The 71,454-nt window shown below is 44.9% G+C and overlaps 1 protein-coding gene, 1 long non-coding RNA gene and 1 pseudogene across 2 annotated transcripts; 2 read left to right on the forward strand and 1 right to left on the reverse strand.

The window, feature by feature from the left end:
- The first annotated feature begins 23,456 nt into the window (after window positions 1-23,456).
- Window positions 23,457-24,275, forward strand: LOC144615097 (ATP synthase F(0) complex subunit j, mitochondrial pseudogene; annotated as a pseudogene).
- Window positions 24,276-33,327: 9,052 nt separating this feature from the next.
- Window positions 33,328-53,874, reverse strand: SDR16C5 (short chain dehydrogenase/reductase family 16C member 5). The gene is made up of 7 exons (XM_060610566.3): window positions 53,751-53,874; window positions 49,663-50,009; window positions 45,641-45,772; window positions 43,099-43,198; window positions 40,960-41,104; window positions 39,923-40,048; window positions 33,328-39,025 (listed from the first exon to the last, which is right to left on the reverse strand). Exons 2-7 carry the CDS (start codon window positions 49,993-49,995, stop codon window positions 38,932-38,934), a joined length of 930 nt encoding a protein of 309 aa, XP_060466549.1. The 5' UTR covers window positions 49,996-50,009; window positions 53,751-53,874; the 3' UTR covers window positions 33,328-38,931.
- A 110-nt stretch (window positions 53,875-53,984) lies between these two features.
- Window positions 53,985-60,076, forward strand: LOC132664088 (uncharacterized). Its single transcript, XR_009603430.3, has 3 exons — window positions 53,985-54,381; window positions 55,635-55,730; window positions 59,824-60,076. It is a non-coding gene; the product is annotated as an uncharacterized LOC132664088 (long non-coding RNA).
- Window positions 60,077-71,454: the final 11,378 nt, after the last annotated feature.

The raw sequence follows: 71,454 nt of genomic DNA on the forward strand, positions 1-71,454 counted from the left end.
AATTCAATCCAAGTTTTTCCTCCTCTGATCTCCAATAACAACCCTGGGAGACAGGCAGGGCAGCTACTAAAGTTCCTATGTTCATAGATGAGGACATAGATAAAAAAAATATATATATATATCCAGCAACAGTCCAGGGCCACAAAATTCTGTCCAAGACGGTAGATGGAGGAGTAGTGAGTACACAATATATTTGGTTTTGTTTCAACTTCAAATCCACTGCAGATCTCTTATATAATCGTGCTCCCTGAGAATAAATTGCCTTCAGGTAAATACTTAACACACTCACATATTACACCAGTGAAAATTTTTATATTAGAACTATTGGCAGGAATTGTTACTGTTTTTTTTTTTATCAGTGTCCCATCTATTTAAGTAGCACAAGAAAGATTTTTAATAGAGTCAGAACAAACAGAACAGCTCAGGAGGGGGAAAAAAAATGTTTCCTTCTCTAGAATATTACTGGATGATGTGTACTTCTAGTTCATCTAGAACATTCTTTCGAAAGGTCCTTGCACCATTCAGAGAGGATGGGTATTTGTGACAAGCACTAGTCGAAGATGGAAACATTAATCCTGCCAAGCACATTTTTGGGGGAGATAGTCCTCTGTTAATAATTATTATAAGTTGTCTCCATAATAAAGCAATATTATTACCAATGATGCTGTTGCATCATTGCCGTGAACAATAACGATAACTAATATTCGTAAACGCTTATTATTCACCAAGCACTGTGTCACGCCCTTTCTGTGGCTACTTGGCTTTTCTTTCTCTTTTTCTTCGGGACAACCCTCAACCTTACACTGCAGAAGAAATACCTATGACTTGGGAGTTGGAGTGAAATGATTTGCCCATAGTCATCTAATTGGTACGGGAGGGAGCCACGATTTCAACTTAGGCAATGTAATTGCAGAACCCACAAGCTAAATGTCTCGTGACATTGCCTCCTCAGTAGCTGCTGCTGATACCTACTAATAATAACTGAAATGTGTTTACTATCAAACGTGTTTTTTCCAATGATCTAGTGAGAGCTGAAGAGGTGAAGTGATTTGCCCAAGTTCCCCTGGCTTGTATGTTGAAGAATAGATTTTCAGATTCAATCTGATTTCCAAAAAAGGGAAATTGAATCCCGAGTCTACGACTCCCCCTTCCTGTGAAGGATCTCACAAATTAAACTGTATGTCTAGATTATTCTCTAGAACGAGGGCCTCAGACGTTGTCTTTTTATTTGTATTTTATTTATTTTTTTTAATGTTTATTTTATTTTTTTGAGAAAGAGAGAGACAGGGCACAAGCAGGGGAGGGGCAGAGAGAGAGAGAGAGAGAGAGACACAGAATCCGAAGGAGGCTCCAGGCTCTGGGCCATCAGCGCAGAGCCCGATGGCGGGCTTGAAACCACGAACCGTGAGATCATGACCTGAGGTGAGATCAGGAGTCAGATGCTTCACCTTAACCGACTGAGCCACCCAGGGGCCCCGGGGAGGTTTTTATTAAGTGTCCAGACCTAAGACCTGGAGATTCAAGGAATTACATGCTTGTTTGTCTTGAAGATGTTTTCATGAGAAAATCCCGCAAGGGGATGTGTGATAGCAGGTTCTGCTGGACCCGAGGCTTCGGGAGGCAGTGGTCCCTGCACAGAGCAGGGGGATCTCCAGAAGCACAGGAGCTCTCATCTAGCCTTGGCAGGGACTGGGGATTAAACCAAGAGGAGCTGGAGAAGGCTCACTGCAGAGCTAGTGGGAGGCACGATGCCTGTGTGTTTTGTTCTCTCACATGCTAAGATGGGAGGGATCATCACCATGTCGGGTGAAAGGGGCTATCCTCATTACTGCCAAGAGCAGTAACGAAGGGAATCGCCTTCCCTCACGGAGTTCCCCTTAACTTTATCTTCTGTTCGCAGACAAATCCCGACAAGAAGACGATGTTGAGCATCTCCCTAAGTGAATTGGCTTTTTTCCTTTGACACTTTAGCGTGAATTCAGATCAGGCGTCAGGTGCTGTCGTTCAATGGCTTGCCAACCTTCCACATTTCCGGAGGCACGCTGAAGGGGACAGAAGTAGCCCTCTCCTCTTCTGCCATTGCCAGAAAGAAAACACCGCAGTGGTTGCATCTGAAGAGTTGCTTGCGATTGTATTCACCGGGTCCACTTTAGAGAGAGGGACCCACCTCAAGGAGGCAGGGCGTGTGCATATTGGACCCCAGCCCCGGGGGCTGGAATGACTCCAACGCTTCAAAAGATGTCCTCGGACGTGACTTACCTAGGCTGCCATGCAGTCCCAGAGGCACGGGCAGGGCTGAAACGTGTGAATCAATGCCACAAGTCAAGTATGGCCTTGGCTTCAGCAAAAGCTCCAGAGGCCAGCCTGGTCCGGACTGACTAGAAGCGTTTCACGGACGAGGGTGTATGGCAGTGAGACACCATTCTGTGTCGCCTTTGGCAAATCATTCAGCCAGTCTGGTCTTTAGTGTCCTCACATACTCAATAAAAAGTTGGACTGGCTGTTCATCACCCCTTCCCTTGACACTGATGTGCTCTGATGTCTAGTCTAGATTTGTAGACCATGCGTTCAGAGCCATTGATCGAGTACCCTGAAAAAGTGACCGTACTTCCCAAGCTGTTGAAAATATTAAAGGAAGAAAAGTTGCTGCTAGAATTCCGTTTCAGAGGTATTTCATTACAGCATCTGTCATTCATCCGTGGCTGGTCAGAGCCACGGTCAACGGTTTTGCTGAGTTGTTTACTATCTCCTTCTATAATTCCCAGTCTCATCACCTAATTCTCCTCGACCAGCTTGTGTGACAGGGAGTCTTACTCTGCTATCCTCTGCCTCCAAGCCCTGAAATAAACCTCCGACGTTCGCGATCATCTTTCATTCTGTTGCCCTTCACAATGTTTCTGCTCCAGATTTTCTGATTATTTCTGTTTTTCCTGGCTATAGAATCATAGAACTACAGTCTTTCAGAACTAAAAGTGATTTTAGAAATTACTTAATCCTCTGTTTTACTTCATTGAAATTTGAGAACGGGAAAAATTACACGATTTGCCAAAGGCCTGCAGCTGCTTAGTGGCAGAGTTATGCGAGACCCTCCAGGCTCTGGCTCACGCGGAGGGCAGATCCCAATCTGATCTGATTGGGGAAATTAAGGCACAGCTGCGTGGCTTCAGCGATGCCCAGGTGGAGAGCCACAGGGTAAGGCAGAATTTGGGCAACCCACTAGAGACGGGGTGGAGGGGGGGCGGTAAAATTAGAGTTGAGGGCATTTAGCAGAAGGTGAGCTCTAGGGATGAGCAAGAGTAGAAGGGAGTTTACTGATGGTAAACCAAGTTTGATGTTTTCGAATGCTAAATATTTGGCCGGGCGCTTCATTATGGATTTTGTCCAAATCTCTACTTTGGTGAGTTTTGTTTGTTGGCTTGGTTTTGGTGAACACGCACAACCTCGCTGAAGGTGCGGCACACGAAAGGCACACGTTGGCTGCTCTGGTGGGAGAATGGATGGGGAGGGGCAGGTGGAGGCGGGGAGCCCAATCTCCAGTCAAGAGGTGATAGAGGCTTGGGTGGGGGCTTGGCACAACCACAGAGAGGGTACAAAAAGCGCATGACAGCAAGAACGTGGGAGTAACCTTGTAGACATGGGAACACCCGCAGGATAGGGACGTGGGTTGTGGGCGATCTTCTTTTCTTTTTAAATCTTCCTTTTATTTTCTTGGTACATGTTGTTTTATTAAGAAAAGAATGAAGCCAAAATGCCTTTGCTGGAACTGAGTCTGGAATGACTTTCTGGCTACTTTTTTTGTTTTTGTTTTTTGTTTTAATATTTTTTTAATGTTTATTTCTGAGAGAGAGAGAGAGAGAGCAGGGGAGGGGCAGAGAGAGAGGGAGACACAGAATCCAAAGCAGGCTCCAGGCTCTGAGCCCGATGTGGGGTTTGAACCCACGAACCGTGAGATTATGACCTGAGCCGAAGTCAGATGCCTAACCGACTGAGCCACCCAGGTGTCCCTACTTTTTTTGTTTTTTAATGGATTACCTTTCCTTTGAAACAATTTCAAATTTATAGAAAAGTTGCAGATACAGTGCAAGGGACTTTGATATCCTCTTCACTCAGATCTGCCAATTGTTCACATTTGCTATGTTTGCACTTTGGCTTTCTTATGTTTATTTTACACGCATAACAATTATATATTCTTTCTGAGTCACTTGAGAGTTCATTGCCCTTTACTAAATGTTTTAAGTGTATATTTCCTAAGAACAGGACATCCACTTATACAGCCATGTACAGTTCCCCAAATCAGGAAACTTTACATCAGCACATCATTAATATCCAATCTATAGGCCTTGTGTGAATTTTACATTTTTGTCCCAGGACTGTCCTGTATAGCAATTTTTTTTCCTTCGTGGTTCGAGATCCAATCTGGGATCTCATGTTGCATTTAGTTTTCACGTCTCTCTGATTTTTCCTCCTTTTTTTTTTTTTTTTTTTTGCCTTCCATGAGTAGCATTTTTGAAGAGTCCAGCCCAATCCATAGTTTCCTCATGACTGGATTCAGGTTATGCTTTTTGCAAGGAGTCCCATCTAAGAATAATTACAGCCTTCTCAGTGCATTGTATTAGGAGACACATTGAGTGGTTTGTTACTATTGCTGAAAAAGTTGATTACTGGTGATATTAACTTTGGGGTAAGAACACATATTTCAAGTCGTGGATTTTTTTTTTTTTTTTGTCTTCAGCTCAGTGTAGTGTCATTATTAAAAATGACTTGGGAAATATTTCTTACATTGACATAAACTCACATTAAATCATACGAAAGTTAGACATGCCTACAGAAACAGGGGATATGAACATGCTGTAGCACCAGACTGAGCTCTATCACAATAAAAATTCATATTAGGGGAAAATTTCAGGTGTAAGGGAATGTTGGCCTGAGCGGGAGCAATGGTTTTAGCTTCTGCATGTGTACAGTTTCCAGGGAACCGTTTGGGATGCTTGTATTTTTCACATCTGTGGGCTAAAGCCAAGCACCAAATGTAAATTATACCATTTGGGGGACATTATCTATACCTGTGAACTTGTCCTTGAATAACTTCCTTGGTCCCAATTAAACACGAACAGATTTAGAATAATGGTCCTACAGTATTTTGATCTGTGACAGAGACGGATCGCTGCACTGTTATTCCTAATTGTGGCTATGAAGGAAAAGGACCCATTTCTCTAGATCAACAATGAAAATTCATAAGGATTTTGGGCTTGGGGATGAAATGTGCTTTATTCGCAGGAATCCACTTAGAAGCTCCCCAGTATCTGAAAATTGGTTTGAAAAGATGTTGATGGAATAGTGTTTGACTTTTCTTTCGAACCGCTCTTGGCAGAATGTGATTTACCTTCACCGGTGGTGCTGTTAAGCACGGCAAACGTTGGTTTGTTTTAATAAAAGTTTATCCATAGCTGAAGTACTATGGTTTTGGAAAGAACAGCTAACAGGCCTGCTGCAGAGCAAACTCTGCATTTTTTTGCTTTGGGTGTAGACTGATTCTCTTTTGAGTAAATCCGATTTACTAGTCATTCTATATTCCCAAGAAGAGCACGAAGAAAAGGTAGAGGGAGGGAAAGTGGATGGAAATAGGACTTTAGGAACACTGGCCCTCAGGACTTAGATGGTGCATTACGGACAGTCTGGCTGGGACACCTCGGATTTCCACCGCTGTGAACCCAACTCTTTGGAACGTCATGTACAGCTCAGCAGGATGAAAACTGCAATGCTGCAGGGTGAAAATGGCAACGGCTCTATGCTGCCATCTGGTGGTCTATTGCTGCACTGCCTCCCTCAGTGAGTCCTAGCCTCCACTGCTCGTGGGCCCTTGGCTGGCCCACCCACCAACGCGTAAAAGTCGAGAAATTTGGCCGGTTTGTCCATTATGTGCCTCAGGAACTTCTCTATTCTTCTGGCGTTCTTTTCTCTTCCCCCTTTAGATACCTTGGTGCCCTTTATACTGTCTCTCCTTTTCCCATCAGTCCAAGAACAACAACAACAACAACAACTTTTATGAGTCCTTCCTAGCTACCGGCCTCACTAAGTGCTTTGTAAATACTATTTTATTTAATTGTGGAAAAAACCACATGAGGTAGAGAGAATTACTATTCCATTTTACAGATGAGGAAACGTAATAATGGCTGAGCTCGTGTTGGATCATTGGCCTGTGTGTCTAGAGCTTGAACCTTAATCACCGCGTTGCCTTCACACTTGTGCGTGAAATCGAATAAAATGTTACCTATCCCGTGGACATTTTGTTTGGTCTTATTTCTAATTGCAGAATGAAAGATTCATCTCTTACGGAAATGGGTCAAGCATTAGTGAGCGGGTTGCAAAAATGTTTGGGGGAGGTAAGGAGGACTTAACTTGTGTCCCTTAAATTTGTCAACCATGTTTCTGAGGTGACTGATCCACCTAGAGAAAATGGAGTGACTTAATGATTGTGGACGTCAAATGAGATAATGCATATGAATTGAATTTGAATATTCTACACCAACACTTATTATTCTTATGTTATAATGTTGGATAGATTCCTAATTACTATTACACGTGACCAAAACAACGCATTTAGTGAAGGGGCAAATATTTATTTTGTGGTGCATTTGAGTTGAGTACAACTTCTTTAATTTAGAGGATAAAAACTCTGATTTAAAGGCAAGATTATTTTTTTAGGATATGCAATAAATATCACATATTTTGTAGTTTTGTTTGTTTGTTTTAGTATAGACTTTAACCAAAAATAATGGTCAATCAACCAGCCTTCATCCAGCCCTTTAAGTTCAGATTCTTCGTACATTTAAGAATATGACATTGTCCTAGTCACCATTTTCCCGAGAATTTCTGTCTGGGCTGATTTTTAAACAGACAAAATATTGATAATTAAAATATAGACTTTAATATTTCACATTATATTAAGTACATGAAATATTTCACATTTTATAATGAAAATGTAGACCTTAAGTTTGTGCAAATAATGTAGGTATCTCATAAATATTTCCTTCCCACCTAAGCTCTGAGCACTGGTGTTCCCAAACTCCTATTTCCATCCACTTTGGATTTGTGAGGATCACAGAGTGGGAACCTGAGCTGTATACAACCTGTAGACTCAGCCTTGTTTGGAGATGTCTGGAAGACCGACCAGAGATTAAGTAACATGAGATGCTAGGGAGGACGTCAGAATGAGTTTTCTGGAAGAGGCCTGGTACACATACAAGATACTTTCAAGCTTTAGAATAAGAAATTCTACATATAGAATATATATATATATATATATATATATATATATATATACAGTGAGAAATTGCTCAGTAAGGTATTGCTTGGGATATTCCCTAGTGTGCTATCCCCCATGCCTAGGGTTATGACGAACAGAGACTGTGACAAACACATACAAGCCGCAGCCTCTACTTCTGTCTGTGAGTGTGGCCAGCGGGACTGTGTGGGACCCACGTCAGTGCCGGGCACTGACGAGAGTGGAGGACACGGTCTTCGCTTGGACAAACTGGTGAGAGCACGTTGGAAAATGGAAGGAACCAAGCAAAGGCGCTGAACCAGGTACCATAGTTTGGGTCCTCTAAAAGCCATGCCCAGCGTTCTCTCCCTTCCTCTACTACGTGGGTTGGAAAGCTAAGCGCTCGTCCCTTGCAGAAAGAGCTTCCCATGTGAGCTAGTTCTGAGTAATGAGATGTTAGCGGAAGCTAACCATTATACCATTTGGGGGGCATTATCTATACCTGCGAACTTGTCCTTGAAGGTTGAGCTACCAGGAAAGCTTTTGAAAAAGACAATTTGAGCTGGAATGCTTCCTCAGGCCTCTGCCATTCTTCCTCCTTTATCCTTCCTGGATGGAACCAGCCTGGACCGCTTACAGCTAGATGTTTTTGTTTTTGCTTTTGTTTTTGAAACCTCTGTATGGAAGGAATCTCCTATTTGCCGCTGGATGCATTCCTAACTTGATAAAAGCTCCAGGAAGCACCAACGTGGTGTTTGTTAGTAGCTATTTGGGCCAGCCTGCTAGGGAGAAAGGGAGCCAGGGTTTGGGGGGGGGCGGGCAGTGGCAGAAAAGGTGGGGTGAGGGAGGAGCTGACGGGTGCCGAGGGTACATAAACCCTGGTGGGTAAGTGCTGGAGCGAAGTTCCAGAATTTCTGCAAGCAGGGTGGGGGGCTGGGCCAGAGACCTACACTTTGGGTTTCTTCGTTGTGATCTTTCTGTGTTCGTTAGCTGGTGTCGTCGGAGGAAACTTGGGTCGCGAATGTATCCGTGTTCGTGGTTTTGGATTTCACTGTATCACTTTGCGGATCTTTTACAAGCATCCCCAAGGTGCTTAACAGCTCACTGGCTCAAGGTTTCACAAATTTTTCTGTTAAGGGACAGAGAGTAAATATTTTACACTCTGCAGGCTGTTCGGTCTCTGTCGCAACTACTCAATGTTCCATCGCTGCTTGACAGTGGTCATCGACCGTATATAAACGGAGGCGTACAGCTCTGTTCCAATAAAACTTTATTTACAAATACAGGCGGTAGGCTGGATTTGACCCGAGAGCTATAGTTGGCCAAACCTTTGCTCCAGATCCTAGAGTGGCAGAAAAGATAAGGGTTTTCTCTTAAGTTAGGTTTATATGTCACTTTAAATTATTTTCACACTGTTAATTTGTACGACAAATTTCATTTGTTTTGATAAGATGTTTCTCAGGATTTCCCCCATAAAAGTTGGGTGACGTTGAGTAGGTGTTCTGGACCAGTTGTCTTTCTGGTGCATAAGACTTTCATAGCAAGCAGTGTTTCCGGAAGTGTGCTTTCCAGGACATTAGTTCTATTGGATACCCAAAATACTACTACTACTAAATAAGGTTAGATTTAAATACATTTGGAAACTCCGAATTTAAAAAGTTAAACCAATTTCTCGCTCTCATATGCTACATCTACCCAGTCACCCAAGCTGGAAATCTGCAGATTATTTCGTTATTTATTACTTTCCTGTATCAAATCTACCCCCAAGCCCTACTGATGTTGCTTCCTAAATATTTTTCCATTTTGTCTCTCTCTCTATCCTTTTCCCCCCGATATTTTATTTCAGGTTCTGGCAGCTCTTTCATATTCATCCGTCCCAGTCCCAAAACCCACCTGCCAGAATCCTGTGTCAGAATGCAAATCCAACCGTGTCACTGTCCTGCTTAGAAACCCGTTAACGACCCCTCGTAAAGACTGGCCAGGGCAATGCTTCCCAGTTCGTGTTCACTGTGGTGTTAGATGCGCTACAAGAAAAATTTTGCACGAAGCCTTACATGAATCAATTTAAACAGAGTTCTTTACCCCTCAGAGCTCTTAACATAAAATGAACATTTTTGACCTTCAGAAGGGATTCGGGGCACAGAGATTCCCAAATCCAACTGAACGGTCAGCATTCTTTATTCACAGGGACCCTGGGAATGATTAGTTTTCCTATCGAGCCTTTTGAGAAACACTTCCCCATAGATATTGCAAAGAATTCAAATCAGTGGGGATTTGCTCGACTCTACATCCCCAGTGTAAGAATGAGTTTCTCTCTGATGCTGCCCACAACGATTTTTTCTTGGGTAGATTGTCTCTTATCCCCTTGCGATGGAGGCTCAGCATGTGGGGAAAAGTTGGGTCTGAGAGTCAAAGAGATCGTCCTTGGAATTTCAACTCCTCGCTGGATGTCGGAGTTTGGGTACGTGTCCTCAGTTTCTCTGAGTCCTTTTTTCCTTCTCCTTCAGCTTGAAATAAAACCCACCTCATATGAACATTCTCATTAAATGATACACCATTTGTAAGGTACAAAGGTCAGGGGCGAGAATTTGGAAACTGATCGATAAATGCTCTGGCTACTTGTGTTTGAACTGCTGGGGGGGGGGGGGTGATGGCAGAAATGCCACCGAATCAGCTGCGTTTGGTTCAGCCTCCAATCTGAATAACTGAGTCCCCCGTGTACAAGGAAGGGTCTTGAGAAAATGTGTTGTGCAACTAACGGAGCATTGTCCGCACCGCGCCCTGAGGAACCGAAAAGCAGGTTTCTGGTGGCCCTTTCTTCAACGGCCGTCAGATGATTTCCTCTGCTGTACCGTGTGCTCAGCAATGCCAGAGACACCCTCTTGCAAAGGCTCCAACGACGCACTTGGCCGAGCGTGTTTTGCCTTTTGTATTAAATCATGTGAACACACCTGGTCCTTGCCTGCTGACAAAAAATCCTTCCTGTCCCCTCCATTCATTAACAACGCAAGTGGTAGTGTTTTCGCTTGTTAATGAATAACTGCCTGGACTTTGGGGCTGTGCTATCCACTAATTTGTGTGTGTGTGTGTGTGTGTGCACGCGCGCATGTGTGTGTTTAAATCTTGATTAAGGATAATTAGGAAGAAACATGACAGATTTTAAGGAAAACATGAACAAAGGGTGATGTATTTAAAAACGGGCATGGAGGGCATCTGGGTGGCTCAGTCGGTTAAGCATCTGACTTGGGCTCAGGTCACGATCTCGCAGTTAGTGAGTTCGAGCCCCACGTCGGGCTCTGTGCTGACAGCTCAGAGCCTGGAGCCTGTTTCGGATTCTGTGTCTCCTTCTTTCTCTGCCTTTCCCCTGCTCACACTCTGTCTCTTTCTCTCTCTCAAAAAGAAATAAAAGACATTAAAAAAAATGGGCATGGAATATTTATTGAGGAGATCTAAAGTTTCCCTAAATATGAATCTGTTTAAAATGATCTAGAAAAGGGCACCTGGGTGGCGCAGTCGGTTAAGCGTCCGACTTCGGCTCAGGTCATGATCTCGCGGTTTGTGAGTTCGAGCCCCGCGTCGGGCTCTGTGCTGACAGCTCAGAGCCTGCTTCAGATTCTGTGTTTCCCTCTCCCTCTGCCCCTCCCCTGCTCACGCTCTGACTCTCTCTGTCTTTCAATAATAAATAAGCATTAAAAAAACATTTAAAATGATCTAGAAAAAAACTTGATAAAACATGTGATGGATAGAACAAGAAATTAGGTGGGACAATTTCTAGGAAGAATTTAGAAACGAGAACTCTCTGAAGCTTTCACTTCTCTGTTATGCTCCATTTTCTCAGTAGATGGCACCCTTCTACCTTCAAACTTTTATTTACACTAAGGTGTAAAGGGCTGACAGTCCACTACAATAGTAACTAAATCCTCTTTGGGTCTTTCCTAATTGCATACACACAGTCCCGAGGCACCCCAGTACCTTGCACATAGGATTGCCTGGTTAAGCCAATATTTTATTTTTTTTTTTTTTTTTTATTATTTATTTGTGGGACAGAGAGAGACAGAGCATGAACGGGGGAGGGACAGAGAGAGAGGGAGACACAGAATCGGAAACAGGCTCCAGGCTCTGAGCCATCAGCCCAGAGCCTGACGCGGGGCTCGAACTCACGGACCGTGAGATCGTGACCTGGCTGAAGTCGGACGCTTAACCGACTGCGCCACCCAGGCGCCCCAAGCCAATATTTTAAATACAGTAAAGACATTTATTCCCATACTTTAATACATTTGCAAAATTCAATTCTTTTGCTCATCACTTGGCAATTCACAGCTACAGTCTCAAATATTGTCTTCTTTCCAGTATTTTAACATCGCCTTAGGACTCTTTTTCCAGGAAGGTGGCCCATCCACTACTTTATCAAGAATAGCAAGCCGTTCCTTTTGTCGTTCACTCATTTACTCACTGAACAATTCTTTGTCCACAACCGACTACGTGCCACACGCTGCTAAGCTCACGGGATGCCAACAACGATGCATGAATTATGCTCTTCGCCTTTAAAGAACTCAAACTTGGGGCACCTGGGTGGCTCAGTCAGTTGAGCGTCTGACTTCGGCTCAGGTCATGATCTCGCGGTCCGTGGGTTCGAGCCCATGTCGGGCTCTGTGCTGACAGCTAGGAGCCTGGAGCCTGCTTCGGATTCTGTGTCTCCCTCTCTCTCTCTGCCCCTCTCCCACTCATGCTTTGTCTCTCTTTCTCTCTCAAAAATAAGTAAACATTAAAAAAATTAAAAAAAAAAAAGAACTCAAACTTATTTGGAAGAGACAGAGAGAAATGATTATATTGTGTGTACAATTATACTTTTTTAAACATATTGTTTTATCGTTTATTTTTATATTTGAGAGACAGAGACAGAGTGCAGGCGGGGAAGGAGCAGAGAGAGACAGACACAGAATGTGAAGCAGGCTCCAGGCTCTGAGCTGTCAGCACAGAGCCCGAGGCGGGGCTTGAACTTACGAACCGTGAGATCAGCCACCCAGGTGCCCCCGCAATCATGCTTATTACAGTCTGACAGAAATGCCCTTGGTGTTACAGGACTCCAGAGAAAGTGGCCCAAACCCAGTCTGTGGGAGGGAGTGTGGGAGAGCTCCCTGGGATTAGTACCATTATCTTAGCCAAGTCTTAAGGGGCACTGGCTCGGCAAATATCCAGGCAGAGCTACATTCCAGGTAGAGGGAGTTATGAGCAAAGGAAAGGAGGTGAGGTCCACCACAGACGTGTCTTTGCTTTTCAGAGCTGCTCAGCCTTAAATCCTGCCTGCAGCTCACCATCCTGGCTGCCCAAGGGATTCACCTGGGGCATTCCAAATACCGGTTTCTGGACTTCATTCCCAGATAGCTTTCTTCCATTCGTCTGGAGACGCCTGGGTACGCTGTTGAAAAAAAGAAATGTCCTAGATGATTCTAATAAGCATCTGAGATTGGGAAACACTGTTTTTGCTTGGTGAGTCCATGAGTAATGAGAAACGAGCTTGGGTGGGAGACAGAAGTGTTCATAGTTTGCACTTGGGAAGCCTGACAAGTAGGTGGATCCTGGGCCCCCTTCCAGAAAATTCAAGTGTCCAAAACGCATGTGATAACCGTGGTCAGGAAGTCACATTTGAGAAACACCAGGACAACTTTGAGAGTCGTGCGACGGTATTTGTCCTTTGTCCATGCGATGCCGCTAATCAAGGGTTATTTTGTTTTGCTTTGTTCTGCTTCGCTTATTTGTTTGTTAGTTTGTTGGTTGGTTGCTAGGGACTGAGATGGGTTTGAAATTGCTTTGGAGAGGAGCCAGCTGAGTGGTCCTGTGGGAAGAAGAGATCATTGAGAACATTCTCATACAACTCCAGGTGAACGGAGGGGAGCCTGACTTAGGGTGGTGGCAGCTAAGGACGAGGGTGTGGGCATTGTGGGGAACAGTGGGGTTTCCAGAGGCACTTAGAACACTCAACTGTCAGGGAGTAGAGATTAGCTGGGGGTAAACGAGAAGGACAGGACTGGATTAAGATCTTCAGGACTGTTAAGTATTAAAAACAATTATGCTGTCTCACTGTACAGAATTTTAAAAAATCCTTAATAAACATATAACGAGCACGAGAAAATTCAGCAAAGTACAGCTTTTCAGATTTTTCCTACAGTGAGGCTTTTCGTTTTGTGCAATTTCAAATATTGAATTCTTGGGCCGCCTGCGTGGCTCAGTCTGTTAAACTTCTGACTCTTGATTTCAGGTCAGATCACGATCTCATCGTCCGTGAGTTCGAGCCCTGCATTGGGCTCTGCGCTGTGAGCGCAGAGCCTACTTGGGAATCTCTCTCTCCTTCTCTCTCTGCCCTTTCCCTGCTTGCGCACTCTCTCTCCCTCAAAATAAATAGATGAACTTAAAAAAACCCCAAATATTGACTTCTTTCCAAAAAAATTTTTTTCTGGTTTCCTTCAGTTGTTGATATCTTGAATGCTTAACAGATCTGATTATTGGGAAACTCAGTATTACTGAGGGAGAATCGAGGTTAATTCCAGGGTGGTTCCACCTACACACCCACAGTATTCTGCCATTGCAGGGGAGGAAGGTCCCGTGTATTTGCAGGGAGAGATTGGTGTAGACATCGTCAGGCTTTTGTATTTGCAAGTTTAGGGGCAAGAGTTGGACCTCGGACGCACGTTTGGAAGCCGTGGGCCTGTTTGCGGTTGCTAGACAAGTAAGAGGCGATGGTGATTTTTGTTTCATGAATTAGACTTGCCTAACCAAGGAAGGTACCAAGAGTGAAGACTACAGTCGTACAAGAAAAAAAATCCCTGGGGAGCGTTTCAGAGGTGGTGAAGAAGGGCGTGAAGAAGAACAAAAAGAAAGGTGAGTGACGCGGAAGGAAGTTCTTCCCAAGGAGGCCAGTTGTCAGTAAGAGACTGAAAAGAAAAAAACAAGTTCTCTGATGGCAGTGTTATGAAGGAATATAGGAGGATGGAATGGGAGGAACTTGCTGAAGCAGGGGCCAAGGATGGAAGCAAGGGTGAGCCAGGGACAGCGGATTGCAGTCAGAAAGCGATCTTGAAATTTACCACATCAGGGATGAGGCAACCTGGCGGCTAAACGTGTCAGTCAGCTTGGCATGCTATGGAACATGCACCGTAGAGGGGTGGCGTAAACAACTGAAATTTATTTCTCACAGTTCTGGAGGCTGGGGAGTCAAGGTCAAAGGGCCGGCAGATCCTGCGTCTTGTCTCATGAGGAAGCCCTTCCTGGTTCTTGTTTTATCCTCCTGGGGCAGGAAAAGAGAGAGAGAGAGAGAGAGAGGGAGGGAAGGAGTGAGGGAGAGAAGGGGGGAACAGGAAGGGGAGGGGAAGAGAGGGGAGAGAGGGAGAGGGAGGGGGGAGCTTGAGGGAGGGAAATGGGGAAGAAGGGCAAGAGCTCTCGTCCTCTTATTACAAGCCTCTGTCACGGGGGCTCCACCCTCAAGACCGACTTACCTCCTAGAGGCCCCACCTCTAAATACTATTACATTGGGGTTTAAGATTTAAGTGTGTGAACTTGGGAAGAACTCAAGCGTATGTCCAAATGGCCTGCCAACACCACCGCTCATTAAGCTCTGTGGCCCGAGCCCTTCCTTTACTCTGGGTCACGTAAAACTCCCGGCCTTCCACAGCATTCGGTGAATGGGTTGGTTGCTAAAACCGTGCAAGGCAGTGAGGGAAGCTATGGGAAAGAGCTGAGGGCGTGGGCAAGTAAAGCTACCTTGCCTGGATCCACATTGGTTGGAGGGGGCACCCTGGTGCTTGTCTTGGAACACTGCCTTGTCTTGCTTGAATTCGGAATCAAACAAACACAGGCCCTGAGGTGGGTGATTGTCTCCAACCAGTCAGGTGAGGAGGAGTCTGGGGAGAAGGTGACAGGAGCCAACTGTTAGCAGCTGGGATGGTGTAGGGGGTAAGGGAGATCTGAGCGGGCACCGAGAGCATCTGTGACATTCTCATTACAATTTGAAAGACACAGGAAAGAGAAGGCAAGCACACAAAAAATCACCCTCAGTCACATTACCCGTCGAGGCAACACCTGAGGGGATTTCAGGACATGTCTATAAGGTCCTCTCCAAGTGGTTTTAAACTGTTTAAAATTTTATTTTGTGTAGTTTGGATTGTACACAATTTGTTATACTATTTTTGAAAGCCTTGTGTCAGTTATTAGGTACTTCTTACGTGTCATCGTAAGAGTCTTAGAAACTTTTTTTTTTTTTTTTTTGAGAGAGAGAGAGAGAGAGAGAAAACACAAATACAAGCAGGGGAGGGGCAGTGGAAGAATCTTAAGCAGTCTTCACATCCAGCACGGAGCCCAACTTGGGGCTCGATCTCATGACTGTGAGATCATGACCTGAGCCAAAACCAGGAGTCAGACACTTAACGGACTGAGCCACCCAGGCCCCACTACAAATGTAATTTTTAATGCAATACATTTAAACAATTCTCACTACAATGAAAAATTAAATTTAAGGGCAAGTATCAAGCTCTGATTTCATATGATATTTTCAACACTGAGGGTCTGGATAGTGCTCGTTATAAGCGTCCAGGTTTGTTTTTTTTTTTCTTTTTGTTTTTGTTTTTTGTTTTTCTTTTATACTTACTATATTTGAAACTTCCTTTTTTCTTTTTCTTTTTTATTATTTTTTTAATATGAAATTTACTGTCAAATCGGTTTCCAGACAACACCCAGTGCTCATCCCCACAGGTGCCCTCCTCGATGCCCATCACCCACTCTCCCCTCCCTCCCACCCCCCATCAACCCTCAGTTTATTCTCAGTTTTTTTTTTTTAATTTTTTTTTTTTAACGTTTATTTATTTTTGAGACAGAGAGAGACAAAGCATGAACGGGGGAGGGGCAGAGAGAGAGGGAAGCACAGAATCGGAAGGAGGCTCCAGGTTCTGAGCCATCAGCCCAGAACCTGACGCGGGGCTGGAACTCACGGACCGCGAGATGGTGACAGAGCCGAAGTAGGACGCTCAACCGACTGAGCCACCCAAGCGCCCCTTATTCTCAGTTTTTAAGAGTCTCTTATGGTTTGCCTCCTTCCCTCTCTGCCTCCAGGTTGTAAGCCTCCAGGTTGATAACTGTCACCGATCAGGTGTGGGCAGACAACATGGATGGTGCCTTGGTGACTGTGTAAATGCAGGACATGGCGGGTGTGTGTAAATGCAGGACATGGTGAGTGATGAGTCCATAATGACTGCAAAGGGACCACATTCGCAGACACTGTTCTAGCAGGAGCCAAAAATGTGAATGTTTACATACGATGGCAGATAACACAGATAGTTATCTTGGCGGCGGGGCCAAGAGGAGAGGTACATGCCCAAGGCGGGCTGTTGCCAAAGCACGTTGCCATGCAATACCTTCTGATTACTTTGTCTTACAATCCAGAATTTTCACATGCATGTAAAATCTGAGTGTTGAAGACTGGCCCATTTTCTTCAGACCCAATTTAGGCATCAGCAATGGGTTCTTCCAATCCATGAGCATGGGATGTTTTTCCATTTCTTTGTGTCTTCTTCAATTTCTTTCACGAGCTCTCTAGAGTTTTCAGTGTACAGATCTTTTACCTCTTTGGCTACGTTTATTGCCAGGTGTCTTAGGGTTTTTGGTGCAATTGTAAATGGGATCAATTCCTTCGTATCTCTTTCTGCTGCTTCATTATTGGTGTATAGAAACGCGACCGATATCCGTACGCTGATTTTTATATCCTGCGACTTGGCTGCATTCGTGTATCATACGTAAGAGAAGAGTCACTGGGTTCTACTCTTGAAACCAAGATTACACGGTGTGTTAACTAACTTGAATTTAAACTTAAAAAAATCAGCAATGAGTGATGGCTTTCTATTTGTAACGTTTGCACTAAATTTTGTGCAATTTGGGAGTAGAGACACAATGCTGTTCCCAAACTCAGAGGCCTCAGCTGACACATTACTTTTGACACATTAAGTGATAAAATTGCACCACAACAATCTCTGCCACCCTGATCTCTAAGTCTCACACCTCCTTTCTGAATTTCAAATCTTTCTCCGTGTACTTTCCACCCTCACCCCAGCTTCCAATAAGCCTCATGGCCTGGCCATGCTACTTGCCTTGAGAGCCTCGACAAGGAACATCTCTGTTAGAAAGGCAGCCTCTTTGGCAAATCCCAAGCCCGATTTGTTTTTTCTAGGGAAAAAAAAAAAGTAGATATTAAAATAAATACAATACAAAAGCCTCAGCTTCTAAACAAAGGTAATATGGGTGTAGAAGAAAGAAAGGGACTCTGTGTCATTTATAACACAGAATAAGGAAAAACAATGACAGAAACAAAGAGATTTAGAATTAATAAGTGAGTATTAGATGTGATATATGCTTCAGGATAATGGAAAACTTAAATGATGTGGCTACTATCCTAGAAAGAGATACAATGGCAAAATTAATGCAAGCAGAAACAGAGAATCTGGATCAACCTATAAGAACTAAATATATGAAAATGCTGGTCGAAGACCCTCCCTCTCAACACCTGCAAGCCTGTGCAGTTGTATGAGTACAGCTTATAGAATTTTCAAGGAGGAGATAATTCTGGTTTCATACAAGTTATATTAGAAAATTGAAAAAAAATTCATTTATGATCTTAGTTAAACTTTTGGAAAACGAGGAATGCAAGGGAACTTTCTTCACTTGATAAGTTGTATATACCAAAAGACTTATTGAACCTTATTGAACTTATCGAACACTTATTGAACCTTAAGTGTTTAAGTATATAAACTTTATACTTATTGAAGAAACTTTGTACACATTCTTTTAAAAAGGAATATAAAGTGGTTTTGTTTGTTATTATAAGGAAGGTTTTTATATTTATCTATTTAGACTCATTAGCCTTTTCTTTGAGGCATTAGATTTTTAGTCTTTTTTTTTTTAATTTTTTTTTTAAACATTTATTTATTTTCGAGACAGAGAGAGACAGAGCACGAACGGGGGAGGGGCAGAGAGAGAGGGAGACACAGAATCGGAAGCAGGCTCCAGGCTCTGGGCCATCAGCCCAGAGCCCGACGCGGGGCTCGAACTCACGGACCGTGAGATCGTGACCTGAGCCAAAGTCGGACACTTAACCGACTGAGCCACCCAGGCGCCCCATTAGATTTTTAGTCTTAATTAGAATGGCCTTCCTTACTCCAAGGCTCTATTTGCATTTTCTCATGTTTTCCTTTTAGTACTTTTATGTATTTTTAATTAAATTTTCTCATGTTTTTCTTAGCGAATTGAGTTTGTGAATTGAATTGAATTTTCTCATATTTTTCTTCTAGTGCATTTACATCTTTTATTTATTTGGAGTTTAGTCTACTGTAGTGTATGGTATCCTGTTTTCCTGTTGTTCTAATTCCATTAATTAAGAAGCCCATCTTTCCACCACTCTGCTGGAGAGTGCTTTCTTATCCTGGGCCATTTAAAACTCCCAGGCTTCCCATCACTCAATAAACGGGTTCATTGCTCAATACCAAAATAAAATCCGGTTAGATTTTTAAATGAGGTTTTATACACTGGCTCTAAAAATTTCATGGAGGAATTAAGGTCTAAGTTCCATGAGAATCTAAGTCAACCTTAAGAAGAATGCATCAAGGACTTTTCTACCAGATACTAGGACAACTAGAGACATCAATTTTGCTGGTTTTTCTTCCTTTTCTGGTTGCAAGTATTTTGTATGATTCCATTTTGTCTCCTTTAAAGTTGAGGTTTAAACTGCTCTTCTCTTTTCTGATTTCCTAAGGTGGAAGCTCAGGTTATTGACTTGTGTTGTTAACTTCCCTTTAAGTGCTACTTTTGCCGCATGCCATGTATTTTGGCACATAAGCCAAACTTACGTTTTGGTAAGTTGTATTTTCATTTTCATTTAGAATAAAAATATTTTTAAGTTTCCCTTGAGACTTCTTTGACTCATGGATTATTTAGAAGTGTGTTGTTTAATTTTCAAATATTTGCGGACTTTGCAGATATTCTTTTATTGATTTCTAGTTTAATTCCACTTTGGTCAGAGTACATACTTTATATGTTTTCCATTCTTGTAAATTTGTTACAATATCTGATGGCCCAGTATGTCATCTCTCTTGGTGGATGTTGCAGATGAGCTTGAGGAGAATATATATATTCTGCTGTTGTTGGATGGTGTATTTCATAAATGTCAATTAGATCAGTTGATAGTGCTATCCAGATGATCTGTAGCCTTACTGATTTCCTACTTGCTTTATCTATGCACTTACTGTTGATGGGATATTGAAGCCCTAAGTATAATAGTGGATTTGTCTATTTCTCCTTTCAGCTCTATCAGTTTCTGACTTATGTAGTTTGATTCTCTGTTGTTAGATGCATACATATTTAAGATTGTTATGTCTTCAAAGAGAATTGACCCTTTGTCATTAGGTAATGCTTCTCTTTATCCCTGATAAACCTCCTTGTTCTGAAGTGTGCTTTTTATGAAATTTACATAGCTAGTCCAGCTTTCTTTTGATTAGTGTTGGTATGGTGTATCTTTCTCTAGTTCTTTACTTTTATCCTGTGTCTTTATATTTAAAGTGGATTTCTTGTAATATATAGTTGAATCTTTTTTTTAGTCCACCTTGTAAATTTTTGTCTTTTAATTGGTGCATTTACCAATCACATTTAAAGTGATTATTTATCTATGGGGCACCTGGATGGCTCAGTTGGTTAAGCGTCCGACTTCAGCTCAGGTCATGATCTCACAGTTCGTGGGTCCAAGTCCCGTCGTCAGGCTCTGTACTGACAGTTCAAAGCCTGGAGCCTGCTTCAGATTCTGTGTTACCCTCTCTCTCTGCCCCTCCCCTGCTTGTGCTCTCTCTAAAAAATAAATAAACATCAAAAAGTAAATAAAAGAAAGTGATTATTTATGTAGATTAATCAAGCATTTTCTACTTGTTGCACTTGTCCTTCGTTTCTTTCTTCCATCTTTTTCTGCCTTCTCTAGTTTAATTGAACATTTTATATAATTCTATTTTATCTCCTCATGGGGGTCAATTATACTTCTTAGAAAATTTTAATGGTTGCTCTAGAGTTTAGCTTATATAGTTTTGATTAATGTGAGCCCACTCTTTAAAAAAAATTTTTTTTAATGCTTATTTGTTTTTGAAGGAGAGAGAGTGAGTCGGGGGGTGGCGGGCAGAGAGAGGGAGACACAGAATCCGAAGCAGGCTCCAGGCTGAGCTGTCAGCACAGAGCCCAACGCGGGGCTCGAACCCACAAACTGCGAGATCATGACCTGAGCCAAAGTTGGACACTCGACCGACTGAGGCACCCAGGTGCCCCAATGTGAGTCCACTCTTAAATAACACTACAGTTTTATGTGGCATGTGGCCCCTCCCCACTCTCTTGCTTTCTCTCCTCTTCTTTGATCTCCAGACTTGCCACTGGTTTGCCATAGCTTGCATGTCCTGGATTGCAGTTCCTTTGCTGTTGCCAAATAAACCCATTTGGCTGGTAAAATAACTGGCTGTTCTACCTTTAAGGTTGGCATTGCTTGGTGTCATAGAAGTGGGATCCAGAAAAGACCTCAACAGCTCCAAGGCTGGTGAACAGACCCTTGTCAATACCTGCTGAGGCCATTGAGCTCACTGTTTTGTCACTGACCCTGGAGTTTGAGCCAAGCTCTACTCTCATGTTTTAAGCTCTCCAGGCTTTATTTAGGGATCTGTTCAAAAGCTTTGTCCTTTTTGTTTTCATGAAGGCTTTGTCCTTTCTGGTGAGTACTTTTTTGTTTTTGTGAGCTTCTGGTTATGAGTAATGGGATCCCAGTCCTCTGAATACTTTGAGGAGACTCCACCCTGCAGGGGTCCCAGTTGGTTTTAATGTTTAAAAACTATAGTGCCTCCTCATGGGCATTCTTAACTAAATGGTCCAGCTTAACTAAAGATAATTTAGATTTTCAATGGCCATTATGAGGAACTTTCTACCTTGCTAAACTTGTTTTTCTCAAAACTAAATTAGACAGCTGCATCTCCGAAATTGAAAAACAAGGAGAATAGGATACCTATTTTAATTGGCATGCAGGAGCCTCCAAAAGATTGCAAAATTTCGTAATACTGTCATTAAAAGATTCATTGCAAAAAACCAACAAAAAATTAAAGACCTAAAGGATAACACACAGAAGATTACAGAACTGACTAAAGGGGCTGTAATTCCCCTTTACCTTCTTTATTTGAGTACTCAGTCCAAAATTGTCTAAAATTGCCTTCCCATTCTGAAGAGACTATTAAACAGCTACCTTTTGAAAATAAGACCGCCCAATGTGATGGATAGTCCTCCTCAGGTATTTTTTACTCCTTGGTCAAAGGCCAAACTGGGAGCCATAGTTAAAGAATTTCTTGGGGCCCCTGGGTGGCTCAGTCGGTTAAGCAACCGACTTCGGCTCAGGTCATGATCTCACAATTTTTGAGTTCGAGCCCCGCGTCAGGCTCTGTGCTGACAGCTCAGAGCCTGGAGCCTGCTTCCAATTCTGTGTCTCCCTCTCTCTCTCTCTGCTCCTCCCCTACTCACATGCTGTCTCTCTCTCAAAAATAAATAAAGATTAAAAATTAAAAAAAAAAAGAATTTCTTAAGCCAGGGAGGATTCTTGCAAGCTTTTGTAAATAGATTAACTTCTAAGCCCAGTCAAGAGAGGAAAATAAAATTTCACATTGTTCCTTCCTTTCCAAATCCAGATTGATTCGTTATTGATACTTTCTCTCCCAGAATAGCTATTGCCTTCTTGTTGGCCTCATTTTACAAACTTGGGTTGACTTTCTGCCTGCCTGGGACATACAGTTTGTCAGTCCTTTTGGCTATCTTTGGGAGTGACTTTAGATCTTGTGAAGAGAATGCATTTTATACCCTCTTGGAAGATGTCTCTTGGGCCCATGGAATTATTTAATGCTGCCAGAATGCTGCTGTCTGTCCCAGGTAAATCTGACAAGACATTTGAAAGGATTTAGTAACTTTGCTATCATAAATTTGACCAAATTGGAAGCTGGTATTCGGAGGCCAATAGAATTTTGTTGTTAGGCCTTCTCCTCTAAGCTAAATGTACTCAGAGGGAAAGAAAAACATTCTAACAGGTGAATGGTGGATGGGGGCACCAGGCCTTTGATATCATTTAGGTGGCAACTGAATTCTTCCATGAATTAAAAATGGGTATCTTTGTACAAATTTAGTCTTTGCAGGACCACAGGTGTGGCTCCGGAAACAATTCCAAGCCCACCAATCCTATTTACCAAACCCCAAGCCTCTCCTATTCATCCCAAAGGCTTGTACGTATTGGGCCGAGGGAACCAAAATCTTGCATTTTTTCCCCATGTGCCTTGTGCTGTCAAGATTCTACCCAGGGTCTTCTCCAAAATTCCGGAGTTCTCCAGAACTCTTACCTGGACCATCTCTTTGATATGCAAACTTTGCAATCTTTAAAAGACAGCAATTTTTATCAGAAGGAGAAGGAAAGAAGGAAAGTTATTTGAGTCGATTCAATTCCTTTTATAATTCGTGAGTGTTGTATTATCGTATCTAATTCATGGCAGACATTTTAAAATGGGAGGTATAACGTCTGTGTTTGCATCTGTCTGTACGTTCATGTGCGTCTCTGTGGAGGTGTAGATGTGTGGTATTTTTTACCTCCAGATGGTATTTTCAAAATTAATTTCTAAAAGAGATCTATTTAATTGGCTTAAAGAACACGAAACACTTAAATAAATTAAATTCTCAGAAATATAATAGAAACTTAATCCGAATGAATTTTAGGTTCATGTGATTTAGGGAAAAAATTCAGTATTAAAGCCGCTTTAATCTTGTTGGTTTAATTAAGACAGTCATGCTTTTAGAGTTTTTAGCACTAAATATAATACTTTTATTCTACTCAGGCTTACTAAAGGTCAGATGAATTTGTGTTGTCTCTTAGAACTTTGTCAGCAAAAATGATAATTTAAGATGATGGTTAACTGTTTAATATCTCATATAATTTTCATGACGAATCTAAACATAATTATTAAAAATCCTTTATTAATAGATATAAGATAATAGTTTATAAATGAACTTTTCAGCAATATTCATGTCTACTTAAATAGTTTACCCCAATCTTTTTGGTAACTTAAAACCTTAGAGTTTTGCTAAGTTAAATCAGATGATAGATAGTCGTTAAAGATCTAGATCATTGCCAAATAACATAAAACTGAATCATTGATTATGAACACAGTTTTACGTACTTTTGGCATCTTGTGACAGAGAAACTAAAACATATTCGGATGGGTTAGTGCTATACTGAAAAAGGCCTATGCATATCCTATAACCCTATTTTAATAAATGCGCCAATCTAAAGAAAGCTGATGTCATAGGAAGTTCACCATTGCTTACTTGTGAGTTTTCACTGGAAATTAAGGTTGGGTTCAAATGGTTAAGAATGCCAATAAGCGATGTGCCCTCAGTCACCTTTCCCACTCGTTGGCCTTGCTGGTTGGGGTGGCCTGAGCTGGGTGTCCTGCACCGTGATGCTTCAAAGCCTTGTTGAAAATGTTTGGGTCCCCACGAAACCCTACCATAGCCAAGTCTACTGGTAGATTTGGGTAGGAATGGGGTTGATGGGTTTCATCGTTTATGAAATCAGGAATGCTGATAAAGGAAGTAAAGCTCTGAAAGCTTTGAGTTCTCCACCTGCTCGTGGTCATCATTAACCAGCTTTACATCCGATGGGACATAGGCTGGCTGCGAATCTCAGCGAGCCCTATTGGATGGGACCATGGAGCGTCGCTATACATCTGTAGATGTGTTGTTTCCTTTCTGGTGTGAATAAATGTACCTGTGAGGGGCAAAAAACATATGTATTTTAATAAATGTAATTAAGACTACTGGAAATAATAAGGGAAACATGCAAGGAAAGCAGGATGTGTGTTTTCTATAAGAGGAAGTATGGAGAATAGTGAGGCATTTTTATTGAGGGAAAAGAAAGTAATTTTGTTTGAAAGCAAGACCGTTTAGAGAGGAAGAACATAGGACAAAATCTGAATGTAAAAAACAAACAAACTAACAAACAAACAAGCAAACAACTTGTAGAAGGCTTGTGGAAAGGAAGCTTGAGAAAGAAATTTTATGCATGGTCAAGCTAAATGAATTGAAAGGCTAAAAGGCTAAAAGGAAACTTTGATATCAATAGTGTACTTATGCAAAACCAAACCTGAATTTTCTTTTATCTACTGAAAGTTTTCTTGAATTGTTGATCTCCTTTTCATAAGAAATTATAAACAAAGGGTTTCCCTTACCTTTTTTTAAGAAAAAAAAATTTTAATGTTTATTTATTTTTGAGAAAGAGAGAGAGAGAAAGAGCGCCGGGGGGGAGGGGCAGAGCGAGAGGGAAACACAGAATGCAAAGCAGGCTCCAGGCTTGGAGCTGTCAGCACAGAGCCCGATGCGGGGCTCGAACTCACGAACCGTGAGATCATGACTTGAGCCGAAGTCATATGCTTAACCGACTGAGCCACCCAGGCGCCCCTCCCTTACTTTCAAGTGATCTTTTTGTCAAAATAGTTTCCTGTATTTATTGTCCGTATCAGGTCTTTGATTCCTTAAATCTAGTAGAACACACAATATTAAAAGAGCTAAATCTCGCTCAGAACCCTGTGATCCTCTATGTTTGCCTATGAAGTCTTTTGCTGTCACTATGATTAAATGGATAACTGAGTATTATTTCGTGGTGACCTAGATCTGATTAGACCAAGTGTGTCAAAACCTTTTGATATTTTTGACAAACTTCCCCCCAAATCAAATTTGAAATACAGTCTTTTGTAGTCAACCTAATGTTTAGATTTTCCAGAGAGTCTCTGGAACATCCCAAAAGATTTGTTCTCTCTTCTTATAAAAAGGGAGATGTTAAACTAATTAGGCTGATTTGCTGTGTTAAATTATATAGGAAGCATTGTAAAATAACAAGTAATACTAAGGGGGAGCCTAGGTGGCTCAGTCGGCTGAACATCTGACTCTTGATTTCAGCTTAGGTCATGATCCCAGGGTCGTGAGATCAAGCCCCGTGCTGGGCTCTGCACTGAGTGTAGAGCCTGCTTGGGATTCTCTCTCTCCCCACCTGCCCCTCCCCACCCCCCACCTAAAATGAAAAAAAGAAGTAATACTAAGCCTTCTTTATGTTTTATTTGCGTAGGTATGTAAGTGTTCCAGAAATTGTGTGAAATTCTCGGAAACCTGATATGTCTTAGTATAATGTTATCAGTCATAATTCCCATTATTATCTTCAAATGTGGCATGTCACAGAAATAACCAAATTTCCTTGTCAATTCCGTTATAATGAACTCTCCTCAGGGGTTTGAAAATAAGCATCTTTCAGTCTTTTCATGGGTCGCTATTGTTTTACTCTGAAGCTGTTACAAAAATGTTCCCACAAAAGTACCTGAGCTTCAAGGAGATTCATGGAGAGGACTTTTGACAAATATAGGTTTGTGATACCTCGAAGAGCATAAAACCAAACTAGGTAAGAATTTCTATTGTACATACTAGATTCAAGTTGAACGAGTAGTATACCTTTGTAAACAAAGATGAACACGTTTATTTTTTTTCTGCCTACCTGATCCCTTTAGAGTTTGGAAACTCTCGAGTGTTCTTTTCATGACATGATAGTTATTTGCATATGTTTATTAAAAATCTCTTCTTCTTGTAACAGGACACAACTGAGGGCACTGGCTAGATTACCAAGACTTTGACTGAAACGGTATTTCAGATAAATCTGACAGCCAGTCCTTGACTTGGCTTCCTGGCCTCAGAGGCGATGATAGTTCAGTCTGAGACACCTTGTGAAAAGTTCCAGCAAATCGGTCTTAAAAAGAACTTACAAGGTCAATCAATATTTTGCTACATGTGTGTGAGTAACCAGGCCAAGTTTAATGCAAACGAATTAGTTTTATCTTTAGTAAAAAAAAAAAAAAAATGGGGATACTTGTAGAGAGATGGGGCATGTAGAGAGAAAAAATATGTTTGCACCTTTGTCTACGTTAGATTCTAGCCCTGTTAATTGTCTTTGAGGTTTGGCTATACACCTGTAAACTAGAAATCCCGAATTCTCCTGGTTTCCTCAAATATCTGGCTACAACTCTTCAACCTAACACTTCCAATTTTGTCCCACTCATCTGATTTGGAATCACTAAAGAATGAAGACTGCTCCTAAATCTCCTTGGAAGGGACTATAAGAAGTCGTTCCCATTACCGGGATGGCAGCCAAACTTCAGGGACTTGGGCCTTGACTGCACATCGGACATCTGAAGGAGGTTTTTCCTGACATCCAGTCCTGTGCAAGTCCTGGAGGCTTCCAAATCAAATTGACGAGGAGGACAGTGATCTGACATCAAGGTAGACTGCTTTCTCCAAATTTGATGGATTAGGACTTTCTACTTTAACTAAACATAAAGCCATTTATTCTTTTCTTTATGTCCTTTCCTCTGGCATTGGCCTGGGAAGAGAGCACCGTTATCTATATCTCCCAGGCCATTGCTAAGTATGTGTGTGGGGGAACCTTTCTGACTGTTGGATTTGTCAGCAGAAGCTCTGATCTGTTCATGTTGCCAAAGATCCCTTGGCCTTACCTGTAACCAATTTCTCCCATGATCTGTTTCCCTGCACTCACAGGAAATGCAAAAGGACTAACTTCTCACTGCAAGGCTTTTCAGAAAGATCCCTTTAGGATGGGATGGTACGTCACGGAATATCATCCAAATTCCTCTGATCCCTGGCTTGCAAAGGTCAATTAGGAAACTCCAACTGAAGGGTCTATCAAGAACCAGGCCTTAGCTGGAGTTCTTTGCACTCCAACTGGCTTCAGTTTTTGTCTGTGGTAGACAGTATTACCCATGGGCATGTGAATGTTTAGATAGCTGGTGAATTGAAGGTCAATACTTATTGGGATGTTTGTCCCTGTCAACATCCATAATAAATAAGAAACCTCCAATTGGTTTCCCTCATTAAACCTTCAGAGCTGCTTTAAACAGGAGCTTCCGGGAAGCATACATGACGGTGAGTTTTTTTTTCCCCTAGATGGTAGTAAGTGCCAAAGAAAGAGAATCAGAAACCTCTCCCTCACATTAAGAGAGCTAGTTGATTCCACAGCTAAAGGAATAACAGCCCAACTATGATCACTTGACACACTGGCTAGGCTAGTCTTAGATAACTGTATAGCCCTTGATTACCTACTTGCTAAATAATAAGGTGTCTGTGTAATAGCAAATCCTGCCTTATAGCTATTTGTCAAATAGCAAATACATGGGTAAAGGCCTCTGGAGAGGTAGAAATTCGATTACACAAGATCAGGGAATAAGCCCATTGGTTGCGAAAAATTTCATCTGGTGACTCCTGGTCTTTTAACCTATGTACCTAGTTACCTACGGGTTTGGGCTCCTGGCTAGAACCATTATACAAGCTGCATTTGTCATAGTATTTTTTACATTGCTTTACATAATTAAGGTCTTGTACCTGTTACTTGTCAAACCTTTGTAGAACTGACACACCCAATAGGGTGAGGCTAGCTCAGTGCTTTGAGATGATCTCTAACATTTACAGTCTTGGTGAGATACAGACTTTAGGTAAGTACCTGAAAGTTCTCCTTCCTAACATTCTCTGTTACTCAAATGTGGCCTTACATGTTTTCCAGCTGCCATGTACTTTCCCTCCAAAAAAGGACATGACAACAAGGAAATGTCTTTCCTGTTACAGAGGGGCAAGACCACTAAATATGGAAAACCTGACTCCCAATCGATGCTTTGAAAGAAAGATCTTGATCAAAAGAGGGAAATGTGAAACTGAATAGAGGAAACCTCATTTAAAAGGGAGTCAGAAGACCAGAAGGGGAGCTCTCATGTCAAATCATTTGTCCCTCACAGACCCCAGCAGGAAAAAATGCAATACCAGCAGGAAGAAGCCTACTTTACCACCTCAGAAGGAGGAAGGGAGAATTTCTCCTGACCTAGCAACAAGCTCAGCCAATAAGAAAATACCACAACTCAGCCAATGAGAAACCATCACTACCCTGAACTCTCATTTTCCTCCAATGGATTTCATTCATGCAGCCCCTCCCAAGTTCCTTCTCTTCTCTACAAAGTAACCTTCTTTTCCTTTGATTTTTCAACTGTGTTATGGTTTGCCATAGCTTTTGTGTCCTGAACTGCAATTTCTCTGCTATTCCTCAATAAACTTATTCTGCTGGTAAAATAACTGGCTGTTTTGCTTTTAAGGTTGACAGGCCTTCGTCCCATAAGACTTCCCCCACTTTAGAAGGCAATTTCAAGTCCAGGTTGTTACCTATACTTCTGAGCCACTGGCTACAAGTTGGAGGTTCCCGGGAACGTTTCTTCCACTTCAATTAATATGCTAGGATGCCTCAAAGAACTCAGAAAAACATGTACTCATGTTTACCAGTTTATGATAAAGGATATTATAAAGGATATAGATGAATAGCCAGATGAAGAGGTACATAAAGCCTAGGAGGGTCCCAAGTGCAGAAGCTTCTGTCCCCATGGGCCTGGAGTGGACTATCCTCCAGGCATATGGAGACATTCACCAATATGGAAAATCTCTGAGGCCTGTCCTCTCGTGTGTGTGTGTGTGTGTGTGTGTGTGTTTTATGTTTATTTTTTATTTTTGAAGGAGAGAGAGAGAGAGAGAGAGAGAGAGAGAGAGAGAGAGTGGGAGAGGGGCAGAGAGAGAGGGAGACACAGAATCTGAAACGGGCTCCAGGCTCTGAGCCGTCAGCACAGAGCCCGACACGGAGCTCAAACTCACGAACCGTGAGATCATGACCTGAGCTGAAGTCGGACACTTAACTGACTGAGCCACCCAGGAGTCCCTGTCCTCTTGCGTTTTAATGGAGGCCTTATTACACAGGCACAACTGATAACATCATTGGCCATTGGCAATTCATTCCCTGAAGGTTGGGGAGTGGGTCTGAAAGTTCCCAGCCTCTAGTCAAGGTTGGTTCCCCTGGCAACCAGACCCCCTCCTTAGGGGCTTTCCACAAGTCCCCTTATTTACATAAACCAGATGTGGTAGAAAGGGGAAGAGGCTTGTTAGGCGGATAACAAGCATGTTATCTACTTTTTCCATTAGAGCCCTTCATACAGGTAGGAATCAGTTATTTTCAATTCCCTGCCTGATAATTTCAACATGTCTGTCATATCTGAGTCTGGGTCTGATGGTACTTGGTCTCTGCAGACTGTGTTTTTTTCTTGCTTTTTGGCATGCTGTGTAAATTTTTGTTGAAAGCTGAGCATGTTTTATTCGGTCATAGAAACGGGAGTAAACGGGCTGTGTTTAATGTTTGCTGTGGCCATAAGTGCCAAAGGCTTCAAATCCCTCTAGGGCCATTGTTTCTCCGTCCTCTGGAATCTTTGGGTTTCCCTAAGTATTTCTTTTCAGAGAGAGAGAGGGAGAGCCTGTGCCTTGCCGTGTTTTCAGCTGTAGTCTGCTGTTTTGCTGGGGCTCTGCTGGTGTGTACTACGGAGTGGGGAGAAGGGTAGAATTCCATAAGCTTCTGATTAGATCTCAGCCTTCCAGTGGACCTGTTTCTCCAAGTTGTACCTCTCGCAAATGTTTGTCCAGGGGTGCACCTTTTCCCTGCCCCCCCACCCCCTTCCTTCCCGGGCTGCAGCATTCCCATCTGCGTCCTTGAAGCCCTGGCCCGTGTTGACTGTTTTTTTCCCTTTAGGTGGGACGGTTGGGCTGGAGTGAGGAGGCATGTCCTTCTCCACGCTGGGATGAGACTCTGGCAAAGTGCTTTTCCAGGAGAGTAGGTCTTATTTATTTATTTATTTATTTTTAACGTTTATTTATTTTTGAGACAGAGAGAGACAGAGCATGAACGGGGGAGGGGCAGAGAGAGAGGGAGACACAGAATCAGAAGCAGGCTCCAGGCTCTGAGCCATCAGCCCAGAGCCCGACGCGGGGCTCGAACTCACGGACCGCGAGATCGTGACCTGAGCTGAAGTCGGACGCTTAACCGACTGAGCCACCCAGGCGCCCCGAGAGTAGGTCTTATTATAGAGAAGGTTCTGGGCTTCTTTCACAAGGATCCCTCTTCCCCAGAGCCTGGAGGGGATCTTTCTCAGAGCTTCACTGTGAGAACTGATTGGGATTCTTGGAGGTTAAGCCCACTTACGTGTGGGAGCCCTCCAGAGACTTCGAGCCCCGAGAGTTTTGCACTGCCGGGCTGACTCATGTTCGGCCCCCAGCTTTTTGTCCGAATTACCATTTAAGTGTTCCTGCAACTGTACAGAGCCAGTGGCTTTGCTTCAGGGAGCGGGTCCTGGCTGCATCTCTCTGAAAGATCTCGTTTCTCCAGATTTCCAGGTCACAGATGTCTCTCGGGTCTCCGATGGGTCAAAGAAAAGTAATAGATTCACACTTTATCTAGGTGCTTGTGGTCAGACATGGGGATGATGAGTTCCAGGTCAGAGATGAAGTCTGAAGTTTAGAAGATGCAACCCCAAACCTAAAGCTGCGATCCATTAACTAGTCCTGCATGGGTATAGCTAACACCCGCCTTTTTTTGGACATAAAAGTACTTATCACCTATGTTCTCAGCTTTATGGCTTCAGCCAAAAATTCAAAACATCAAGACATCAGGAAAATGGCCCACTTAACGGCTTGTAACATATATTTGCATACCTAGTACATAATACTTTGCAAACATAAAGGATATATATTCTTAAAGTAGGCTCCACGACCAATGTGGGACTCGAACTCACGACCCTGAGATTGAGTCACATCCTCTAACGACTGACCCAGCCAGGCACACCAAATATAAAGGACATATTTTTGAAAGGAAGAAAGGAATAGAGAGAAAGAGAGAGAGACAGAGACAGAAGCTAGAAAGGAGAAAATGAGGAGGAAAGGGAGAACAAAGAACCATAAGGAGAAAGAGAGTCAAAATCCAAAGTTTATCCAAAATTATATTGACATAAATGGTCTACATAGAGTACACTGACTAATAACATAAGTAGAAACTCAAAGTAGAACATTGTATTTTCTCTTTTTTGCTATACTCTCAAAGGCAGGCACAGGCTTTTAGATTACAAAGAATTAAAAGAATATATATCCTATATTAATCCATATTCCTGAATAATTCCACTTCTCACAGTGAAATACTAAAATACCTTTCACACACAGGTTAAAAAATGCATTTTAAAAACATTTTAAAAATTATAGTAAATAATATGTACATTAAATGTATATCATGAATATATATTATTACATATATGTATATATAATGTACATTATACGTATATGTATAATGTACATTACACATTATTCATACGTGTGTATAAACAGATATACATGTAATCCCTTACATGTAAGAGATGTAATATATGTACCTCTGTAATAAATGTAATTTAAAGAGATTTCAAGTAGTACCAGACACATTGCCACAAACTCGAAGTTCAAGGTCAGAGTTTAGTTAGGGGACCTAGTTTTGATGGGTGTTTATCGAGTATATGCCAAACCCTACGTTAGGCATTTTATAACTGCCAACTCACTTAGTCCCTACAACAGTCAAATGAGCGAGTACAGTCTTTTGCAGAATTGGAAAAGGGCTTCAGAAAGTTCAAGTCACCTAAGGTGCATCGCTAAACTGATGGGAATCCTCAGCTGTGTCTTGGGAGAGACCTGTAGCCAAGACACCGAATGCCCATTTTTCCCCACTTTTACAAACTTGTGCAGTTATTAGAGGCAGTCACAGCTGCTGTAGGAAAAGCTACAGTTTCCAGTCTCACTTGCATGTGACTCATAATGTTGGAAGAGAGTGTTGGGTGGCTGCTTCTAGAAATATTCTGAGAAGGCAAAGTGGTGCCTTTGTTTCTTTTGTCTTTATCCGTTCCTACATCTGCTGCCTGCAAAGTGGCTATGGTGGCGGCCATCTTCCTGATAATAATGGCGGCCACACTCCCGGGATGGCAGGCTGAGGGCTGTCAGTGGCGCAGGCCCCTGGCACTTCCTAGAGCAGAACCAACAAAGAAGACGTGGTTCGCCTACCTCCGGACTTCCACACAACAGACAGCACACATTTATAGTTCTGAAATCACTGTTATTGAGGATCATTGTCATAGCTGACTCTCGTTTAAAAAAAATTATTCATTAGTTAAGGGAGCGGCGGTGGGGGGGGGGGGCAGCAAAGGAGAGACTGTCTCCCTGAGTCTCATTTTTAAACTAATACAGAACTCAGTACCTCGCAGAGGAGTGCTGCGCACGGGCAGACACAGAAATAATATACAGTATAATCAAGTTGAAGTTCTCAGGTCGGAAGGGGCAGGTGCTCAGAATCTTACACACTAGAAATCTGGCAATATCTGTTTGGCCATGGAAACATTTGGCTTAAATGGCCTTATTTTTACCTTAAAAACGATATCGCCCACTGCATAAGATTATAGCACGAGGGGAAAAGGTAAGACTAATTCAGAGTGCTGCTGTGCTGTTTTAAGCAGAGTCTCATGGATTTGAACTCAAGCTGGAGAGCGCCGTGTGCAGGCAGAGGTGTAAGGGGGTCCCCTCCACCTGCAAGCTTGATGAACTGAGAGGGCGGCAATCAGAGCCTTGGGTGTTTGGAACAGCCAACACCCTCTGTGGTAGAAAGCCCTTGGAAGTGTGGGTTCAAGGCCATGGCTTTAGCAGAAGTAAGACTGTGGTCCCAAATCCTTTTCCAGCCCTTTCCATTAAGGGATGTCTGCCAGACATGGGATCTAGCACATCAGCAAATATCAAAGGATGGCCGCAGCCTATCTCCTAAAATTTTACTTCAGACGGCCCAGGAAAGTCTCCCCTAAATGGAGAAAGAGGAAAAGGCAGGCATGGGAAGAGCACGGATACCAGTAACAGAGCGTCCGACTTCAGCTCAGGTCATGATCTCGTGGTTCACGAGTTTGAGTCCCAGCCCCGCGTCAGGCTCTGTGCTGACCGCTCAGAGCTTGGAGCCTGCTTCGGATTCTGTGTCTCCCTCTCTCTCTGCCCCTCTCCCTCTTGTGCTCTGTCTGTCTGTCTCTCTCTCTCTCTGTCAAAAATAAATAAACATTAAAGAAAAAAAAAAAAAAGCTTTACCCAAGCAAGATTTTTGGCAATGATTCAAATGCCCAACGAGTTGGATGAGATAAAGCCATCAGAAGCCCGCTGAGTCATTGATTGAGTGAACAGTATCGTCAAAGCAAACGGGGGCTGGGCTTGAAACACTTTGTAATTCTTCACACCTCTAGTCTGAGGCCGTCTAATCTATGCAGTCTCGAGGAAGGGTAGAGTCTTCAAAGCTTCCCTCCGATGTGGTCTTGGAAAAATAAACAACAAAGAGCCCTCCGGGGCCCCGCAGGGCAAAGGCAAGAGCAAGGAAACACTTCAGAGAGCAGAACCAGGCAACCCCACCTGAGAAAGGGAGTCCTGGGGATTCTGCTTAGCCGGAACCCACGGCTGTGGACCAGCACTGTGTTTCCTCTGGCCCCCACTGTTCTTGAAGGGGAGATTCTCCCCCCTTTTTTTTCTTTCATTTTGTTTCTTTTCTCTTCCTCTCTTCCTAGTCGTGGTCATCCTGCTTCTCATGCATCACTGTGTATTGGGTGTGATGAGGGTAAATGGCTTGTCCTTTACTCTCTTGGTCATCAGGCCAAGCAGGGGCATCTGTGGATTTGACTGAGAGTGCTGCCCGGCACCAGAAATTCTAGACTTGGCGCGGCATGCAGTGACTGGGCAGGGCCTTGAGGTGGGCCTGGCCTGTGGGTTCTGTCTGATAAGAAGGGTACGCGTAGATATTTGAGGAAGTAGACTATGGCAGAAACTGTAAGTCGACACCCAACTTCTGCTCTTGTCTTTTTCAAAAATAACGGAACGCCTGACCTTTGGCTGGCTCACAGCCGTGCAAAATAGAGAGCACAGCCAGCATCCTTTGCAGGTCGGTCTAGTCATGTGACTAATTCTGGGTAATACGATGTGGTGTTTGTGAGGTGCGCTGCATCCGTGGATTGTTTTTTAAAAGAGGTACGGGTGGTCTCTGCTTTCTCTGGATTCCTGCAGCTTGGAACTTGGGCATAATGGCGGAGGTTTTAGCGGTCACTGTAGACTGTGCCCACGAACGACGTTCGGGCTGCAAGCCGTGCGGAGCAGATGCGCCCAGGGGTTTGGGTCCCTGATACACGGAGCACCGTACTAACCCGAACAGCTACCTTAAATATCGGAGAGAAACACACCGCCACCTTCTTTCAGTCCTCCTGACATTGGGTTTTCGGTTACCCCAGCTGAATGGGAGCCTAACGGAGTGAGCAAACCTTGATGCAGGTGGAAGTGGAAAGAGCCTGAACTAAGGTGGTGGCACCGGGGACCCAGAGGGAAAAATCACCTGCCGGTGTTGTTGGAGAGGCAGAGGAGATTTGATTCCTAAAGGATGGGGGAAGTGAGAGATGCAGTCCAACAGAAGTAGAGCATTGCACCGGGGTTTCTAGTCTGGATGGCGTGGACGGAGCCCTGCAGGGGGGTGGGGGGGTGTGGGGGAGGGAGGAGGAGTAATGGGCGTGGTTAGAAGTCCCCAGGGCATCTACACCATGAGGCATCCAAGGGCAGAAACTTGAAGAAACTGATAATTTAAGGAGTGGGCAGTGGAAGAGGCCAGTAGGCTGATGATACCAAGGCCAAGGGCAGAGAGGTTAATAATATCATCATGAGAAGTAAAATAAGATGAGGAATGAAATCCCCAGGGATCCCTGTTGGATTTGGAAGCTGGATGGCTTAGGAACCAACGTGAGGAGAGGAGATGGACAAATCCCTCTGGGCTCCATTTTAAATGATGCTGCTAAAGGAGAGCAGGGCGAGTTGCTGCCCCAGTGGGATGGAGATTTTTGTAAAGTTTATTTTTATTGTTTACAATTTTTTAAAATGTTTATTTTTGAGAGAGACAAAATTTTAAAATGTTTATTTATTTTTGAGAGAGCGCAAGCAGGGGAGGGGCAGAGAGAGATGGAAACAGAGAATCCGAAGGAGGCTCCAGGTTGTGAGCACAGAGCCCGACGCGGGGCTCGAACTCACGAACCGTGAGCTCATGTCCTGAGCCGAAGTCAGACGCTTAACCGACTGAGCCACCCAGGCACCCCTATTTTTATTATTTTGAAGTTTTGCATGGTGTTTAGTGTGCCTACGGGATGCGGGGGGCAACTCTTGGTGGAGAGGTTGAGGGTGTGCAAGAAGGTGCCTCCAAGAAAGCCCTGGAAGGCTCTGGGTGGAGGGCACAGGCCACAGGGTCAGCCCAAGCGGGTTCACTGCCTCCTTGGAGGCTAAGGACAAGAGGGGAAGTGGAGGCAGAAAGAAATGCCCCTGAAGATATTGGTTTGGGTCGCTGAGGGAGTTTGTACTTGTCGGATTCAACTTTCTTGGTGAGGTAGGAGCGGTTACCCTTGGGGAAGAGTGAGTGATGGGCGGGGGGGGGGGGGGTGGAGAGTGAGCTGGGGGTGTCTGGATCAACCCCAGACAGGTCACTATCCTGGAAATGAAGGTGCCTAGGCCGCCCCAAGATCTCTTCACAGAACCATTCCGCCTGGGGCATCTTGCGTCGCCTCGGCTGTGGTCGGCTGGCCCCAATTCTTGGTCGTGTTTCTCTCGAGGGCTGACTCTCAGAGCTTGGGATTGGTTTAGTTTTGCTTTGTGTTTCAGGTACCTCCAATTCACTCCACCTCCAAGATTCGAACTGCTTTCCTTTGACAAACTGCGACCCCCTCAGCGGTAGGACGCGGTGGGAGCGTAGAGATCGCTCATGGCCTGGAGTTCCTTTTCTATCTTGGCATCGGCATGGACTGTTTACATCTCTCCGAATTCATTCAAACCCGCAGTGTGGGGGTGCTTGGAGATGGAGATTTGGGGAGGCAATCAAGGACAGATCCGATCAGGCAGGGGGGCCCTCGTGAGGGGAGTAGTGACCTATAAGTAGCCTTATAGGAAGAGGAACAGCTACAGGTCTCGCTCGGTGCCCGCACATGGAAGAAGGGCCGTGTGAAGACACAGTGCGAAGAGGCCGTCTGCAAGCCGGGAAGAGAGTCCTCACCAGAAACAGTGTTCTCTGGCATCTCGATTTTGGACTTCCCAGCCTCTAACACTACGAGAGAATAAATTTCTGTGGTCGAAGCCACCCAGTCTGTGGTATTTTGCACGGCAGCCTGAGCTGACTCCTACTGCATCACCAAATGAACAAGGAAAAGGACACGGTCACCTATTTTTATCCAGCCAAGCTCAGAATACCGAGTTCTTCTCGGTTCTTGAGCAGCGTGGGGACTACGGGACGCTAGATGACGTCATCCTGGAGGGCAGAGTGCCCGGTCCTGGGGTACAGCTCTCATCCTTGAACCTTTCTCAAGGGTTGCGCCCGTGTTGGGCTCTTGATCATGGCTTCATTAGGACTCCATTTCAAACGACGGCCGGTACGAAACCCGGTTCAAGTGAGAACACTTGCTCCCCGTTGTATTAGGTCACCTTGGTGCACATTACCCTCTGGAACCCTCTCATTTACATGCGCTCTCTTCTCATATGAGCTCTTCAAGTAAATCTGAATTTGTTTAGACAATTTTATGGGTACTGTAAAACCACAATTGAATTTCAGGCCTTTGTAGAGGTCCCGCCAAGATGCACTCCAATTAGAAATAATTGCTGTTAATGCTGTTACGATGTGGTGGCTGCCCGCTATACCCCAGACCTTTGTTCTCCTAAATCCCTCGAGTCTCTTCTTTATTCTTCAGCTAAATAGACAGGCCCCTAGAATATACGCTTTTGGAATCGTAATATAGGAGCGATATTGTGCCTCTCTCTTAATTAACCTTGTTAAGCAAGGATTTGGAACATTAGCTGGTTAGGCTAAGAGGGCCTTTTGAGTCGCTCAATACACATCTGCAGTTGAGTAGGATGTCCCTCTTGTGAAATAAAATGCCTTTTATTCTTTGGCATACCCCAAATACCTTTATTATTCTTTGAGAAATGGTGTGACAGGCTTGTTTAGCGAAACAATGTGTGCAAAGCGCATAGCTTCGTGCCAGGCACAATGAAACCTTAGCTATTGCTTTTATTATTCTAAAACAAGGTTCCCCCCCTCCCCCCTTTCTTTAAGGCTTTCTGAATGAAACGGAAATACAGGGGCAGAGTCAGAATCATGCAGGCGGCTCAAGATAAATCAGTCCGCAGTGGGTTCCACTGATTCCACACTGCCTGAGACCACTGCCTTTCTAAGAGCATCTTACCCCACGACGTTCACGACTTGTTTATTTTGACTCTCACAGGGTCTTCCAAAGCACTTCTCATCCTTTCCTGCTCCCCGTACAAAGGAAGGTAAGAGACAAAGGCTGCTGTTTTTCTCCCGAGGCAGGCGCCCCCTCCCAGGCTGCGAAGGAGTTCCAGGGATACGGTAATGAACACAGTTTTCTTAACCTTGCTTTTATAGTTAATATCCAAATCATGAGAGCAGTTGGCCAGGCCATTAAGCTGCAAGAATACAACAGATTTGAGATAAAGGCAGCATCGACGAACACCAACGCGTAGAATTGCCCGTTCTGTGGAAAAATACAACACGAACCCCAACCTGAAGTGCTAAATTAAACATTTGAAATTAACCACATGGATATGTTTTCTGGACTAACAGGCAGCAGTTAAACTAGCTCAGTAGCAATGTCATTTTCAGAGTCAGAAGCAACCATTCTTTGAGCTCTTCGAGGGAAAAAAATGTGCTCCTGTGTAGACTTTGGGCTAGAGTCACTGTCTCCCAAGTTCATTCAGGGAATGTGCAGGAAGGCTTCCTGACACAGTGGCTCCTGATGTACACTCAGCAGCACTGGCACTTAGTCTGTGAGCACGCAGGGCATTAAGCAGTCAGCGTTGGTGTGACTGTGTTGGGAAGAAGGACACGGGAGGCTGGCCTGTCCTACACCTGGTGGCATAGGCTCAAAAAGGCCAAGGCTGAGAGCAGGGTGATAGAGAACCCAGAGCCCTGTGTCCTCCGTAAAGAGGGCATTCTAGCAATCTACAGTAAAACCTTGGTTTGCGAGCATAATTTGTTCCGGAAGCGTGCTTGTAATCGAAAGCACTTGTACCTCAAAGCGAATTTCCAGAACCACTGGCTAAGTCGTGATCGCGTGACATTCGCTGTCACGTACTACGCGTATTGCAAGACATCGTTCCTTTATCACGTCAAAACTTATTAGGAATGTTTGCTCATCTTGTGGAACATTTGCGGAACAAGTTACTTGCAGTGCAAGGTTTTACTGTACTCATTCATGCTCCTCACCTCTCACTCCAGTTCCCTGCTTCACTTGAGCCACCTCCCCCCGTGACCAAAGTGAAGGGCAGTTCGTGAGAGAGAGGATTATTTTTCTTACCCATCTGTTGCAAGCAGACTTGACAAAAACGGGCTATCTTTTTTTAATTAAAAAAAGAATAACCTAGCCAAAAAGCAGATAGCAACATTATTTGCAAAGGCATCAGTTGAAAATACGAGTCTAGATAACAGAAAAAGAAGGGTACTTGTAGTTTCCAGATACATCCTGTTGGACAAAAATGCTGTTCTCCATCGAAATAAGCATCATGCACCACTGGGTATCGGATGGTATTGGCTGTGGAGCTGGTCTTTAGTGTTTCTTTTTCTTGCAAACGAAGCCATCCATTATGTTAAAGACGCCCATAAAGTCAGACAGAAGCAACGCTATCTTGACAGGCAAGACACTAAAGAGAACACAAGAGAAGTTTCCTTGGTTATTACCATGAAAGCACCTTTGCCAGTTCAGTTGAAGTGCAGTGTCACTGACTTGTTGTAGCTGAAGTCATTGGCATAGGCACACATTCGTGTGCATGCTTCAGGGCCACCCAGGATTTGTCTACTACGTGGGAGGACACTTGCCCGGAGTCTCTCTACCTCTCCTCGCTTTATTTGCATTCACTTGTCTCCCCCCTCATGTCAGTGTCCAAAGCCCACAAAGTGCCGCTGAAGGTCTCGGCGCTGAAACCCAATGGGGAGTCTCAGCACTGAAACCCAATGGGGAGTCTCAGCACCGAAACCCAATGGGGGGCAGGGAGAACAAGCAAGGATGCTCTCTTGTGCTTCCGAGAGGTCGTTATGTTCTCAGGTTTCCCGCCCCCCCCCCATTTTTTTTTTTAACCATCTTATACTCCAAATTTATCCTTCAACTGCCAGCTTTACCCATACCACAGATTCCTGAAATGTTTGGCTTATTATCTGGCCTTAACTTTGGGGCTCTGTCCTCGAGGAAGCATGGACACACTATCTGTTCCAACACGATTATTCTATGATGCCCACAAGAAAAATCATCTCTCCTTAAAAAAAAAAAAATCACTTCAGTCTGTCCACAGATCATTCAGGAAATACACTTCTTTTTGACCATAATGCAATACTAAGAGGGCGGGAAGAATCCAATTGCATTCTCTAGACTCTCACGGGGAAACACTGCCAACTATGGGAATTTGAGATCATGTCAGCAAACAGACACAATGAAGGGATCAAAGATCAGTCCTTTAACAGACAGTTTTTCAGTGGCCCCTCCTGGTAGGGGATAAGTTATTGACTGGCTTATTAGAGAAGTCATAGGAAGGTGATATCCTTACCTTTTAAGAACCATTACGAAGTATAAAAACCTTGGCACATATAAGTACACTTTCTCTTTCAGGATAGCATCGACTATCTTTTCAACCACGTATTCTGGTTCCAGAATCGGTAACAGAAAAGGACGGCTAGGGAGTGAAAAAAAGCAAAAACAAAAAAGCCCAAGTTAATAAATTAATAACAATAAATCTCACAAATCAGGGATAAGAAAGATTATAAGACATTATTGCTTGCTTCTTTCCCTGCCAATTTGACCTATTTCTAGATTTACTGCTTTATTATCAACACGATAATAACAACTTTAATTTGAAATGGCACAAGAGGATTCTAACTCATACACTCAGGTCACAATATGCAGCGAGGTGAAGCCATATTAAATAGCTGCCCGTCATCTCCATGAGATGCAGATTTGGGCATCTGTGTCCCTTCAGTGATTCTCAGTCTTTCCATGGAGACAGGGAAGGGGGCAGGACAGAGTTTGGTGGCAGACAGAGAGTGAGGCCAGGAATGGTGATGGGGGGGTGTGTGTGTGTGTGGGGGGGGTAGGTCCGGTTCCAGGGGTGGTAGGAGCTGGACCCAGCCTTGAGAAAGCATCCACAGTAAACTCAATATCTTCAACACAAAGACATCTGAAGAAAGAAAAAAATTCTGAAACCAATTATAGATCAGGCTGAATCTGAATACCTTTTTGAAGAACATTAACAAATAGAATAAAATAAAATAGGTGGTCCATCATTTTTAAAAATGTAGTTTTATTTATTTATTTTTTTTTTAAAAATTTCAGTGTTTATTTTTGAGAGAGAGAGAGAGAGAGAGAGAGAGAGAGTGAGCATGAGTGGGGGAGGGGCAGAGAAAGAGGGAGACACAGAATCCGAAGCAGGCCCCGGGCTCTGAGCTGTGAGCACAGAGCCCAATGTGGGGCTCGAACCCACAAACTGTGAGATCATGACCTGAGCCCAAGTCGGAAACTCAACTGACTGAGCCACCCAGGCGCCCCCCCTAAAATGTAGTTTTTCTTAAAATCAAAGGACGTACTTACACAGTAGAACAACCTTCAAACATTCCAGTGTTTATAAAAAATGGGCACACAATAGTGGTCTTGACCCCCTTTAGTTTCTGGACTACTGTTTCTATAAATACAGATTCAGCAAATCCATAGGCTGCAAATTTACTTGCACAGTAATCTGAAAAAGGCAAACGACACTGATGTCTATACTGGAGTTTTCAAACGGCATTACATCGAGGTTTCCTCCCAACACTAATACCGACAAAGGATGGGACAAGTTCAGAGTTAGTTTGTATGGCCTTGGTCTGTGCCCACTGCAGCAAGCGAGGGGCGAGTGGGAAGGAACGCTGTCACTTCCAGGCTGGTTGACAAGGACCAAGGGCCCTCCCGGAGAAGCGGGGCTCGGGGGTGCCTCCGGAGGGTCACAATGCTAGACTTCACTTTCACTTTCACCTCGACGGGTCGTCAGACCCTCCGCTAGCTGTTACGCAGGGCACAGCATGTGCAACTAGTCCCCGTCCCAAAGAATTTCAACACAATCAGGGCGGGGAGACACACGTAATAAATAAAATAATACAGGAGGTAGAGTCCAGGCTGAAGAGATCAACGTGGGTCACGACCCTCAGATCAAGTTTTTTCCTAACTATGACTCTTTCTTCCGACTCTTCTGGAGAACGTCTTACGCATCCTGCAGATGCAGGGTGAATGGGAAGTGGCCTTCACGTCCTTGGTGGGCTTTTGGTTTACACTCACTCCAGAGGAATGGAATTACTCATCGTGCTAGATGGCCAAGCTAGACCCAGGGAACGTTAAAACAACATAGATTTTGAACTCGAGGCGTGGAAACGTTTGGAGAAGAAAAGGCATTTCGGTAGACTTTGACTTTCCTTTTCCTCACACAATCAGAAGGGGCAAACCTGTTGTTCATCGTTGTTCTGGAGGGAAAGCAGCTACCGCAACCAGCAAGACTCGGGTCCCCAGATTGGCCACGGGTCAGCCGGTGGGGGGAGGGGAGGGGAGAGGGGGAGTCCCAAGCAGCTTCCAGGGTCCTCTGAGTCATTTGGTGTAAATGCGGTTCACTGAGCCCCTTGATCTCTGAGATTCAGATGAGCCCATATGGCCCGGGACTCGGGCAGCCTGGATCCTAAATGGCACGCCTGGGGATTCTGCTGCCAGGGAGCCAAGAGAACACCGTGGGGATTACAAAAAGCTCACACGTTCCTAAGGTGAACAGGGTGCTGGACGGTCTTGCATCTTTAGACAGATGTGCCAGGGAAAGGACTCAGAGAAGCTGCAAACAGCCCCGTGTGAGTCCAAAGACCCGTGAGGTAATAACAAAATGCGGTGGATTCCAAGGAGGCTGGAGGAAAGGAGGTCCTGCGTTCAGGGAGGTGTGTGTAGACGGGTAGCATCTGGGGTGGCCAGTGGTTCTGAAAACCCGGTTCGCGGAACCGATTCGAACTGTGTTAAGACCGCTGTGCACCGTCTTGAGCCGCGAGTCTTCAACCAGCGGAAAAGCAGAGAGGTTGATTTTCGGTTTCTTGGGCTGGAGAAACTTTCTCCAGACCCACAGCCGAAGGGGACCACTCGATGGAAACTTCCGAAGGCCCAGTGCTTCTCCTCACCATCCTGATAACAGTACCAGGGGATTTGGTGGGGGGGGGGGGGGGGGGGGACTATGCTAACCACTTGTATAAAAAAATTAGCAGTCAGGTGTCTCTCTCTCTTTCTTTCTCTCTTTTAAATGTTTATTTATTTTGAGAGGGGGGGGGGGCACAAGCAGGGGAGGGGCAGAGAGAGAGGGAGAGAGAGAATCTCAAGCAGGTTCCACAGAGCACACAGCCTGAGGCAGGGCTCGATCTCGTGAACTGTGAGATCATGACCTGAGTTGAAATCAAGAGTCGGACGCTTAAGTGACGGAGCCACCCAGGCGCTCCTCTTTCTCTTTTTTTTTCATTCCAGGGGATTGCGTGGACCCAACGATCCCAAAGTGCAGAGTTCAAGTTTGTGTAAGCATATCTGATGGGCAGTTTTGAGGCACAATGTTCTCCACCACTTACCTTGATTTATTCCCCTTTATCATTAGTACCTGAGGTCAATGTTGATTATTCAGAGCTGAGTAAGACAAGCTATAAAAGAGTTTGTGAGTGCAAAATATTACATTTCTCTTACCTGCCAGTTTATTTACTCCAGTTAATCCAGCTGAACTTGAAATGCAAACCAAATGGCCATGATCATTAGCTATCATAGCAGGTAGAAAGCATTTATACGTCTAAGAAAGGCAAAGAAGACTGTTAACCTTTTATACTTTTTTTCAGACGTTTCTGTATGATGAGGAAAGTCTTTTAAGTTCATAAAAATACCTGAAGGCACGGGGATATAAAAATTTAAACATCTGGAAAGTAAGCTTCTTAACTTGTTTAACCTTTAAATCAATATTTTTCTGATGGCAGTTCTAATATTATTAAAAATAATTTATTCAGACTTACATTTTGCTCACATTTGACTTTCAAAAACACACTATTCAGACAGTAATTGAAGCTGTACAGGACAGCCTGAACTATGGTGGGGACAATCCATAAACCAGTAAGAGTACTCGGAGACATGATTATTCAGATTAATATTGCCTTTCTCCCCCAACTTCGGTCATGTTTGAATTTCAAATTTTTCTGAATATTGTTCATCAGACACACCGCTGTTGGCTTTGGTTTAAAAATTCCACTTTCGGGGTGCCTGGGTGGTTTAGTTGGTTAAGTGATATTGGCTCAGGTCGTGATCTCATGGTTCACGGGATCGAGCCTCGAGTCGGGCTCTGCACTGACAGCATACAGCCTGCTTGGGATTCTCTCTCTCCCTCTCTCTGCCCCTCCCCTGCTCACACACGTGTGTGTGTGCGTGAGTGTGTGCTCTCTCTCTCAAAATAAATAAACTTAAAAAACTAAATAAAAACATCACTTCGTCTTGAAATTCATCTCTACTTCTTTGAATAATGGTTTCTTATTTGTATCTCATGTCATTAAAGAGAATATGCTAGAAAAAGAGGACCTATGCTGTGTCTCAGTACTACAGAACACCTTCACTTTTGATTTGGGACCTGGAAAGAAAGAAGGTAAAGGAGAGAGAAATGAGCTTTGATAGAAGATATATTCTACAACAAAAAAGTAATTCATTAAACAGGAATAACTGCATACTTACATGAATTTATGTTTCATATTTACTTTCAAATGTGAGTAATACGGATAAATATGAGAAAAGGGATTTCTTATAAAAGTCAAAGAACGTTTGCGTGCATCGCAATGAGTGTCAGAAAGAAACTAACATGTAGGGAGAGGTGGAAAAACAAAATGAGCCAACAGTGCAGCATAATAAAAAGCCCCCTGAGTTCCGACAGTCTGAGGTGAGTCACTTCTTCCTGGGGACGCATCCCTTGGGAGCATGGTCACCATGAGCTCTCTGACCCTGTAGCAAGTAAGTGCCTGCTCCGTGCAGAGGCTCAAAGAATGTATGCAGACTTGCCCAGACAGAGTGTCAAGAGTAAGGCTAATGTGGGGCAGGGACACGCCAGCATTGTGGGGACAACTAAAGGAAGAGGGAGAGAGAAGGAAAAGACCAAGGACAACAGAGAGGAGGAAAAAGAACCCAACATGAGATTATGGCTTTATCTTCATTCTGGCTGAATAATCTCATTTCATTCTAAAGAAGGAGAGGGACATTTGGGACAGGGTAACATAAATCACTTGCAGTAGCTCCTGAAGGAATGTGGCGGCCGCTTAGTTCTGGATGTTTCCATCTTTCTCCTGGAAACGATGCAGAATGCCAAAAATACCACCACGCAAGGATGCTTTTTGGTGAAACTAGGGGACAGAAAAATAACATTTGAAGGCCACCACATGGGAGTTGGGTGGGGGGTCAGGTGGGAAAGCGTGAGGAGAGGGGAGCTCAGGAGTCTCCAGCAAATACTCCCTCCCAGCAGAGACGCCGCCCAGGGCAACAGGAACAGGGAGAGGCAAGCCGGGGCATGTGAGTGGGTGCGGAGGCATGGCAAGACGGGCTTCAGCAAAGACCAGGAAAACACAACTTCTGCAAGGAAGACCATCACCTCTGAAGATCAGGAGCTGTGCCCCTTAACGTCCATGGTACCTGTGCTGTGCCCTTTAATGTCACCGAGGCTACAGGAAGAAACTTTCCTTTGCTTGATTGGATACTGAGCCAGGTGTTGGATTGGATACTGAGCCATTCTTGGTTTGCCCAGAATAGACCTGATTAACGCCTGTTTATTAATAATGCCCTCTTCCACTTTATTTTATTTTTTGTTATTTCTAGATTTTTTACCTCCTCCACTTTCAAAAGAGTTCCAACTTAGGCAAATGATAAGGTCAGCCTGGTCATGTATGTGGTGTCATTTCTGCGTAGATTCGAGCAAATCTTTTAACTCCTCTGATCCCTTATTTCATTGAGCTGTATCAAGGATTACGCAGGAGGTGCCTAGGATAGGCTGGCGATCGATAAATGATAGTAAAGACATGGGCAAAGTTGTGTCTTTGCAAGATTCCTGAGCAGGGTCTCAGGCAAGTGCAGGCTAAGTTGGATCAGGAGTCTAACACCGAGAAGACTGTGCTTTATTTACACGTGAATACAATTGTAAGGGAATAAGAGGAAGTACGTCTAAATGCCGAGTAACTGTATATTTGTTATGAGACGAAAAAATAATTACCCATAAATGCGCTTTGAAATTCACATCTAAAGACTTTTCTATCAGGTCATCTGGGCAGCTGAGGAAATCGCCGCCTGTCACAACTCCGGCATTGTTGATCAGGATGGAGACATCGCCGACTTCTTTTTTAACCTGAATTGAGTAACAAGAGCCACACCACCCATAGAGTAATTCCTTACATGATCGAAGTTTAATTTTCCCATAGTTTTTAGACGCTTCTTATCCTTGTTAACACAGATGGGGTTTACGTCTTTTGCAAACAAAGCACGTTTCATTTCCCTTGCTGAGTTTGCAGAGCATCAGAGATCCAAGTCTGATGGTTTTCTTCTCATTTCTTCCCCCCTCCACGCCCCCCTTCTTAGGACGGTTCCAACACTGCAGGGCCGTCGGCCTTAACAGAGCGGTTAGAGCTATCCTCATACTTAAGCGATCAGTCGCTTTGTTGCAGGCTCTGTGTATGTAGCAGGTGAGTTCAATCACTGTGACAGGACATAAGGCATTACAGGCGTGACATATAAATTAAGACCCAGCCCACACTGAGAGGGGGGCGGAGCAGGAGGGTGTGGAGGAAGCACAAAATTCCTAAACACGTTTTACACTCGAGGCACAGCGCAGAACCTGTCTGTCCTGCTTGGGCTAGTGGGCTGGTTTTCTTCTCCCTGACACAGGCTTCTGGGTGCTAAGATGTGTCAAGAGAGGATCTGAGTGGGCTCCATTTGCCGGCCCGAGTAGGCACTCAGTAACTTTTATTTCAGAAATAAAATGTCTGGACGTGACTCTGGGGCCTTCCGCTTACGGTGAATCTTTAGCTTGTCATCTTGGCTCTACTGGCAGAAGTGAGCACGGGATTTTCCAGGATTGGCCACGCGAGAGGGTGGTGCCCCTCTGCTCCCTTCTGTGTTCTGAATTTCATCACTGTGATCTGTATCACACAGCAGGGCCTCTGTCCCCAGGTCAGCGACAGCCACCGGCTGCAGGTGCCCCATGCTCAACAGGAAGCTCACGCAGTACTCTCACATCTCTAGCTCTGTGTGTGTGTGTGTGTGTGTGTGTGTGCGCATGTGTGCACCTGTGTATATGGGTGCAGTCGGCACAGAGGGGGGCATATTACTGACACCACCTGAGGCTGTCTGTCATCTGAGGTTGTGGGTCCTAGCAACGAGGCTGATGTGTTGGGTATTTATTTGTTACCCAACTAGATGGGTGGCCTAGGGAAAAACCTTAGGACGAAATACAGACTAAGAAAAGCTCACGCTTCATGGTAGAGTTTTCAGATAAAAGCATCCAAAACAATCTAAATTAGAGTTTTATTTGGAGAGTAGCTAAAATACGTCGCCAAGTTCAAGCTGAACGGCTGTCAAGGCTAGCCACAACCAGCCCTACCTGAGGCAGAGTCAGGTACGGCCTTCCGGTCACGGAATAATGAGTAAACCACAGGAACGGAAGGCACAGCGCGAGGAATGTCGCCAATGGTACTGTGGTAGTGTTGCACGGTGACACCACACCTGTGGTGAGTGGGCCGTGACACATAACAGTGTTACCACGTCACCATGTTGGACACCTGAAGCCAGTGTGCCATTGTGTGTCAGCTACACTCAACTGAAAAAAAAAAAAAAAGAAAGAAAAAAAGAAAAGCTGGTCCCGGCTGTGGACCGGAAGACAGTACTAGCATTAGAGGCTGATGCGTTAGCTCAGAGTCAGGGCTGGCAAGGCTAGAAGTGACATCCAAGGGAAATAAACAGGGGCATGTATGTCCACTGTGGCCTCTCACATAGATCAAGCGTGCTCTCAAACACTTGACCGAATAAACATCCGACTTTAATTTCAAAATGGCCTCCAGGGGCGCCTGGGTGGCTGCGTCTGTTGAGCCTCCGACTTCGGCTCAGGTCATGATCTCATGGCCCATGAGTTCGAGCCCCGCATTGGGCTCTGTGCTGACAGCTCAGAGCCTGGAGCCTGCCTCGGATTCTGTGTCTCCCTCTCTCTCTGCACCCCCCTCCCCCACCAGTGACTTATGCTCTGTCTCTCTCTGTCTCTCAAAAATAAATAAATTAAATAAAAATTAATTAATTAATTAATTAATTACATTAAATTTTTTTTTTTAAATGGCATTTAGGCTTGTATCTTTGCAGTATATGAAAATTATATCTCTATGAATCATACTTTAAATGTACGGGGCTAAGCATCCGTGATAAGATTTTTCATGTGAATAACCTTCCTTCCTATTGATTTATCTATTTAGCATATAGGTTGATCTTCATCTATTTTTTTTTTTTCTTTTAAAGGACTCTCTTGTTCCAAAGTCTGCTTTCTCCCTTTAAATTAAACTTGGAAAGACATCATGAGTATTCAGCCCCTGCCACATTAGAGCCAAAGGGACCAGGTTTAACTGTATGTGACTTACATATTTATTACTGACCAATGACAGCCTAATAAAATGCTCACCCATGGGATGAGAGTAAGCTTGTCAGTATCGTGTACAAGAGACAGAGGGTAGCATCTAAGGTAAAGGCCACCGACTCTAGTTTTTAACTAGTTTCCTTCTTCTGCAATCACTACGCTCCTCACTGTAAGAATGTGGCCACAGACCCCGGCTGACAGGTCTAGTGACATTCCCACACAAGCTGTGCCCGCCTGTCAGTTAAGCACTGAACTTTGGCTCAGGTCACGATCTCACAGTTTGTGGGATCGTGGGTTCGTACCCCGTGTAGGGCTCTGTGCCGACAGCGCGGGGCCTGGCGCCCGCTTCGGATCCTGTCTCTCTCGCTCTCTCAAAAATAAGTAAACGTGAGGAGTGCTGAGAGGAGTTGTTTGCAGTCGGCACGAGTGAACATGCCAGGGGATCGGTGCTTTAAGTGCCCAGGGGTGAAGCTGTGAGCTCAGCAATAGCAGAGACATACTTGTGCTTCGAGGGAGGCGCGCGCTTGTCAGGTTTGGGTCCCCGCATTGTACCGGGCTGCCTGCGACGGAGGCTGCAGTTACCGATGCGGAAAACTGAAACAAAACTTCAAAGCACACCCACCAGCCGGTGACCTGCCAACCTTACCAGGAGACAGTGAGGTGGGAAGCAGCAAAGGGGATTCGACTCAGGGCCTAGAGATTGTGCCAGAACATTCCAACGTGGCGGGTTCCTTCCTTCTCACTAAACTGGGGAATTCTGGGTGTTGCCACAAGGGCGGCCCAGGACAGTGATGTGTGGAGTACTCATGCCGACGCGAGGGGACAGAAATCCTCATGAGGGAGAGGAGGCAGCCATCGTGCGACTATGTGCCTCCACGCACTAAGGAAACCCTTACCGTTGCCTGCTGGAGTGGTGACGTCCTGCCAGCCTTCTTTGCACGGGCAGCGGTATCACCGCCTGAGGAGCAACTGTGGTCAAGGGTCTTTGGGATGAATACAATATTCTGTTTTTCTCATGACTATTTAGGCGAAATATACATTCACGTGAAAGGCACCGTGGTGTGGTGGAAATAGCTGGGTTTAAACTCAGACAGGAAACGGGGTCGAGTCCTGGCTTAGTCACGTGCTAGCTCCGGGACCCTGAGCAGATTGTTCAAGATCTCTGTGCCCCCTTTTCCCTCCAAGAAAGGGGCTGCCCCCTGCCTCTCCTACTGTAACAGGGGAAAGCACAGCCCGTATTGCCTGGTGTGTAGTTGGTGTATTCTGGCTGGAGTCAACAGACTCAAGGCCAAGCTCGGTCTTTGCCACTTGTTAGCTGTTTCTTGGGTGAGCTGCTTACCTCCCTCAGCCTCGGTTTCCTTATCTGTCAAATGAAGATAATATCGGACCTCACTTTATAAGATTATGATACAATATAGATGGGCTGCTTAGCATGGTATATTGTATACAGTGACCTCTCAAAAATCCTCGTTCCCACTCCCCGATACTTTTTAAATTAAAGGGATGCTGGAGACAGGCAAATCCGCACTGAGCAAGGGGTTGAGACAAAGAGAAGGAGGCACGTGAGCGAATCTGTAGAGAGAGCTCACCGCCCACGGGAGATGGCGAGACGCAACACCTACCTGCTCGGCCACTCTGTATATTTCTTCCTTTTGGCTGCAGTCGCAAGTGTAGGCATAGACTCTTGTGGCTCCGGCTTCCCGAGCCATCCTGCATGTTTCCTCGTTCCCCTCCTTGTTGACATCCCAGAGGACCAGCACCGATCCGAGGTGGGCAAATCTGAGGGCCAAGAGCCTTCCCAGTCCTCTCCCAGCACCGGTGATGAGCACGATTTCACCGGCAACGTTCTTCCGTGGTCTGGGGATGAAGGTGAAAATCAGGGTCTCCAGAAGAGCAATCACTGCTTTTCCTAAGAAGGTGATCAATTCCTTGGTGAACTTCAGGTTGGAAGCCATGCTGTGGCTGAGACCTACAGAGAAAGAGAGACCCACGTAAAGACCTCGGGGACCATTCCCTCTGAGTGTGCCATCTACGTGGAGCGCAAGCTTTCTGAGATAGTGGAAGAAACTGGCTGTGTAATTGAAGCTTCTCTCTTGGTAGCAGATTCTGAACTTAGAAAGGGCAGGGGGCCCACAGGGACTGCGTCTTGGCCAACTTTCATTCGCAGCACCAAGCAGGGCACACATCTGAGTGCTGTACAGGACAGAAATGTTCACTCCCCAGGCACTGTAACCGTGTCAACATTTGACCCGAAGAAGAAGAAAATTATTTCTCCTAGTTAACCTTTCTTAACAGTAATCACAAAAGCCCTGTTGGTTGCATCGTGCTTGAGTGCAATGCTGGCCCACGATATGTGCTTTGGGAACGTCATCATGTGACTCGGGTTCAGAGTGCTGCTCCCCCAGAAGTCACCCGATAGGTTTGTTGAATGAATAGAAGGCCTGCCCTGTCACTCGTACAGGGCCATAGCTTACATCCTGTTATCAGTTACTCACACGTTAGTGAGAGTGAGTTTACTAGATGCTTTACGAAAGACCTGCTGGGAAAGAAGGGTAGGTCTTATTTCCTACGGTGTGAGAAGACATGTGTAGCAGGGGGGCTACTGTGCTGGGGGTGGGAAGCTTCTCTGAACGGGGTGCCCGATTGAGAGGCACAGAAGAGGTGAGGAGGTGTCCTTCATTAAAAAACAGCAGGAGGTCACTTGTTTTGCAGTTTGGCGGAGGACAGACTAGTCACGGCTCATGACGATGGGTGGAGAGGTTCATCGACAGCAGGGCTTGGGGCATGGTGGGACCCTTAGGAAATTGTTGGGGGCTCAATTGCTGTTTCTTGTCTCATTCTACGGATGGAGCTGGAGATCACAACGAATGGGGATGTGGTTCACCCAAGGCCTTGGCTGCCGTTTAGCGCAGGGCCTGCTGAGTTCATTTATTACGTCCGCCGAGCACCGATGCCGGGCAGGTCTGATGCTGGGCACTGGAGCTGAGGGGGTGGGTAGCCTCCCATGATCCCTGCCCTCACGAGCAAAGGGTTAGTTGAAGAAACAGACATTGAGCCAAATAAATAAAGAATGACAGGGTGCTATGGAGAGTAGACGGGAGATCTGATTTAGACCGGGTGCTGGTGAAGAAGCAACAGGAGGGATTTGCCGGAAGGTGGCATTGGAGCAAGTAGTCAACTGATGAATGGCCAGCGGTAGAGAGAGCTGGAAGCAGCTTGACCGACAGAGGGGAGAAGGAGCCTGAGGCTCGAGGAAGGTTTGGCCTGTGTGTCCAACACGGCCCAAAGAATTAGAGCGCTGGCGGTAGGGGGCATGGATGTGGCGGGGTGCTGGTTTCACCAGGCTTTGGATGAAATGGCCCTCAAAGTCTCCGCCGTCTTTGCTCACATTTATTTTCACACAGTCGCCTTTGGATGACTGACTGGGCGTCTCAGGCCCTGCGCGGTTTGGAAGGAAGGTGCTTTGAAGGGCAGACGGCGGTTGGCACGCTCTTATTTTAAGCTCACTCGCGGGGCGTGTGGCTTGAGAGCTACAACAATGAGGGTCAGACTTCCCCCAGTAATAGGGCACCCCGGGCACCCTCCCCCGGCTGCAGCCTGGTCGCCACTAACACTTCTTCCGGGGGAAACCCACACCAGCTTATCAATGCCCCCTCCGGGAGAACCACTGTGTAAACCCACGCCCAAAGGCCAGAGGTCCACGTCTCTCCTCGCGGGACTCCAGCACCATCTGGGTGCTTAGAAGTCTCACCCCTGACCTGGGGGAAGGTTCTTAATGCCACAGGCTCTAGACTCCAGCACTCTACCATCTCCACATGGGCATGACCTAAGACCCGGGGCAAGGTCTTACCACTTATTGCTGTCTCGGCAGATGCTTACTAGGTTCTTAAGAGCCTGGCATCCTGAGGTCTGCCCCGGGCATCTGGGGTTTAGGGTGTCTGCTGGGGATCTGCACAGGTAGTGAGGTGTAGAGATTAAAGTGTGCACTGGGGGGCGTCCGGGGGGGGGCTCAGTCGGTTGTGAGTGTCCGACTTCGGCTCAGGTCATGATCTCACCAGTTTGTGAGTTCGAGCCCCACGTCGGGCTCTGTACTGACAGCTCAGCGTCTGGAGCCTGTTTCAAATTCTATGTCTTCCTCTCTCTCTGCCCCTCCGCTGCTCGCACTGTCTGTCTCTCGCAAAAGTAAATAAACATTAAAAAAACATGACAGCGCGCGTTGGAATTCTGGATCTGCCACTGACTTCTCGGCAACCTTGGTAAAAATGATTTTATCTCTTGTGCCTCAGTTTCCTCTTCTAAATAAGGGGATTCCACAGCAGGCACCAAAATGGGGGCATATGTGGAAGTCAAAAGACTTAATACAGGTAAAGTAATAGGGTGTGTAATATGGCCACGATGATCTCTTATGAAATTTCTGAGCCAATTGGAAAGAAAAAAAGGTCCTCGTTGCTCTGCACATGGCTCCCTCCAGGGTGCATGGGGTGGGGATGGGGCAAGAGGGATTGGGCTGGATTTCAGCACCTGCCGGCAGGTTACTCATCATCTCCGGTTCTACTCCTAAAGCTCATCACATGGGGGCCTTGTTAGAACAAAGCCAGGCACGTAACAGCAGCAAAATGCCTGTGCCTGAGCTAGAGCTCCGACTGACTTCCTGCTGGCATGTGAATTATAATCCCTGGTCATAACAACAAAGGACGGTTATAGGAAGTATCCTTAGCAACAAAAGTAAACACGGGGTTCGGTTTCAGTGTCAAGACTGTGCCTTATGTAGTTACAGAGCATATTGAATGTAATCAGGTTATAGACACCTCTTTGGTGTCTCCATCCCACGGCCTCTCACCACTTGGTTCAAAAGCGGAACTAACTGGGGGAGCCTGGATCGGTTAGAGCCGGCGACCCTTGATCTCAGAGTCGTAGGTTCAAGCCCCACGTTGGGTATAGACAGCTTATTTTATTTTATATACTGTTTTAAATTTCTTAAAAAGTTTATTTCTTTTTGAGAGAGAGAGAGAGAGAGCAAGGGAGGGACAGAGAGAGACAGGGAGACACAGAATCCAAAGCAGGCTCCGGGCTCTGAGCTGTCAGCACAGAGCCTGACACGGGGCTCAAACTCACGAACCCGTGAGATCGTGACCTGAGCTGAAGTCGGATGCCCAACCGACGGAGCCACCCAGGCGCCCCAGAGCTTATTTTCAAAAAGAAAAAAAAAAAACAAAAAAACACAGTAGGCTTAACTATTTGGGGGCAATGTGAGCAGGTGCCTTTCTCTTCCCAGCCCAGGAGGCAGCAAAGTGCTCGGTAAGAGGTATGGGATGAATGGGGGGGGGGGGGGGGGGGGTGCGGCGGGGAGGGAGAGGCAGACGCACTGAGCAGCAGAGAGCTGGGGACCAAGGCAGCGTGGACGGAAGAGGATACCAGGGACGGATCCCGCCCTCTGCTCCGGGACGGGGAGGGGACGCTAGCAGCCCTTCCTTCTGGGTCTCGCGAGTCTGAATCTCGGGGACAAAGGGGCGCTCCCTCCGGCTCACCTGCCCGCGCCCTTCCCCCACCCGACCACCCTACCCGCCCCCCCCCCCCCCTCCCGCCACGGTGTCACAGCGTTGCCGCCCGCGGGTGCGGGTGCGGGTGCGGGCGCTGGCGCGGCGCGGAGCCCCGTCCCCGTGGAGGTCTTGCCCGGCCCTGGCCCCGGATCAGGACTCGGGTAACTCACCCGGGACACGCTGCCCTCGCTGTCCGCGGAGAAGCAGTCCCTGCTACGCGCACCGCCTCACTGGCTCGCGGCGGGCGAGGCTCAGGGGTTTATTCCCGCAGCTGGCCCGAGGCCAAGGGTAGGTCAGCCGCGCCCGCGCAGTGGGTGGAGCCGCCGGGGGCTCCCGCAGGCCACGTAGGCCCGCGCTCCTTCTTTCCTGCCTCTTCCCCCTGGCGGCCAGATGTACAGGCCGGACATTTATTTGGTCGCCGTGGCCGGACGCGCGGCGGATTTCGAAGAGAAGAATCATCCCAGGGTGTCGAAAAATTCCGATATCCAGGCTGCCTCCTGGATTATGAAGTCAGAATTTCTGGGTTGGAAAGGGCCCAGGTATCAGCACGGAAAAAGTTCCCCAAGTGTTTCCAAAGAGCAGTCCCGAGGGTGGGAACCGTTGTGTTAGAGAACAAAAAGGAGGCAAGGTGCAGAGTCCTTGGAGGGGGGGCGGGGTGGGGGGGCGACGCGGTTTGCCCGAAGGGAGCCAGGTCAGGTCTCTGCGCCTCGCAGAACGGGGCACAGATGCGGAGTTCTCCAGCAGAATCTGACTCCTGCAGTCAAGGTCGACAGCTTCTCTGGACCTGTGGCTGTAAGGAAGGTGGGTGTGGGAGAGACGCTTGGAAGGAGTGGGGTGCTGGGCAGGAGTGGGTGCGGCGCTGGCAGGAGGCCAAGAAGTAGGCGGGGGCGAAGTTGGTTCTAAGGAGATGAGGTTGATGGCTTCTCGGCCTTTTGGCTAAGATCAAGTGTAAGGAGATGAGGTTGAGAAAAAGTCAACAATGGACTCTGGCCCAACCATTGTTTATTGAACACCTGTGTGTACAAAGATCTAGAAGATAGAGCAATGATGCAACCGTGGAGAAAAAAAGATGTTCAGTTAACATTAGATAACCCTCTAATACCGCACACATCACTGCTGAAAGGCTTTATTATGTAGGGTGGAGTTTGTTGGGTGGCCTAAGAAGCTGAAATATCAGTGAGTTATGGGGTGTTGAAGGAAAACCGGGGAGTGAGGGTAAGACCGCATTTGGAATTCACCCAGGGTGGGGTGGGACACACGTCAGTGGTGAAGGCTCAAAAGGAGAGCAGGTTAGCCAGTTGGGTGTGGAAAGAACCGCACAGTTTTCCCTACGAAGGAACACTAGGTTGTATGAGCCTGGAAAAGCAGGTGCAGGGAAGAGCCTTGAATGTCATTTCAGCACGCAGGAGGTTACTTACTTGTGTTCTGTAGGCTGCGGTGAGCTGGGGAAAGCATTTGCCTAGCTGTGCTGTCTGAAGGTGAACGGGGCAGGCCGGGGGTGCCCTGGTTTTAGCTCTGTAATGATCGCATGAAGGTATGTGCCGTGCAAGACTCTGTATGGCTCCGGAGAACGGCAGAACTTTTCGGAGCGATGGGGAGACTCATTCCTGAACCGCACATGTATGGATGATAGTGTCGAAAGTTCAGAAATAACAGGCATAAAACCAGCGAATCACCAAAGCAGCAATTAGTCAAAGCTTATTGCGCACACACCAGAAAGTTTGCACGCTGGAAACACACACAGACCAAGACGTGGAATGAGTGTCATACTAAAGCAGCTTGTATAGTGAGAACGCAGTGACTTTATTCTTCGCTGCGATTGGTTGTAATGTCAGAATCTTCTTAAATGATAAGAAACTGGGTCAGTGGTTACCACATACCAACCTTGGGAAACAGTTCTAGTTTTGTCAGAGGTATAGGCAAGAAAGAACCAAGGTCAAGGGAGTCTTACAAAATAAGCTGAAATTCAGTTTTGCTTTCATAACGACACTGGTATTGTCTGCTCAGGGAATTTTCAAGGCTGGTCTCTGATGTTTTTTTTATTCTAATGATAGACATATACGCCTTGTGCCTGGTGTGTGGACGATAGGGGCCAGCCTGGATGAGGAGAGGTTCCAGGCTTCGGAGACAGAATGGGCCAACATGTGGAGGTGAGTGATACCAGGGAGTGGCAGTGGACTCTGGCCCAGACGAATGGGTCACGGCCTTCAGAGCACACCTCCTGCCTGTAAGAAATCAGATGGGCAGCCAGTGGAAAACACCAGCCTACGTACTCTCTGTGTTTTCTCTGGACAAAATTCTGGGCTGTTACTTTACTTTCTGGTGAGAAGTTCAGAGTAGACCTCGGGAAAGAAATCGCGAGCATTATTAGAAATCTCATTAAAACAAATATGAATGGAAAGCACTGGGCAGTCTCACTGATGGTATCTTCATTAAAGGAAGTGGAGACCTTCATGTTTGGAGAAGACCCCAATCCAATTTTACTTGATGTGGGGGAAACTCAGTGCGTTGACGATAAGCCTGAGAGGTGAGAAAGTATTTTTAAAAGGTTCTTTGCGGCAAAGGCTAGGAAAAGCCCATTTAACGCTGAAAGATGTAGACTAGGCTAATGAATATATGAAAACATGCTCTAACTTCATCCTTAGCAAAATGAATATTAGAATGTTTCTTGCCTTCCAAAATAACAAATATTAGGGGCACCTGGGGGCTCGGTTGGTCAAACGTCTGACGCTCGATTTCAGCTCAGGTCATGATCTCACAGTTCGTGGGTTCGAGCCCTGCATTGGGCTCCTTGCTGACGGCATGGAGCCTGCTTGGGATTCTGTCTCTCCCTCTCTCTGCCCCTTCCCTTCTTTGCCTCTCTTTCTCTCTCTCAAAATAAATAAATAAACTTAAAAAAAACCCCAAACCCCCCAAAATAACAAATATTAGAAAAAAGAGCAAGCCTTCATAAAGGGGTGATGTGATTTATACATTTCTGGAGAACCAGTATGTCTCAAGAGCTGGAAAGGTAAATAGCTTCTCACCCAATTCTACCAATGGGACTTTATCTTTACAAAATAATCAGGTATCATTTGTTAACTCCAGGAAGGGAGTCATGGGTTGGAAAGGAAACTTTTGACTGTACTGTATTACTCTTCTGGAAATAAGTATGTCATTAAAAAAGCAAATTGACCATTAGTTTCTGGCAAATATGCGCAAATGGGAGTACTCACAGCCATTTTTGAAAAAATAAAATCATGTTTTTTTAAGGGCATAGGAAAATACACAATGTTAGCTTTCAAAGCAAGGTATCATTTTTAAATAGTGAATTTTTTTCCTTTGTGTCTTTTTGTATTTACCGAATTTTCCATTATGTACACATTTGTAGTTCCCAATGAAAATGTTGTTTAGAGCCTACATGCACAGACATTTCCATTCAAGATGGCAGACTGAGAGATGCACTTACATCCTATTTTCTTCCAAGATTCCATTGAAATGAAAAGGAAGATATAAAAATGTGAATAAAAACATAATAGTGCTTAAAGAAAGAAAGGGACTACCAGTGAGGACTAACTAGAACTTAGTAAGCAGATGGGTTCCATTTCCAGAAACCACAGCAAAAGACACCTTAACCTAAAACACACCTGGGGAAGGCATTGCAGAAAGGGGCCCTTCTTCTCAATGGAATTCCTGAATAACTCGCATTCAGTAAACGAACCCAGACAATGGAAATAGAACATGGGGCATCCAGATGGAATTAGAGTCTTGACGTAAGAACAAAAAGACGACAGTCTTGGAATCCAATATAGGACAATCGATTTGTAATTTGGGGCTAGGCAAGGAAATCCCATCAATCGTTCCTTTGACTCCATAAAAAATGTAAACTTCTGCACAGCAAAGAAATATCATGAGCAAAGTAAAATGACACACAATAGAGTAGGAGAAAATATTTTCACATAAAGAATTGATACTTAGCCATACTTGATAGCATTTCTTGAAGCCAATTGGAGTTAAGGCAGTCGGAAAAATGGGTGGAGGAATGCAGAGGCAGTATATACGATGGAATATTATTCAGCCAGAAAAAAGAATGAAATCTCGCCATTTGCAGTGACACGGTTGGATCTACAGAGTATGGTGCTAAGTGAAATAAGGCTGTCAGAGAAAGACAAACACCGTATGATTTCACTCAAAAGTGGAATTTAAGAAACAAAACAAATGAGCAAAGGGGTTCAAGAGAGAGGGAGAGACAAACCACGAGACAGACTCTTAACTATAGAACAAACTGAGGGCTACCAGAGGGGAGGCGGGTGGGGGCATGGGTTAAGTACGGATTGGAATGAAGGAGGGCATTGGTCGTGATGAGCAGTGGGTGATGTATGGAATTGTTGAATCACTACATCGTACACCTGAAACTAATATAACACTGTGTGTCAACTAACTAGCGTTAAGTTAACAAACTTAAAAAGAAATGCGTAGGCAATTCATAGGCAAATAAATACAAATGACTGAAGACCTCTGAAAACGTGCTAAATTTTCCTGATATTCAGGAAAATGCAAATTGAATAGGAATAGTGTTTTTATTCATTCATCGATCCTGTGATATTAAAAAGTTAGCTAAAGCTCCAGGAATGGTGAGCACGTGAGAACACAGACATTCTCATGGGCTGGCACACCCTTCGTGGAAGGCAACTGGGCCGTGAGTGTCGTGCCTTGTGATGCTTCTCTTTCAAGTCTAAGAATCACCGAAGCTGATTTGCAATGGCAAAAAATTAGAAACTACTTCAATGCCCATCTATTCCCTTATTCATGGTATAGTCGCCTAACAGAATTCTAGGAAGTGGACAGAGGCAATGAAGTTAGAACTATCTTTACCATGAGGAAAAGATCTCCAGGGTGTGTTAAGTGAACGAAAAGTACAGAATTACTCCATTGAAGTTACATGGTGTACATTGTATACAACTGAAGTACATTGTGAGCGTGTGACTCTGTGTGTGTGTGTGTATGTGTGTGTGTGTGTGTGTGTGTGTGTGTGTGTAAGTACAGACAGAACCATTCCCAGTGGTTACCAAAGAGGGGAACAGAATTGAGTGAGAGGCATGTAGGGAGGCTTCTCATGTTATGATAGATGTTTCCGTATTATTAGACTTTTTTTTTTAATTTTTTTTTAATGTTTATTTATTTTTGAGACGGAGAGAGACAGAGCATGAATGGGGGAGGGTCAGAGAGAGGGAGACACAGAATCTGAAACAGGCTCCAGGTTCTGAGCTGTCGGCACAGAGCCTGACGCGGGACTTGAACTCACGGACCGCGAGATCATGACCTGAGCCGAAGTCGGCAGCTTAACCGACTGAGCCACCCAGGCGCCCCCGTATTATTAGACTTTGTATAAATGCCATGCATTATTTTATAACATCAAAAACCAAAATAATGATTAACATGTACATACTTCCAGGAAGCCTGGGTAGCTCAGTCGGTTGAGCCTCTGAGTCTTGATTTCAGCTCAAGTCATGATCCCAGGATCATGGGATTGAGCCCCACATTGGGGTGTGCAGTGAGTGTGGAGCCTGTTTAAGATCTTTCTCTCTCTCCCTCTGCCCCTCTCCCCCACCTGCGTGCTCTCTCTCTCTCAAAAACAAAAGTACATATTTTCTGTTTAAAAAGGACTCATTTTAAGAACACATGGTCCTTGGGGATTTCTTTGCAAAATAGTGGAAGAAATCTAGTCACCTGATGACACGTTCAGAATATAGTAGTTTTACCAAAATGTATTATTTGGGGAATGCTGTCTTGATTTTGGTGGAAGGAGATTATAGCATTTTCAGAACAGCACAGACCTAGCTTAAAGGTAGATTTGGTTTGTCCCATGACAAGACGGGAGCAGTGCAAGCTGGACCAGAAGCAGGAAACAGGTACACGCGACTCATGTGAAAGAGCAGAGGAACACCACCCAGGAATAAGGCACCCCCCCAAAAAAAAAACAAAAAAAAAACAGGAAGAATAATTAATCCAAGCGTTGAAAGAGGCGGGGAGGGGGGTGTGGCATTTGTACTGCCACCTTCTTGGGGAAGTAACCACATTTCAAGGAAACTGAGAAGTTTCAGAAAGGTCCGGCTCTGGAGAGACACGATTGGATATCGCTGTGAATGACATTTCTCTGGTGGGTCCGGCTCAGAGCCAAAGCCTCCCCAATCTGCCCCTCCTGGAAAAACACAAAGAGAAGCAGTGCTATATGTTTATTTTTGTTCCCCTATTTATTCCAAGGTCATTATCACCTCTGAAGAGCTTTCAAAAGAACCCATCACTGAGCGATCATGAATTTATGGTAATGAGTTTATGCAGATTTCACCTGGTTTGTTATGCCTCGGTTGCTTAAACATGTTGGAAGGCGACTCAAACACAGCCGATGTCTCATGGCACACATAAATTTTCTCCTCTTTTTATCTTGCCTTTCTCTTCTTGAATTTCTTTTTCCCTTTTTTTTATTAAAAAAATTTTTTAATGTTTATTTTTGAGACAGAGACAGAGCGTGAGCATCTTGAATTTCTTTTTCCCTTTTTTTATTAAAAATTTTTTTTTTAATGTTTATGTATTTTTGAGACAGAGACAGAGGGGCAGAGAGAGAGGGAGACACAAAATCCGAAGCAGGCTCCGGGCTCCGGACTGTCATCACAGAGCCCGACGCGGGGCTCAAACCCACAAACTGTGAGATCATGACCTGAGCTGAAGTCGGATGCTTAACCGACAGAGCCACCCAGGCGCCCCTCTTTTTTTCCCTTTTGATTCTACTTTTGATCAGTGTGAATACTAGCGGCGAAGGGCATCAACTTCCTGTATTGGTTCTAGAAGAAGTTGTTGATGGTGGCTCTGTGATCAGGATGAGGAGCTAGGCAGGCGGTCCGCCCCCTCCTCCAACCTCCACCCTTGAAAGTTTTACTGAGGTGCAATTTGCACGCTAGAAAGCTCACTTATTTTAAGTGTACAGTTTAATTTTGGTAAATTTATACAGTTTTGCATTACTGGGGTGCTTCCCATCACCCCAATATATTCTGTCTGGAGCATTTTAAACCCACTATTTGGCTTAGATTTGTTGGGCAGTGGAGGTAACACAGAGGATATAAATCCTGTCCCCAACACACGGTGTCTAGGGTGCCCCCCTCCCTCTCCAGGCAGGATACACTTTCTGGGATTCTGGGCTCGTGCGGATGGTTCCCAGCCAACCCTCTTGCCTTTTACAGGCTTTGTGTTTTTGTCTATCCTCTCCAGTATATGAGCATACAGGACAGACAGATAGATCCTCTCCCCTACCTCCTGAGAAACACCAGCACAACATAGGCTTAACCCACAGCAATTTTACTTTCTTATTTCCTAGCTCCTTTTCCAGACTGAGTATTTTAAAGGAGTTAAAAAAGGGGCATCTGGGTGTCTCAGTTAAGCGTCCGACTTCGGCTCAGGTCATGATCTCACAGTTCGTGGGTTCGAGCCCCGCATCGGGCTCTGTGCTGACAGCTCGGAGCCTGGAGCCTGCTTCCGATTCTGTGTCTCCCTCTCTCTCTGCCCCTCCGCCGCTCACGCTCTGTCTCTCTCTCTTTCAAAAATAAATAAACATTAAAAAACTTAACAAAGAAAGATAAAACTTGTCTTAGGGGCTTTTCAAACTGGTTTTAAGACCACTGACATATACCAAGTTTTCTTTCTTTCATGTTTTTGTATTGCTTTTTTAATTGCCTTTACAATGACCCTCTTAGCATTTTAGTGATTTTAGTAATAGATTTTATAATTAATTTGTTACTAATTTGCAAAGCTTTTAAAACCTGTTTCATCTAGCCAGAAACAATGGAAAGAAGCGAACAGAATATCCAGCTATCAAATACAAATTTCTATGGTTAGAAATTAGTTTCGAGTTGGAAGGGCCCTTAGTGACTTAGGTTAACCTCATTTTAATGACATACCTAGGTGCTCGTTTTAGCGTTATCTGTAATGGCGCGAATATCCAGGTAACATGTGGCAGGGTCATACAGCGGAATATTCTATGACAACAACAAGGAGTAAATAAAGTATTGCTATATGCACAATGTGGGGAAGAACCTCACGAACATAATGTCGAGCAGAGAAATGACACACATAAGTAGATCCTGCGTGGAACCACTTATCCAAAGTTCAAAACCAGTGATGTTTATCAGGCCAGTGGTTATGTAGGTGGAGTAATGACACAGAGAGCTCAGGCGAGGCTCCGGTGGTGCCCTGTTCAACACCATGATCTGGACAAAGTTTGCACAGGTGTGTTCCCTGCGGAGCAACTATCAAGCTGGATGTACACTTGGCACTTTCCTGAATATATGTTGTCTTTCGATCAGAAGTGTACTGAAAAAAAATAAACAAACAAACCAACCACGTTGTGCTTGTTTTCAGCAGATTAAAATCGTGGCAACTATTTTAAGTAGTCTTTGTTTTACCAATATTTTATCGTCGCCCAGAATGGTGATGCAATGGGGGGGGGGGTGCTATTTTGTCACTGAGAGTATCTTTCAGCCTTCGTCAGGCTGCAGCTTGGTTGTGCCACGCGGTGTGCTTTGCCCGTTCGACCTTGTTAGGTCTCCTGTCCTTCCTTCCGCAGCCCCTTTGGCTGATGCAGTCCCCACAGAGCAGGTGTAGTCCAGTCCTATGTGACCAGCTTTCGCTTGGGCTGGGTTTCTTGCGGCATCTCTCATTCTGGCAGGGCCAAAGTGGGATTTGTTTTTTCAAACTTTCATTTATTTTTTGAGAGGGAGAGAGAGCAAACGCAGGGGGGTGGCCGAGAGAGGGAAACAGAATCCGAAGCAGGCTCCAGGCTCCGAGCTGTCAGCACAGAGCCTGGTGCCCGGGGCTTGGATTCAGGGGCTGCGAGATCGTGACCTGAGCCCAAGCCGGATGCTTAACCGACTGAGCCCCCCAAGGCACCCCCAAAGTGGGATTTTGAAATGCCGGGTCCGCAGGAGGGTTGAATTGCGAAGCCTTGAATTGAAGCCTTGAATGGCGAAGGCTCGTGCCTGCTGGGAACAGAGCGACCCTTCCAGAGGCACCTGTGGGTGCAAAGGACAGAGGCGGCAGGGGAAGGTGCAGGGGGCTCCCCGACTGAGCACATGGTGCCTTTTCCCGTGCCCACACCCCAGTGTGCACACGCCCACTCCCAGTCCTCCATCCTTACCCCCACGTGTCCTTCCACCCAGCGCCCCCATCCCACGGTGCTCCCTGTGAGCCCCGCACGTGCAGCAGGAGCCTCCAATCTCTTTCCTTTTAGACCCTCACTGATTCCTCCAACGTGGAGCAGTTGCTCATGCTCTTTAAGGGATTAATTCACCAAGAGCTTCCACATCATCAAATTCATAATTAAGGGTTTTGCACATACTACGCCACAATCTGACCTTCACAGCGTGAAGTGCGACGGTAGTAAAACCTTCCGGACAAGAGGTGCGCCTTGTGGGGGGCGGGACCAACACCTGCCCCCTGTGGGCGTCAGCAGGCACCGCCCCTGACCTTTCTCCCACTCTGTGGGGCCTGCCTTTGTCCCCTCTCCGCTCCCAGCCAGGGGCCCCTCCGGGTTGAGGCTGGAGCCCAGCCTGGCCCGTGGAGAAACAGGGCTGTGTCCGAGGAGAGCGGTTCCAGGGGGCGGGTGGGGAAGCGTGATAAAAATTGCACCGGGCCCTGGCTCAGCAGGACCGGAGGAGGTGAGCGAACGGCTGGCTTGCAGTCAGGGTTGATCCCGCCCCGGGGCGTCTGTCGGTTGATCCGCTCCGTCCGTCACGGGCACTTCAGGCACGTCTGCGTATACTGTGGACGCTGCGGGTGAGTGAAGTGCAACCGTGGAAAAGTCAAAAAGCGATGTAAATCCAATTCGGACTGGCGTTCATAGGATGTTAGGGCAGGAAGGGTTTTGGAAATCAGTTACGCCCAGAAGTTTTCTACCGTGGTCTTGCCGGATAACCCGGGCCGTGTGGGGACCCTCATTGCCCGGGCAGGTGCCTCGGTTCTGTGAATGGCTTGTGTTCTGGGGGAGAGCAAGTGTAGGAATCCAGGCTCTGGGGCTGGATGTGGTGGCGTAGCCTGGGTTCCAGAGCTGGTTCCACACCTGGAGGTCCGTGTGACGCTGTGTAAGCTGCTACTTGACCTCTCGGAGCTTCGGTTTCTTATCCGCAACGGGAGCGGGGCCACACGCCTGTTCTGGTTGTTAGGAGAAATCGACGATGGTAATGAAAACTACGAATGGCTGGAAACCGAGTACTTGCAACGTGCCTGGCACTTTTCTACGCTCTCTGCCTGTAGTAATCACTGAGTTTTGTTAGAGAGAAGCCCGAAGCTCAGAGAGGTTGACTCGCCCAGAGTCACAGCGGGCCATCAGCGACACCAGGACTGGATTCTCACCGGGGCGACCATCTCGACCACGGTGCTCTCCTGCTTCTCATCATGGGCAGCAAAATATCAGTAACTAGAATTTATTGAGCATTTACTCTATGGCAGGCACTGTGCTAAAAGCTTTACACGGATTATTGTAAAGCAGGCCGCTCACCCCCGTAACCCCATCCTATGTTGGTCCGTGGCCTCATTTGTCTGAGTTGTGGCATGTTACTACTTTCCTTTTACAGATTAGAAAACCGGGGCCCGGTAACCTTGGTGAAGGTCTGGTCGGTGGTAAGTTGGGAATTGAATTTGAACCAGCCGTCGCGCGATCTCTCTTGCAGGAGATCTGGCGCTGCGGGGGGCCGCTTCGAGAACCTTCGACATGTAAGGCAGCTCAGGAGGCCCTTGTACTCAGTGTAGCGTCTGCCTTTGCTGCCTAAAAATTTGTTACCATTTACCTTCGAACTTGGCTTGTGGAAGTTGAGCTCGATAGCACAATGCAGCATGTGCGTGAGTATGGACAGTAAGCTGGGGGGCGGCGTGCCCATGTGGCTGCCCGCGTCCAGAGGGGCCAGTGTGCAAACAGCAGGTGGCTCTGCGTGCGTATGCACGCCCTGGGGCAGTTAGGGGTACCACAAAGCCCCCAGGAGGTGGCTAGGCCCGAACCCACGCCCAGATTCCTGGCAGCAGCCCTGGGTGTGGAGGCGGCTGCAGGAGACAGAGAGTCCCACATGGGGGCAATGTCAAGACCAGGGGTGGAAGGTGGTCTTTCTCATCGTCCCCGGCCATGAGGCATCCGCACAAATAGTAAATCTCCCATCTGAGCACCGGAAGAGACATGGCCCGTTCTCAGGCGGTGAACTTTGTCAGCAAATCATTAGGCAAAGTGCACTCGCCGTTGCAACCAAGCACATCAAAGAGTTATTAGAATTCCTCAAAGATTTATAACTGCTGGCTGTGAAAGCTGTTCTTGTGTTGCAGAGCCAACAGTCACAGGCTTGGAAACAGAAATTAAATTTAAAGATTGTTGCACTGGATGGAGGGGCGCCTGGGTGGCTTAGGTGGTTAAGCGTCTGACTTCAGCTCAGGTCATGATCTCGCGGTTTGTGAGTTCAAACCTTACCTTGGGCTCTCTGCTGTCAGCACGGAGCCTGCTTGGTATCCTCGGTCTCCCTCTCTCTCCACCCCTCTCCCATTCCTTCTCTCGTACTTTCTCTCTCTCTCTCTCAAAAATAAAATAAACATTTAAAAAAATGAAATATTTTTGTTTCATGTCACAGTTTCATGTGAACCAATTATTAGTGAGGAAAACAACTTAAAAATTATTTGTGGGGCACCTGGGTGGCTCAGTGGCTCAGTCGGTTAAGCGTCTGACTCTTGGTTTCAGCTCAGGGCATGATCTCACAGTTTGTCAGTTCGAGCCCCAAGTCGGGCACTACAATGACAGTGTGGAGCCTGCTTGGGATTCTCTCTCTCCCTCTCTCTGGCTCTCTCTCTGCCCCTCTCCTGCTCACACTGTTTCTGTCTCTCTCAAAATAAAAAAATAAACTTAAAAAAATTATTTTGCCCCTTATAATTGAAGATACAGTAACAGAATACACCAGCAGGCATTCTGAATTATGAACAAATTATGAAGGACAGTTTGGTTCCTTGTACAACCTCCACAAGTTATAGGAAATGTCAGAGAAAATCTTAAAATGGCATTGTACACATTTGCACTTAAAATTAAATATAGACCTACATGCATCTGGATTGTATCAGGAGTTAATGTTTTTAGACAAATCGTTCCAGGAGGTTTATCAGCTTGTTACTAAAAACTGTGTTTAGAAATAATTTATCAGCAATGTATCTTAATGAAAGCAAAAAAAATGTATTCTAGTGTTGTTATAGTCTATAATATACTTTAAAAAAATTATTTATTTATTTATTTATTTATTTATTTATTTATTTATTTATTTTCAGAGAGAGAGCATGAGCAGGGGAGGAGCAGAGAGAGAGGGAGAGAGAGAATCCCCCCTCCCTCTGCCAGCACAGAGCCTGACTCGGGGATTGAACTCACAAACCACGAGATCGTGACCTGAGCCGAAATCCATTTGTGAACACTTACCTGACTAAGCCACCCAGGCGCCCAGAGTTACTTTCTTAAAGGTTTTTTTCTGGGACATACAATGTCTTAACCTAAAAGATTTATGCTACTTTAATTCCAGTGAAAGACACAAACTTTATTCCTATATGGCTGTATTATCTCTTCCATTTTTGTGCTATTATCATTAGTTGGCCATATATTTGTGAGTCCATTTCTGGATTCTCTGTTCTATTCCATTGGTTTGTCTGGATTCTCTGTTCTATTCCATTGGTCTGTTTTTGTGCCAATACCAGACTGTCTTGATGATTCCAGCTTTGTAATATAGGCTCAAGTCCAGGACTGTGATGCCTCCTGCTTTGGTTTTCTTTTTCAACATTACTTTGGCTATTCGGGGTCTTTTGGGGTTCCATACAAATTTTAGGATTGTTTGTTCTAGCTCTGTGAAGAGTGCTGGTGCCGTTTTGATTGGGATTGCATTGAATGTGTAGATTGCTTCGGGTAGTATCGACATTGTAACAATATTTGTTCTTCCTATCCATGAGCATGGGATATTTTTCCATTTCTTTACATCTACTTCAATTTTTTTCAGAAGCTTTCTAGACTTTTCAGCATACAGGTATTTTACCTCTTTGGTTGGGTTTATTCGCAGTTATTTTTTGGTTCCTGGTGCAATGGTAAATGGGATCGATTCCTTGGTATCTCTTTCTGTTGCTTCATTATTGGTGTGTAGAAATGCAATAGATTTCTGTACATTGATTTTGTATCTGTGACTTTGCTGAATTCATGTATCTGTTCTAGCAATTTTTTGGTGGAGTCTTTTGGGTTTTCCATGTAGAGTATCATGTCATCTGTGAAGAGTGAAAGTTTGACTTCCTAACTTTGCCAGTTTGGATGCCTTTTATTTCATTTTGTTGTCTGATTGCTGAGGCTAGGAATTCCAACACTATGTTAAACAACAGTGGTGAGAGTGGACATCCCTGTCATGTTCCTGATCTCAGAAAGAAAGCTCTCAGTTTTCTGATGGGAGTTTTCTCACCCCATTGAGGATGATATTAGCTCTGGGCATTTATATGTGACCTTTATGATATTAAAGTATGTTTCTTCTATCCTGACTTTCTTGAGGGTTTTTGTTAAGAAACGATGCTGTATTATGTCAAATGCTTTTTCTGCATCTATTGACAGGATATGGTTCTTATCCTTTCTTCTATTCATGTGATCTATCATGTTGATTGATTTGTGAATATTGATCTGGCCCTGCAGCCCAAGAATGAACACTGCTTGATCATGGTGAATAATTCTTTTAATATACTGTTGAATTAGATTTGCTAGTGTCTTGTTGAGAACTTTTGCATCCATGATCATCAGGGATATTGCCCTGTAATTCTCCCTTTTAGTGGGGTCTTTGTGTAGTTTGGGAATCAAGGTAATGCTGGCTTCATAGAATTTGTCTAGAAGCTTTACTTCTGTTTCTATTTTTTAGAGCAGCTTGAGAATAGGTATTAACTTTGCTTTAAATGTCTGGTAGAATTCTCCTTGGAAGCCATCTGGCCCAGGACTCTTATTTGTTGGTAGATATTTTATAACTGATTCAATTTCTTCACTGGTTATGGGTCTGTTCAAATTTTCTATTTCTTCCCATTTGAGTTTTGGTAGTGTGTGGGTGTCTAGGAATTTGTCCATTTCTTCCAGATTGTCCAGTTTATTGGCATATGATTTTGCATAGTACTCTCTAATAATTGTTTGTATTTCTGTGGTTTAGTTGTGATCTGTCCTCTTTCATTTGTGATTTTATCTATTTGGGTCCTCTTTTTTTTGAGACATCTGGCTAGGGGTTTATCAATTTTGTTTATTTTAAAAAAAAAAACAACCCAGGTCTTAGATTCATTGATCTGTTCTACTTTTTTTTTTTTTTTTGAGGTCTATGTTGTTTATTTCTGCTCTAATCTTTATTAATGTCCCTGTTGACCCATTCATTCTTTTTTTAAAAATTATTTTTAATGTTTATTTATTTTTGAGAGAGAGAGAGAGAGAGAGAGAGAGAGAGGGAGAGAGAGCACGAGTGGAGGAGGGGCAGGGAGAGGGAGACACAGAATCCGAAATAGGCTCCAGGCTCTGAGCTGTCAGCACAGAACCCAATGCAGGGCTTGAACTCCCGAACCGTGAGATCATGACCTGAGCTGAAGTCGGATGCTTAACTGACTAAGCCACCCAGGCACCCCTCATTCATTCTTTAGTAGGGTGTTCTTTAACCTCCATGTATTTGGAGGCTTTCCATAGTTTTTCTTGTGGTTGATTTCAAGTTTCATAGTGTTGTGATCTGAAAATATGCATTGTATGATCTCAATTATTTTATATTTGTTGAGGACTGTCTGTGACCCAGCATATGATGTATTTTGGAGAATGTTCCATTGAGAAGAATGTGTATTCTGCTGCTTTTGGATGAAAAGTTCTGAATATACCTATTAAATCCATCCAGTCCAATGTGTCATTCAGAACCATTGTTTCCTGACTGATTTTCTGCCTACGTGATCTGTTCATTGTTGTAAGTGGAGTACTAAATTCTCCTACAATTACAATGATCTCCTACAATTACAAATGATCTATACATTTGTTTATGTTTGTGATTAATTGATTTATATATTTGTGTTTCCACGTTGGGGGCATAAGCATTTATAATTGTTAGCTTTTCTTGATGGATAGACCCCTTCGTTATGATATAATGCCCTTCTTCATCTCGTTACCATCTTTGTTTTAAAATTTAGTTTGTCTGATATAAATATGGCTACTTCTTCTTTTTTTTGATATCTATTAGCATGATAGATGGTTCTCCATCCCCTCACTTTCAATCTGCAGGTGTTCTCCCATCTAAAATGAGTCTCTTAGAGGCAGCATATAGATGGACCATTTCTTTTATCCATTGTGATACCCTATGTCTTTGGAATGGGGCATATAGTCCATTTACATTCAGAGTGATTATTGAAAGATGTGGATTTAGTGCCATTGTATTATTTGTACCTTTCCTGTTTGTGGTGATGTCTCTGGTCCTTTGTAGTCTTTGCTGCTTTCCACTCACAGATTCCCCCTTAGGATCTCCTGCAGGGCTGGTTTAGTGGTCATGAACTCCTTCAGTTTTTATTTGTCTGGGAAAGCCTTTATCTCTCCTTCTATTCTGAATGACAGCTTTGCTGTATAAAGACTTCTTGGCTGTATATTTTTCCTATGCAGTACATTGAATATTTCCCATCACTCCCTTGTGGCCTGCCAAGTTTCAGGGGACAGGTCTGCTATGACCCTCATGTGTCTACCTTTGTAGGTTAAAGCCTGTTTGTCCCTAGCTGCTTTCAGAATTCTCTTTTTATCTTTGTATTAGGCCAGTGATATGTCATGGTGGTGACCTGTTTTGGTTGATTTGGAAGGAGTTCTCTGTATCTTCTGGACCTGAATATCTTTTCCTTCCCCAGATTAGGGAAGTTTTCAGCTATAATTTGTCCAAATGAACCTTTTGCCCCTTTCTTTCTCTCTTCCTCTCCTGAAACTCCTATGATCCAAATATTATTTCATTTCATTGAATCAGTTAGGTCTCTAATTCTCCCCTCATGGTCTCGTAATTTCTTTTCCCTCTTTTGTTCAGCTTCATAATTTTATCTCCTATTCACCTGTTCTCTCCTCTGCTTCTTCCATCCTCGTTGTCACCGTATCTAGTTTATTTTGCACCTCATTTACAACATTTCTTAATTCATCCTGTTTCTTAGGTCTTTGATCTCTCAAGCAATAAATTCTCTGCTGCCTTCTATGCTTTTTTTCAAATCTTAGGACTATTATTCTAAATTCTTGTTCAGATATGTTGATGTCTGTTTTGAGCAATTCTCTGGCTGTCATTTCTTCCTGGAAGTTCTTTTGAGGAGAATTCTTCTGTTTCATCGTTTTGGCTAGGTTTCTGTCTTTTATGTGTTTTAATAGCTTGTTATGCGTCTTGCACCTGCAAGCACTACTATATTAAAAAGGGGTCATAGGCTGTCCGGGGCCTGGCCCTTCAGGAAGTGTTTTTGGAGTGTGTTGCATGCTCTCTGTTGCTGTGACTCTGGTTGCTTTATCTCCGTACTCGTAGTGGTGGATTGTTTGGACCTTGTACCAGCTGTGCTTTGATTTGTTCATTGAAGTAACCCTGGAAAAAAGGAAAAAAGGGCAGGGGGAACTTATCCTATCCAAAGAGAAAAATGAAAAGGGTGAAAAAAGAAGACCAGGCAGAGAATCAAAGAAACTATAAGACTTAATCCAGGGAGAGAGAGAGAGGAAAATAAAGAAGACAGAGATATAGAAAAGGTGTAAAAAGAGGAGAGGGAAAATGCCTGATTAAACAACCAGAACAGAGAAAGAAAGAGAAAATAATATATATATATATATATATATATATATATATATATATATGTAGTAAGAATTGACCAAAAATCAAATCTGGAACTATGAGCCTGATTCCAAAGGGAAGAAAAAAAAAAAAAAAAAAAAAAAAGAGGGTAGAAAGAAAAAGAAGGGAAAAGAGAAGAGAAGGAAAGAAAAGAATAGAGGGGGAAAAAAAAACCCAAAATAATAAATAATTTTTAAAAATAGACTAACATACAAAACCAAAGGACAGTTGCCTGTTGGTGCCAGGGACCGGTGGCTGTGCAGGTCTGGAGGACAGGCCCATCTGGTTTGGTCAATGTCAGTCCCATCGGGGTAGATAAGCAGTTACCAGGCACAGAAGGGCGGTGCTTGGCGTAAGCAGGTCCTGCCGCCACTAGGGGCCGCTGTCTTGCTCCCTGAAGCCCCACCATGTTGGTGATGGGGAGAAAATGGTGACACCCTGATGTCTCCTCCCAGGACCAGGTGTCTCAAACCACACTGTCCAGGCAGCCCTCACAGAGTAGCGCTGACGGCCAGCTTGTCCTGCTCCAGTCTCCAGCGCCTCCTAGGTACTCGCTGGGATCCAAATCCCGATGTCTTAAAGGACCCCACACTGTGTGGACCGGATTCTGGGCTAGCACAACTCGCTCAGCCGACAAAGGGCCTCAGGCTGGCTCTGCGGAGTCTTTGGTCCTTGGGAGGGCAATCTACCCTCTTCCCACGGCACTCAAGGAAGGGGGCTGCTCTCCCAGTTTGCCCCTGAGATCACTACCACTCCCAGCGGTCGGCTCCCCTCATTCTACCCCCACCCCCAGGAGCACGCACATGGCAGTGGCTTGGGTTGAAAGTCGCTCACCCCTGAAAACTCTTACCTTCAGCTCCTGAGGCTGTTTGCAAAGTAGAAACTCCGTATTTCTCGTTCCCCAGTCCGTGGTCTTCTTGTCCAAACACAATACCACACTTGCACCGCCTCTCTTTCTCTTCCTTTTGTCTCTCCACAGAAGGGATCCCCTCCCCTCCATGCATATGCTACCCACCTCTTTATCTTT

This window comes from Panthera onca, chromosome F2, assembly GCF_046562875.1.
Source record: "Panthera onca isolate mPanOnc1 chromosome F2, mPanOnc1 haplotype 2, whole genome shotgun sequence".
Classification (NCBI taxonomy): Eukaryota; Metazoa; Chordata; class Mammalia; order Carnivora; family Felidae; genus Panthera; species Panthera onca.

Bases quoted from the DNA above. Each gene is read 5' to 3' on its own strand.
- SDR16C5 (XM_060610566.3), bottom strand. From the start codon at position 49,995: ATGGCTTCCAACCTGAAGTTCACCAAGGAATTGATCACCTTCTTAGGA. The intron at 45,773-49,662 runs GTAGGTGTTGCG...TACTCAATTCAG, and splicing joins TATACAGAGTGGCCGAGCAG to GTTAAAAAAGAAGTCGGCGA. The intron at 43,199-45,640 runs GTAATTATTTTT...TGCCTTTCTTAG, and splicing joins ATTTCAAAGCGCATTTATGG to ACGTATAAATGCTTTCTACC.